This window comes from Oryctolagus cuniculus, chromosome 18 (genome assembly GCF_964237555.1).
Source record: "Oryctolagus cuniculus chromosome 18, mOryCun1.1, whole genome shotgun sequence".
Taxonomy (NCBI): Eukaryota; Metazoa; Chordata; class Mammalia; order Lagomorpha; family Leporidae; genus Oryctolagus; species Oryctolagus cuniculus.
In genome coordinates, this window is record NC_091449.1 from 20033332 (window position 1) to 20103702 (window position 70371).

At 51.4% G+C, this 70371-nt stretch overlaps 1 protein-coding gene across 1 annotated transcript; it reads left to right on the forward strand.

Moving 5' to 3' along the window:
- Positions 1-32621: 32621 nt before the first annotated feature.
- LOC138846498 (USP6 N-terminal-like protein) lies at positions 32622-58488 on the forward strand. Its single transcript, XM_070062507.1, has 5 exons — positions 32622-43190; positions 43821-43915; positions 44286-44351; positions 44964-45063; positions 45438-58488. Exons 1-5 carry the CDS (start codon positions 43118-43120, stop codon positions 45638-45640), a joined length of 537 nt encoding a protein of 178 aa, XP_069918608.1. The 5' UTR covers positions 32622-43117; the 3' UTR covers positions 45641-58488.
- The last annotated feature ends 11883 nt before the right edge of the window (positions 58489-70371 follow it).

The following is a 70371-nucleotide window of genomic DNA, read 5'->3' on the forward strand; positions in this document are numbered from 1 at the left end:
ACTCGAGTTCATTTCATTTGGGAGAATAACTAGGATGGAATTGCTTGTGTTTTAACTTTATGAGAAACTGATGGACTGTGTGCCAGCATAACTGCCTTTTTGCATTTCTGTCAAAAATGTCTGAGTTCCCTTTTTCTCTCTCTCACTGTCTGACTTTGCCTGTCTAATAAAAGGGGGGGGGGGCGCAGCGCCATGGCTCACTTGGTTAATCCTGCACCTGCAGTGCCGGCATCCCATGTGGGCTCTGGGTTCTACTCCCAGTTGCTCCTCTTGCAGTCCAGCTCTCTGCTGTGGCCCGGGAAGGCAGTGGAGGATGGCCCAAGTGCTTGGGCCCTGCACCCGCATGGGAGACCAGGAGAAGCACCTGGCTCCTGGCTTCGGATCGGCGCAATGCGCCGGCCATAGCAGCCATCTGGGTTGTGAACCAACGAAAGGAAGACCTTTCTCTCTGTTTCTCTCACTAACTCTATCTAATAATAAAAAAAAAAGTATGAGTTCTATTTGCTCTTCATCCCTGTATACAGTTAGTATTGTAAGGTTTTTTGTTTGTTTGTTTTTTAAAGATTGATGATTTTGACAGAGTTAGAGATCTTCCATCTGCTGGTTCACTCTTGAATTGGCCACAAAGGTGGGAGCTGGGCCAGGCCAAAGCCAGGAGCCCCGACTCCATCTGGGTCTCCTTTATGGGTGCAGGGGCTCAAGCGCTTGGGCCATCCTCCACTGCTGTCCCAGGCACATTACATTACAGGGAGGTGGATTGGAAGTAGAGCAGCTGTGACTGGAACCCACGCCCTTTCTCCAGCGCCAGCCTCACCTGATGGCTGTAGACTCACAGCTGAGACTTGGACTTGAGGTCGGATAGTGAGTCCTCCAGTTGTGTTCTTCTTTCTCATGATTATTTAGGCTGTTCTAATTCCTTTGTCTTTTTTTTAAATAAAAGATTTATTTTTATTTATTTGAAAGTGAGAGTTACAGAGAGAGGTAGAGCCAGAGAGAGAGGTCTTCCCTCTGCTGGTTCACTCCCCAAATGACTGCAACACCTAGAGCTTATCTGATCTGAAGCCAGGAGCTTCTTCCAGGTCTCCCACGCAGGTGCCGGGCCCCAAGGACTTGGGCCATCTTCTGCTTTCCCAGGCCATAGCAGAGAGCTGGATCAGAAGTGGAGCAGCCAGGACTCCAACCGACGCCTATATTTTTTGCCGCCGCTGCAGGCTGTGGCTTTAACCCGCTGCACCACAGCACCAGCCCCTAATTCCTTTGTCTTTCCAAGGAGGATCTCATTATTAGCATGCTGATTTGTAACCACCCCTTCCCTGCAAAAATCCATCATTAAACCTGCTGGAATTGTGTTGTATTTCTAGATCACTTCAGGGGAAAACAGCCGTTTCTTAATTATGGCCCCCACAGGTGCTAGGGGGCATCCCACCCCCAGCATTGCGCAGCATCGCATGAACGGCCTCCATTACTGTCAGCCACCCCTCAAGGCGCATAGTCCATGGTGCTGAGGGTCCAGTCGGGCCCTCCGCTGAGGTGGATGGACAACCCCTGCCCCAAGGGTGACCTTTTTCGTTTGATCAGTAATTTTTTTATGATCTTGTCCTCATCACCTATTTGTATACAAAAGTTGCTTAAAATTTTAAAACCAATCTAAAGAGACAAAAACTAAAGGATCGCTGCATTTATTTAACTGGGCAGCTGTTCCCTCAAGCTTCGGCCCTGCGTAAGTCAGTCCACTTCCAGAGTTTCTCTGCAGCCACCGGCCCTGCTGGTCTCTTTAGGGCTGACCCTCCTGTGTCAGAGGCTCAGCTTGTACGGTATTGCTGGATTTGAGCTGCACTCCAGTGTCAGCCCACCTGCCTGTCTGTGTTGTGGTGGGTCCAGGGAGCTATCTTGAGGACTTTGACTGTAGTAGGGGTGGATGGAACAAGGGTCTGTTTATTTCTAAGAGTTTGTTTTATCTGTTTGAAGGCTTTTTTATTTGATTTAAAGATTTTATTTATTTGAGAGGTACAGTTAGGCAGTGAGAGGGAAAGACAGAGATAAAGGTATTCCTTCCGTTGTTTCACTCCCCAATTTGCCACAATGGCCAGAGCTACGCCGATCTGAAGCCAGGAGCCATGAGCTTCTTCCTGGTCTCCCACGCAGGTGCAGGGGCCCAAGGGCTTGGGCCATCTTCTATTGCTTTCCCAGGCCATAGCAGAGAGCTGGATCGGAAGTGGAGCAGCTGGGACTCGAACCAGCGCCCATCTGGGATGCCAGCACTTCAGGCCAGGGTGTTAACCCGCTGCACCATAGCGCCAGCCCCGAGAAGGCTTTTTTACAATAGAGGACTTTTCCCCACTTTGTGGCTTTCTAAGTCTGGAATTTGCAGGTCTAACAAGCAAATTAGATACAACAGGATCTAAAACAAAAAGATTGAATCGTTATTAGAGTACCTAGGAAATGTGTTCTCTAAACCAGGAGCAGGTTTTCTCACAGAGAGAGGCATGTAGGCCTGGCCAGGTACGTATGAGGCCCGACCTCTGTCTTTACATGGGATAGTGGAAGAGACATCATAAGAAAGGTGTGAACCTCTTGAGGGAAGACCCCCTGTTGACTCCATTACCTAGGCGGCCTGGGAGAAGAGCTGGCTTGAACAGGAGGTTAGTACAGAACAGGCGGCACTTCTGAAAGGAAGATTGCAGTCCTGCCTGTCCTGACCCGAGGCCTTGCCCTCAATGGCAGTAGTTATCTTGGAAGCCGGGCAGAGTAAAGGGCTCTTTGAGCTTGGAGCCAGTAGGATCTGTGGTTCTAACCTGGGATCCCTTCAGCCCCAAGGCAATTCCATTCACCCAGCTCTTGACAGAATTTGGTAGAGGCTGGCTTTTTTCAGGATGGCTGTTTGCCCCATCTCCTGGCTTTCCAAATTGAAGCCTGATGCCATTTGGGATGGACTGGCCTCACTGGGTCTCGTTGATGGCAGAACACTGTGTAAAGTAGCTATTAGTTGGCTTGACAGCTATCTTTACATTCCTCCTGCTAAAGCAGACCACAGAGGCATCCTCTAAGATGTCAGTTAAGGGGTTGTTGAGTTCTGTCCTTAATCTTTGGTGGCTGAGCTAGAAGTCTGTAGTCACAGGCATGTTTTGACAGTTTTTTTTTTTTTTGAAACAATGCAGTGCCCATGAGGAGAGCTATGTTCTTTAAGTAAGATCAAAACATGAAGATGGTTTCACTAATTTGTCTATAAATTTTGTTATTAATTTGCCAAGAACAACTTTAACTTGGACTTTAGAGGGAGCAATGAGCACTGTATTATACCTCTAACTATATTGTTTTTAGATAAATAGTATACCTTTATGGTTGCAAATACCTAACACAAGTGCAACTTGTTTGACCAGCAGACCCAAATGCAAACATGTCAATAACTTAAAAAAAATTTTTTTTTTAGTTTTTCTGTACCAACAAATTGAGAACAGCCTATTTATCATATTTATTTAAGTCAGGTGCACCAGAAAGGTAATTTGTGTTAATTTAGCAGTTTTTAATAATTTTTATATAGACACACAATCTGCACATAAGTATCTGGCTCCTGCCATCGGATCAGCCCGGTGCGCCGGCTGCAGCGGCCATTGGAGGGTGAACCAACGGCAAAAAGGAACACCTTTCTCTCTGTCTCTCTCTCACTGTCCACTCTGCCTGTCGGAAGAAAAAAAAAGAAAAGAAAAGACAAAAAAAAAAAATTAATGGGGCTGGCTCTGGTGCAACAGGTTAACGCCCTGGCCTGAAGCGCCGACATCTCACGTGCGCGCCGGCTCCTGGCTTCAGATTGGCACAGCTCCGGCCATTGCGGCCAATTGGAGAGTGAACCAGCAGATGGAAGACCTCTCTAACTCTGACTTTCAAATAAAGAAATCTTAAGAGTGTTAATTTTTTTTTAATCTATGATGTCAGTGACCACCCGAGGCTGTTGACATGAGCTGCCTAGACTAAGGAAGCCTTTTGAGTCCACAACTCTCAGTATTTGGACAAGGCCAGAAGCAAAGTGGAAGTTCTCTCCTCCCTTTAGAGAAAAGTACATCCTCTTTTGATGGCTGCTGCTTTCCACTGGGGCCTCACGGAGATCCTTCATGTAGAACATTTTTTGCCACAGTGTCTTGGCTTTCTATGCTTGACATGTAAAACAAGTCCATATTTAAACAGACTTTTAAAACTTTGAAACTTTTAGAACTCAGCTGTTTTTAAACAAGTAGAACTTAATGAGACAACGATTATCTCAGTAGGATACAAAAAGACTATTTTCCCAAATATCTATTAACACTTAAGTATTTCATCAACCTCATTGCTTTTACAGAGGATCAGATTTTAATCTTACGTCAAAAAAAAAAAAAAAACAGATTGATAACTTTTGTAGCTAACAAAAAAATTGTATAACCATTTAAGACTTCCACACACCTTTTGCAACTACCTAAACCGTTTTATCTTTTCCATTCCAATCTTACAATCCATGTCCTTTCTTTATTATTTCACTAAGAAGCACAGCTTTGACTTGGCAACCTTTTTTCCATCTGTTGATTTTCTTGATTTACATTGAAAATCACAATTTAAAAGAATATCCCGAATTTCAACCTTAGTTACTTCTGAGCAGTCTTGAATTATTTTTATTTATAGACAGCTTATGAAAACCTATTTGTCAACAAATCCAGAGTTTTTCATAGACTGTAAGGTGTTAAGAGTACCTAAGTTTACTTGTGGACACATGTATCTCATTTACCTTTACCCAATTTACATTTAGCAACTACACAGATTGTTAGGGTTGGAGTAGCTGGGGTTCTGGCCTTTTGTACCCCCCTCCCCTGCCGCCCTGGGATGAGAGAACTGACATCAACGGAGACAGGTCACTTCATTAAGGCAAAGAGGGAGAAGCATCCTGTTCTAGAAAAGTCTGGTCTGGAGTGCACTTGGGGCTGGGGTTTTATGTGGTTAAGGAGGGAGTTTGCCACTGTCGCTGTGGGGGAGGGAGAAGACTTTGCAGCTGGTGGAAAGTGGAACTAGGGGGCTCTGGGAAGCCTTGGGAACTTTCCTCAAATCTAATTAGAAAGCTGCCCTGTGCAGCTCATCTATTTAATTAGTTGTTTTGCAAGGAGTCTGGGGGAGGTTGCACCTGGTTCCCCAACCAGAGGAGGTTGCACTGGTTGTCAGAAGGAAGGGAGGAAATGGGGAGGGGGTGGGCTGAGGGCAGAAGGAATGGGGAAGGGGCGATGAGCCCTTTACAGATGACTGAAGATACTGGCATTGTATCATACTTTGTCTGAATTAATGTCAGAACTACATTTATATGGAATTTTATTTTTTATAAAACTGGAAATCAGTTTTATCAACCTGAGATCTGTTAAATGGCCATTTTTCATTTAGTCACCTGCTGTCTGGCAAGGGTTAGCATCATTGCAGAACCTGTAATGGTTGCATAGAAGCCAATAGGGATTACAGTTGAAGCCTTCATAGGTAAGCCGATGACAGCCACATTTCATTCCCAGGACAGATTTCTCTTTCTTCTTTAGACCTTGGGAAAGCCTCTAGCACAACCTCAGTGGTGTCAGCTAGAAACAAGTTTAAGTAAAAGACAAAGGCCTCTGCCACACTTGGGGAGGCTCGGTTCCTGCACCCTGCTTGGCTGTTGCCGTGAGAGCACAGGCTCTTGTTCTGCAGGGAGGGCTCTGCTCCAGCACTGAACCCTGAGCTGCTTCCCGCCCTCTGCTTGGCGGGCTCCACTCTTTCCTTGGGGTGAGTGTCCAGGCTTTTTTGTTTGTTTGTTTGTTTGTTTTTTGTTTGGAGGCCAGAGACTAGTTAAAGCAGTGAAAACAGATTTTATTCAGTACCTCCTGAGGAGAGCTGAGCTCCATTACCAGTGGTGCAGAGGTGCCTGGGTGTTTTAAAGGGAGGGCTGGGGTTGGCACAGCTCAAGGGAAGAGTGAGAAGAGGTCATTCAGGGTAAATGCGTGATCCCAGCTGTGTGTGCTAGCTGGAAGTTATGGAAGTTAGCACGCTGTCTTCTTGCAGAAACTGGCATGGCGGCCCTGGCCTCATAGGAGTGGCTACTGAGCAGGGACACACTTCCAGATTTGTAAGCTTTTTTGAGTGAAGTCTCTAAGAACGGAAGGTTGGGGCCTGCCTCAGATGATAGCCTGAACAGTCAGTTCTTCTGGCATTGTGGAGCTTATTCAGGCAGGCAGGCAGGCAGGCAGGCTTGCTTATTTATCAATTTTATTTAAGAGTGACAGGGGTCGGGGGAGAGAAATAGCTCTTATCTACTGATACACTTCCCAAACGCCTACCATGGCCAGGACTGGACTGAAGCCAAAGCTGGCAGTAGGGAACCCATTCCAGGTCTCCTGCATGGGTAGCAGGAACCCAGTTGGGCCATCACTGCTGCCTCCCAGGCTCTGCATTAGCAGGAAGCTGGAGTCAGGAGCTGGAACTGAATATTGAATCTTTAGCACTCTGGCGGGGGGATTCAGTGAGTGTCATGACTGTTAGGCCACATGCTCACCACTCAAGTGAGCACTTTAATGAATAATTGCAGTCATCCCAGGGTTGTGGCCTTGTGCTGCTGGAAGCCGGAATCTGGTTGTCTCTGAGTGCGAAGGACTGAATGGAGCCACATGCCCGGAGTGCTGTTTCTAGGGGCAGCAGCTGTAACTGCGTGCTCCTCTGAGCCCTGCACTGTTCACGTACTCCGTACTCCTTGCTGTCTCGCCCATTGCCGTTCAGGACTTGGCAAGGATGGTGGGGGTGTTGATGTGCAGACATCAGGGCTCCCTCTATGGCTGTTTCAGAATTTCTCCCCCTAATCCTCACTGGCACTGACAGCTCTGATTCCTCGAGCCACAGTGTGACTTTGTGTTGCGTTGTTGCCACTCTGTACAACTGGGAGGTGTTCTGGGATAGTGCCCAGTGAAGTTCCTTCTTTCGAGGGTCAGCTCTCCAGTGTCTGTTGCTTTTGCTAGCTCTTCATTTATTTTGTGTTTTTTCAGGGTTCATAATTGTGCTGTGTGTGTAACTTATACACTATTTTGTCCTTGCCAGAATGACTGCTGTTCATTTTCCAGTTATTTATTATGAGAATAGTCAAACATTCAGAAAAATAATACGATTACTAAGATGAACTCTTCTATTCCTGCCACTGGTAACTTAGACTCCATATCTCTGGGTGTTTCTGCTTCCATACCTTTTCAGTAGACAGAGTTAGGGAAAACCTCTGAAAAATCGTGCGTTCTGGCCGGCTCTGTGGTTCACTTAGCTAATCCTCCGCCTGTGGCACTGGCACCCCAGGTTCTAGTCCCAGTTGGGGCGCTGGATTCTGTCCCAGTTGCTCCTCTTCCAGTCTAGCTCTCTGCTGTGGCCCGGGAAGGCAGTGGAGGATGGCCCATGTCCTTGGGCCCTGCACCCCATGGGAGACCAGGAGGAAGCACCTGGCTCCTGGCTTCAGATCAGTGCAGCACGCTGGCTGTAGCGGCCATGTGGGGGGTGAGCCAACAGAAGGAAGACCTTTCTCTCTCTATCACTAACTCTGCCTGTCAAAAGAAAAAAATCATGAGTTCTTTTTTAAAATTTAATTTTATTGGCCAGTGCCGCGGCTCACTAGGGTAATCCTCCGCCTTGTGGTGCCGGCACACCAGGTTCTAGTCCCGGTCGCGGCGCCGGATTCTGTCCCGGTTGCCCCTCTTCCAGGCCAGCTCCCTGCTGTGGCCAGGGAGTGCAGTGGAGGATGGCCCAAGTGCTTGGGCCCTGCACCCCATGGGAGACCAGGAGGAAGCATCTGGCTCCTGGCTTCGGATCAGCGCAGCATGCTGGCTGTAGCGGCCATTTGGGGGGTGAGCCAGCAGAAGGAAGACCTTTCTCTCTCTCTCTCTCTCACTGTTTAACTCTCCCTGTCAAAAAACAAATCGTGAGTTCTTTTTTAAAATTTAATTTTATTTATTTGAAAGAGTTACACAGAGAGGTAGAGACAGAAAGAGAGGTCTTCCATCTGCTGGTTCACTCCCCAGATGGCTGCAACAGCTGGAGCTGTGCCAGTCGGAAGCCAGGAGCTTCCTCCAGGTCTCCCATATGGGTGCAGGGACCCAAGTTCTTGGGCCATCTTCTGCTGCTTTCCCAGGCCACAGCAGAGAGCTGGATTGGAAGTGGAGCAGCCGGGACCCGAACCGGCACCCCTATGGAATGCTGGCACTTCAGGCCAGGGCTTTAACCCTCTGCACCACAGCGTCTGCCCCAAATCATGAGTTTTTAGTGATGTTGTCAATCAAACTTAATTTTGGGGGGCTGGTGCTGTGGAATAATAGGCTAAGCCTTTGCCTGTGGTGCGGGCATCCCTTATGGGCACCAGTTCATGTCTTAGCTACTCCTCTTCTATCCAGCTCTGTTGTATGGGCTGGAAAAGCAGTAAAAGATGGTCCAAGTATTTGGGCCCCTGCACCTGCATGGGAGACCCAGAAGAAGCTCCTGGCTCCTGGTCTCGGATCTGCCCAGCTCTGGCCGTTGTGGGCATTTGGGGATTGAACTAGCGGATGAAAGACCTTTTTCTCTGTCTCTCCCTCTCTCTCTAACTCTACCTCTCAAATAAATAAAATCCTTTAAAAAATTTAATTTTCCATTTTATAATTCTTTCCCCTAACAATAAAAATAACAATAGTAGAAAACAATAGTAGGTAATAATAACAATAGTAGATAAGACCCATTCAGAGAAGTCAGTCTAAGTTTCATCCTTATTCTTTCTACTCCATTCTTTTCTCCTGTAGGAGGTAATCTGTATTTGTTTTGGTTCATCTGCTGTCATTTAAAAAAATATGAGCAGGCTGTATATATATTCATACTTATTTTTCTTACACAAAAAGAATACTAAAAATGTTCTGAACTTTTTATATATATGGATGTTTTAATAGGTATTTTAATAATAAGAATATTTTTAATATTTATATTTTTAAGCTACAGGAGACCAAATAGAACTGATTGCTTTTTGAGTTGTACTACATAATTGAGAATTGCATATTATTGATCACATGTTTTAAATTTTATCTTTGGCTCTTTGGTATGACCATTTAAGAGAAAGGTAGTTGTCAAAAATGATAGATCACTTAAATTAGAAAGTTACATGGTTCTAAGGTTTATTTGATTTTAAAAGAAATCATGCATGATTTTATAATCTTTTAAAAATTCTGCAGGTTGAAGATCCAGATTGCTTCTGGGTTATTATAAAAGGATGTAGTCCCTTTTTGGATCATGAAGTCGACTATCAAAAACTAAATAGCGCCATGAATGACTTCTATAACAGCATGTGTAAAGATATAGAAATAAAACCATTAATGTTGGAAGAAGGACAGGTATGTATCTGAATGCACTTTATTTATTGTATCTTTATTATTATTTGAAGATTTATTTAGTTGAAAGGCAAAGTTAGAGGGACAGATAGATCTTCCATCCTCTAGTTCAATCCCCAAATGGCCTTAATGACCAGGACTGGGCCAGGCCGAAGCCAGGAGTCAGGAGTTCCATCAGGATCTCCCACGTGGGTGCAGGGACCCAAGGACTCAGACCATCTTCCTTTGCTTTCGCAGGCTCATTAGCAGGGAACCAGACTGGAAGTGGAGCAGCCGGAACTGGAACCAGCACCAGCCTTTAATTATCCTATCTTGAAACACTAATCAGGATGTAGGGGTGGGTGTTTGGCCAGGTAGTTGAAACACCACCATGTTAGAGTGTTTGCATTCGGTTCCTGATTCTAGCTTCCTGCTAATACACAGACCCTGGGAAGCACCAGATGATAGCTCAAGTAATTAGATCCCTGTTACCTACCTGAGAGACCTGGATTGAGTTCCTAGCTCATAGCCTTCACCCTCTCCCCCACGGCTGTTGTGGTCCTTGGGGAGTGAATCATTGGGTGGGAGTGCTCTGTCTACCAGATAATTGTTAAAAATATTTCAGGAGCTTAGAATGATGAATGTGATTAGACTATTTTAACGTTCATGGTTGTTGCCTTGTGTTAGGTTTTTGGGTTGCATGAGACTCAGGCTGATGGTGGCAGGGGGTGGTGCTTGTGTAGGTCCAAGTGGGGCCTTGGGATAGATGCCATTCAGATCCAGGTGTTAGGGCCGTCTTCCTGGCGGTGGGAGCCAGGGCAGGTATACGGACCTTGGCAAAGAGGACCTGGGGTTTTCGGTTCTGGGCCAGTGCCTCCCTCTTTGGTTGCTCATGGCTTTGACCGACTTGGGATTGTTTCTGCTCTGTGCTCCACATCAGGGCTTCTTTGCTTTCGTGCAGCCTCAGCCACCATTGCTGTGGTCTGATTTCTCTTGGGTCAGCCACGTTCCAAGTGTGAACTTCGGTAATAGCATGGAGGGGAAGGACATGAACACTCGTTAGGAGGGAGACAAGACCTCATCTGATTTCCTTCCCTCGTGCCCACAAATGTCCTTAGTGACCAATTTGTTATTTTTCCATAGCAGTGACTTACTGGAGGGATGGAACGGGGTCAGTGGTCCTTTAAGTGCAGTCTTGTTTGGGAAAGCATGATGGCCTCCTCACAGTGAGCATTTACCCAGGAGGTGAGCGCTTTCTCCCTGTCCTTTTGTGGAGAGGTGGTTAAACAGGACACTGTGAATAGATTCGGGGTCACTTGTTTTGAAGAACAGGCGTGCTGTTACCTTCACGTGGGTTTAACATGGGAGAGAGTGCCACTTGCAAGCCATGCTAGGGTGACCCCTCCTTCGTGGCACTGCTGTGAGTGTTTCACTTCATGCTCTCTCCATTCAGTGGCTGTCACTGCCCGAATCCACTTTCATTTGTTTTCTTTTTTTTTAAAGAGTGATTTATTTATTTGAAAGTCAGAGTTACGCAGAGAGGAGAGGCAGAGAGAGAGAGGAGATCTTCTACTCCCTGGTACACTGCCCAGTTGGCCGCGACAACCAGAGCTGTGCCGATCCAATGCCAGGGACCAGGAGTAAGCTCCTGGTGCAGGGGTCCAGGGACGTGGCCGATCTTCTACTGCTTTCCCATCCATAGCAGAGAGCTGGATTGGAAGTGGAGCAGCCGGGGCTCGAACCAGCGCCAATATAGGATGCCAGCACTGCAGGTAGTGGCTTTACAGGATATGCCACAGCACGGGCCCCTCATTTGTTTCAATATGGTGATTTCTCCCACTCCTTCTGTATTGGTGAGCTGGAATTCTTCCTGTTTAGCACTTTCCTTTCAGCTGATCCCTGTTTCCTGGGGGGCCTTTTCCTGGGAGACAGTGCTCAGTTTGGGCAGCCTCCTACACCTGTGTCATCTCCTGTAAGTGGGGTACAGGCTGAGACGATGTGGAGAGGAGCCTTTAGGGCTGTCATCACGTGACTAGAGGTTTGACTGCTGAACGTAATAAAGCCTGCCTTCTGTTTTGCAGGTCTGCGTGGTGTATTGTCTGGAGCTACGGTGCTGGTGCAGGGCCGTCATTAAGTCAATCATGTCTTCAGCAGACCATTACCTGGCAGAGTGTTTCCTTGTAGACTTCGCCAGGTACATTCCAGTAAAATCTAAAAAGTACGTATGTGTGTTTTTTTTTTTTATTTAATGAACATAAATTTCCAAAGTACAGCTTATGGATTACAAGAGCTTCTCCCCCCCGTAACTTCCCTCCCACCCACAACGCTCCCCTCTCCCACTCCCTCTCCCCTTCCCCTTCACATCACGATTAATTTTCAATTATCTTTATATATAGAAGATCAATTTAGCATATGTTAAGATTTCCACATTTTGCTCCCACACAGAAACACAAAGTGTAAAATACTATTTGAGTACTACTTACAGCATTAATTATACACCTAAGAGTAATTGTGTATTAATTACAGAGTTCAACCAATAGTTTTAAGTAGAATATAAAATGCATCTTTTGTATTGTTGTGGCTTCCCCTCAACCCTGACCTCCCTCCCTCCCGTGGCCCTCCCCTCCCCCACTCCCTCTCCCATCCCGCCCTTCATCACGTTTCATTTTCAATTACCTTCATATACTGAAGATCAACTTAGTATATACTAAGCAGGGATTTCCACAGGCTGCACTCACACAACCGAACCAGGTATAGGGTATTGTTCGACTAGTAGTGTTGTTTTTAAGTTTCATAGTAAAACACATTAAGGACAGAGATCCTACATGGGGAGCATGAACCCAGTGACTCCCGTTGTTGATTTAACAATTGGCACACTTATTTATGCTGTCAGCAATCACCCGAGCCTCTTGCTATGAGCTGTCTAGGCTATGGAAGCCCCTTGAGTTCACCAACTCTGAATTTGTTTAGACGTATGTGTGGTTTTATGTCTGTTTGCCTTACTCTGTTTAAGGAGATAATGATGAATTTTAAAGGAGAATGTCAGTTTTTAAAGTAAGGGGATTACCTTTTGCAAAAAGAAGACATTGAGAGTTTTTGTGCCTTAAGAAATGAAAACTTGGGCCAGGCATTTGGCGCGGTGATGAAGTCACGACTTGGATGCCTGTGCGTCACATCAGAGTGCCTGCACTTGAATCTCAGCTCCACTCTCCACTCTGGTTTTCTGCCAGTGCACCCCCGGGAGGCAGCACATGAGGGCTCAAGTTGACCCCTGCCACCCACACGGGAGACTGAGTTCTGGACTCCTGGTGTCAGCCTGGCTGTTGCCGCATTTGAGAAATGAATCAACCAGTGGACAGGCATCTGTGTTTGTCTCTCTGTCTGTGACTTTCAGATAAATAATGAAGGAAGACTGCAGGTTTCCATTCTGCGTGCATGACTAGAGGAGCAAATGGTCCTAATGAGGACAGAGAGAGTGACTGTGGCCTTTCTCCACTTGCCTGCCTAGGGTGGGGCAGGGCAGGTTCAGGCTGTTCCCTTCTCGTCTCCTGGGTGCCCTGTGCCAGCTGCTCTCTGGCCTGTCCTCTTAGTTTGCACGTGGGATGGGGTGGGTCCTTCAGTGCGGTTTGCCTCACTACCGGGAGGTAGAGAGAAACTCTCCGTGTCTCCACAGAGGAGGAAATTGATGGCCACCCTCAGGTTGCAGAGAGCAGATTATATACTCAAGTGGGTATTCCTGGTTGTTCTGCGTCACAGAGTAAAGGTGTGGCTATCACGTAGGGTGTGGAGACGGTTCAGGCTCGTCCTGACTGTAACCTTCATTGACTGTGGGACTGCATGTCACAGCTCACTAGAAAACATTAGCACATCACTGTGTTCCTAAAGTTGTATTGATAAAATGCATGAAGTTTTAATAAATGGTTTCTGGGGGTGGGGGGAACATGCCAGCACACGAGGCTGGTGCTGTGGTATAGTAGGTTAAGTCGCTGCCTGCCGTGCCAGCATCCTTTATGGGCACCCGTTCACTTTGAATCCAGCTCCCTACTCATGGCCTTGGAGAACAGCAGAAGATGACCCAAGTGCTTGGGCCCTTGCACCCATGTGGGAGACCCAAAGTAGCTCCTGGCTTTGGATTGGCCCAGCTCTGGCCATTGTAGCTATTTGGGGAGTGAGCCAGAGAATGGAAGACCAAGCTCTCTGTCTTTCCCTCTCTCTGTCTATAGCTTTACCTCTCAAATAAATAAATGTTAAGGAAAAGCTAGCACAAGTCACTGTTGGTGTTTAGTGATAATTGTCCCATGGTTTGTCCCAGAGTCAGAGGATGTCCATTTAATAGGCAAACACAAGGGCTCTTATTCCAGTGCAAAAAGAGCAGAGCCAGCTAGCCTTCGGTGCAGTAAGAGGTGTCTCTCACGTAGAGGAGTTTCGTGGCAGAAGGGCTCACCAGACATGGAGGATTTGCAGATACTTAAGGGAAAAGTAGGTGCCTCCCCAGCTTGGGATTCTGCACCTCTGTGACCATAATTGTTATAAAAGTACTTGGGGTCAGCGCTGTGGCATAGCGGTACAGTCACCAACTGCAGTGCCGGCATCCCATATAGGTGCCGGTTAAAAAGCCCAGGCTGCTTCACTTCTGACCTAGCTCTCTGCTATGGCCTGGGAAAGCTGAGTCCTTGGGCCCTGCACCCGTGTGCAGGAGGACCTGGAAGAAGTTCCTGGCTCCTGGCTGTAGATCCGCACAGCTCCAGCCAGTGTGACCAATTGGAGAGTGAACCTGTGGATGGAAGACCCCTCCCTCCTTCCCTCTCTCTCTCTCTCTCCCCCTCTCCCCCTCCCCCTCCCCCTCTCCATCCCCCTCTCCCTCTGTGTAACTCTTTCAAATAAATAAATATTTTGTTTTTAAGTACTTACTGTGTTTAGCCATCATGGGAGCTTTTCCTTTTGTGTTTGGTGTTTTGAGTTTATTTTTGGCAAGAAAATCAAATGATTAAGTAGAGCTCTAACCTATCTAAGACAAAGGGTAGGGCTTCAGGGAAGAGAGCTGCTTGATGGTGAGGAAATATGTTGGCATGTCTGTTGCTTGCCTTGTCACCTCGCCGTCCATCAGCTGTTTTGTGCAAAGTTGGCAAATACTAATTTTTAAAACATCTGTTCATAGACAGCAATGTTGGGGTACTTCTGGTCACGTAGTAAATGGAATTTATTTCACAGGCTTATTCATTGTTATTCAGTGTTTCCTTTTATTTTTCACTTTTTATGTATTTGAAAGGCAGAGAGACAGAGAGAGAGACAGAGACGAGAGCGGGAGAGAGAGCGCGTGCCTTCTTGTTTCACTTCTAAAATACCTACAACAGCCCTGGGTAGGCCATGCTGGAGCCAGGAACTGGAAACTCAATGTGGTCTCTCCTGTGGGTGGCAGAGACCCAGCCACCTGCTGCCTCCCAGGGCCTGCACCAGCAGGAGGCTGATTGGGTGTGGAACAAGAACTGGAGCCCGGGTGTTCTGACACGAGGTCAGGGCATCCCAAGCAGCATCCCAGCAGGTAGGCCGCATGCCTGCCCCTGTGCAGTATTTCTGTTCCTTCTTTCCCTCCCTTCCTCTCTTCCTCCCTCCTTCCCTCCTTCCTTCTGATTTGTGGTATGAAAGGCAGAGTGACAGAAAAGGAGAGAAAGAAAGAGAAGTGTATCTTTCATCCTTTGGTTTACTTCTGCAAATTCCCACAACAGCCAAGCTGAAACCAGGAACCCAGAACTCTATCTGAGTTTCCCATGTGGGCACAGGGACCCAAGTACTTGAATTGTCTTCACTGATGTCCCAGGCGCATTAGCAAGGAGCTGGATCGGCAGTGGATCTGGGCCCAAGCTGGCACTCGCAAGGACACTGGCGCCGTGGGTGGCGCCTTCACCTGCACCACAGTGCCAGCTGCACAGTGTGTCTTAACCTGAGGAGCCTCACCAGATACACTCTCCCTGAATTCCTGCCCCTGTGCCATGAAATTTTGATGCCACAGATACACTGAATCACTATGTAGGATCTCTCTGCTTTTACAGAAAGATTTTTTTCCACCCTCCAAGAAGCAGTTTTGTCCCCTTGGCCAGATGTCTCCAAGCATCTGTTGGAGGCTGTGTTAGAATCAGAAAGGGATGTCCTTTACTTTGTTTTACGGCAAGCATGTTACTGACCTAGGTGAACTATAAAGGAGTCTGTTCTGTGTTGTGTGTTTTATAATGGAACTCTCTCTGCTTCATTTGTCAGCATCCGAGTTGCAGTGGAATCATTTATGCAGCTTCCCTACAGAGCAAAAAAGTTCCGGTTGTACTGCATGAAGCCTGTTACATTGCACATTGACTTCTGTGAAGACAGCGCCGAGATTGTGTAAGTACAGGTTCTGAAGTCACAGGAATCATGAGTAAACGCCTTCAGTTCATGTCTGCATTTATGTGCCATCAGTTACCCGCGAACAGGTTTTGAAGGTCTGAGTTCTGCAGGAGGCAGCCTCTGAGTTGGTGCTGGTCAAACTAGCTGTGAGTAGAATTCTCAAGCACCCACCCCAGGGCCTGAGCTCTGTGTCTTTTGATTTAAAAAAACAACTTATAAAAAGTAGTAGAGGCCGGCGCCGTGGCTCAATAGGCTAATCATCCGCCTTGTGTCGCTGGGACACCGGGTTCTAGTCCCGGTTTGTGCCCTGGATTCTGTCCCGGTTGCCCCTCTTCCAGGCCAGCTCTCTGCTGTGGCCAGGGAGTGCAGTGGAGGATGGCCCAAGTGCTTGGGCCCTGCACCCCATGGGAGACCAGGAAAAGCACCTGGCTCCTGCCTTCGAATCAGCGCAGTGCGCCGGCCGCAGTGGCCATTGGAGGGTGAACCAATGGCAAAGGAAGACCTTTCTCTCTCTCTCTCTCACTGTCCACTCTGCCTGTCAAAAAAAAAAAAAAAAAGTAGAGTAATTCTAAAGAAAAGCTTTCATGAAATAAAACTGCTGGAGCATTAAAAAAAAGTTGACCACATGCCTGCCTCTGTCCTACGTCTTTCCTCCTGGAGGCCTCTGTGGGCTGTGCAGGCTGTGACCTTCCCACCCTCCGTTGGTGCACTTACATACCCATGTGATCGTGGATCCTGCCCTCTGTTAGTGCACTTACACACCCCTGTGAGCCTGGCACCTACCCTCTGTCCGTGAGGTTAGACACCTCTGTGGGCATGGACTTTCTTAGGAAGAGAACAGGCTGTCTTGTTTGCAGAATTAACTTAGGAGTAGCTGTGGAGGTTCTTTGCCAATCCATATCCCTCTCCTAACCACTTTGAGTCTTTTTCATGGGTGACTATGACCGATATGGTTATTGGATTTAACCAGTTTCTTCTTGACAGCCAGCTAGATTTTCAAGCCATTTTGTGCTGTGTGTTCCCATAAGAATGTGGGTATATCCACGTAACTTACATCCCTGTCACGGCTCCTTCTTCCTGGTGTGTGGTTACTGTGTGATGGTTCCCTAGAGTGGGCCCCTGCACCAGGCTGTATTCTGCACGGTGTGCCTGTGATCTCTGCTCTTTAAGGAGCACTACTGAGGGCTGGATTTCTGTTTCTGTAGTCTGTGGGGCAGCCACTCTCACCTGGAGCTCCTCTGTCTCTCACTTCCCAGACTGTGGTGTTAACAGAAGAAAGGCTGTATAGGGAGCAGCCCAGTCCTGTCTCTATTTGCATAAGCTGGTACTGGTGCACTGTGCGCCCTGAACTCGGAAGTTACCTCTGCTCTGTGGCCCCTTTGGAGACCTCGTGCTCCACGCCCCACCATGCCCATCACCACAGTTCCCTTGGGAGGTGAGTGCATCACTCTTGGGACCAGCCTCAGAGTAGTATGCTCCAGTAAGCCAGCTTGTCTCTGCTTGGGTCCGTGTGTCCTGCTCAGCTGCTCTCTGGCATCCTGCTCTGTGCTTGTGCACTTCTGCTCTGCAGTGAGGAGACCCGCTGAGCAGCCCCTGTGCTGTTCCTCTCGCAGAGCAGCCAGCTGCAGGCCATCCAGGTGTGGTTTGGGCAGCAGCTTGTGCTCCCCAGCTACCCCTTGGGCAACCCGTTTCCTGTCCTTCTCACCCCCTTCCTACTGACCCCCTTTCCAGGACTACTGGGGTCTTTTCCACCCTCAGGATACCCCTGGGGTAGGTGGAGGACTTAAGAGTAAGTTCGTTTTTTTTTTTTTAATTTCCAAGGATTTTTCTTGAAGAGTTGAAAAGAAAGGGGGAGAGATCTTCCATTTGCTGGTTTCCTCCTTAGATGGCTGTGATGGTTGAGACTGAGCCAGGCTGAAGCCCGGAGCCTGGACCTCCATCTAGTTTCCCAAACGGGTGGCAGGGCCCAAGGATTTGGTCCATCTTCCACTGCTTTCCCAGGAGCATTAACTGGATTGGAAGTGGAGCAGCCAGGACTTAAATGGGCACCCATTTGGGATGCTGGCGTTGCAGGCAGCAGCTTAACCAGCCACGCCATGGTGCCGGCCCCAAGAGGAACTTTTCTTACTGGGTTTTCATCGTCATCTTTGGCAGGTGATGCCTTTGCACTCACATGTTATTAAGAATAGTTTTCTTAATGTGTATTACAGTTTTTGACAGATTTGTCAGATTTCCCTCCAGAAAGATTATAGCAATTTATACTATCATTATTGGGGTTTCTTTTCCTATACAACCTCATTAATAGGCTTTTTTTTAAAAAAAAAAGATTTTATTTATCTACTTGAAGGAGTTACACAGAGGAGAGGCAGAGAGAAAGAGGTCTTCCATCCGCTGGTTCACTCCCCAGTTGGCTGCAATGGCCAGAGCTGTGCCGATCCGAAGCCAGGAGCCAGGAACTTCCCCAGGTCTTCCCACATGGGTGCAGGGGCCCAAGGACTTGGGCCATCTTCTACTGCTTTCCCAGACCATAGCAGAGAGCTGGATCAGAAGAGGAGCAGCCGGGACTTGAACTGACACACATATGTGATGCCAGCACTGCAGGCAGTGGCTTTACCTGCTGCACCACAGCACCGGCCCTGTTACTAGGCTTTTTAATTTCTGCTTGTTTGCTGGGTGAACATGATCTCTTGTTTTAACTTGCATTTTTTCACTTGCAAAGTTGGGTATCTCTTTAGTGTTTATTGTGTGTGTGTGGAGAGAGACTGATTTACCTGTTATTTTAGATTGATATTTCTCTTCAGTTATTTGACTTTATCTTATTAGAAATCTAATATTTTTTAAAAAAGAAAAGCTCATTAAGTATTTTTTATGTGAATAGTTTTAGAACTGCTATATTGTACTTTATCCTTGTAATTTTTTTATTTGAAAGTCAGAGTTAGCGAGAGAGAGAGAAATATCTTCTATCTACTGGCTTACTCCCCAGATGGCCACAATGGCTGATTCTGGACCAGGTGGAATCTGGGAGCTCCATCTGGGTCTCCCATGGTGGTAGCAGTGGCCCAAGCACTTGGGGTACGTTCTGCTGCTTTTCCTAGGCCATCAGCAGGGAGCTGGATTGGAAGTAGAGCGGCCTGGAAATGAACCGGTGCCCATAATGGGATGGAGGCTTCACAGACAGACGGTGGCTCCACCTGGTACCCCGTAACACCTGCCCCCTGTAATTATCTAGATGTAGTGTAGATACTACCTTTCTTAGTAAAAATAAAAATAACTACTACTTTTGAACATTGATTATGTCTAGGCTGTGGGGTAAATATTCTCTATATACTTCCTCATTTGATCTTTTTTTGTTTGTTTGTTTGTTTGTTTTGTTTTGTTTTTTTTTTTTTGTAAGAGTTAGAAGTAGATAGTCAGCGAGAGAGCAACTCCATTCCTTCCATTAGTTCACTCGCCAAAAATCCGCAGTGGCCAGAGCTGAGCTGATCCAAAGCCAGGAGACAAGAGTTTCTTCCAGGTCTTCCACATGGGTGCAGGGACCCAAGGACTTGGGCCATCCTCTACTGCTTTCCCAGGCCATAGCATAGAACTGGATCAGAAGAGGAGCAGCCAGGACACGAACCAGTACCCATATGGGATGCCAGCACTGCAGGCTGGGCTTTAACCCACTGCACAACAGCACGCCACCCCCCATTTGATCTTTAAAACAACTCTCGGAAGGAATGGATCTCGTGATACAGCCGATTAAGCCACTGCTTGGGGCACCTTTGGTTCCATACTGGAGCACCTGATGTAAGTCCTGGCTGCCCACTTCCAGGACAGCTTCCTGCTAGTGCCCTAGGAGACAGCAAATGGTAGATCGAATCCTGAGTACCTGCCACCTGTGAGGGTGACCTGAGTGGAGTTCCGGGCTCCTGGTTTCGGCATGGTCCAGGCCCAGTTGTTGGAGACATTTGGAGAGTGAACCAGTAGATAGAAGATTTCTCTCTCTCTCTTGCCCTCTCTGATGCTCTGCCTTTCAAATAAATAAAAATGAATAAACATTTAAAAAACTAAAATAACTCTTGAAGTATGGTGGTAGCATATGTGATAGATCCAAACAAGAGAAATGTAAAATATTTTATTCTGATCTTGACTTTTTATTTTATTTTTATTCCTTCTAAATTTTGGTTTCTCCTGATTTTCTACTGCCTATACCTTGTCCTATGATTTTCTTTCCAAAGCATAGGCGAGATGTAGAAAGGTTAAGTTGATAGAGATCAAATGGGAGGTGGCGAATGGGTGCTCTAGTGGGCAGAGTGAGGACCATAGCAGCCGCTTCCCCACAGCTGCCCCTACACTGTTGGCTTAGCCGACATGTACTGATCCCTCTCTGTGCCAGCCTGTGGAGACGCAGTGATCTCAGAATCGCTGCCCCAGGGAGCTTGTGTTTTGATTTGTCACAGGTAACTGATGTTGCAGCAGGCAGTGCCAGGTGGTGAGCACAGGTCACCTCACTGGGGCCCTGGGATGTGAGTTTGTGTTGGTGCAGGCAGCAGTGTGGAGAGAGGTGTGTCACAGGAAGTAGCTGGGGTCTTTATCCCCACCCGGAGCAGGGCCAGAGCTATGCTCTCTGTTGTGTGCATCGTGTGCTTGATTGGTCATGCAGAAAGAGCCCTGTGTGTGGTTTACAAAGCAAGATAGTGTACTAACTAAAGTGTCCTTGGCCCTCACTGGAGTGTTGCAATGTTCCCACTGGTTTCCTTTTTCTGGTCCAGGGTGTGAGCCAGGCCTCCAGCTTGCCTCCAGTGTCCTGTCTGGTTAGTCTCCCAGAGTCTGGGACAGTTCTTCAGTCTTCCTTCATGGCCTGGACGCTTCTGAAGAGTCCTGGTCAGTTATGCTGCAGAGGAACGTTCAGTTTGACTTGGCCTGATGTTCTCATGATCAGACTGAGGCTGTGCGTGTTGGCAGAGAGAGAGAGGTCTGCCATCCACTGGTTCACTCCCCAACTGGCTGCGACGGCTGGAGCTACGCCGATCCAAAGCCAGGAGCCAGGAGCTTCCTCTGGGTTTCACACACAGGTGCAGGAGCCCAGGGACTTGGGCCATTTTCTGCTTTCCCAGGCCATAGCAGAGAGCTGGATCGGAAGTGGGGCAGCTGGGACTAGAACTGGCACCTGTATGCCATGCCAGCACTGCAGGCAGCAGCTTTACCTGCAACACCACAGCGCCAGGCCCTATCAAGACATTCTGAATTTGCTACGGTGAGGTTCACTTTTTCCATCATTCCTTCTACAGTTTTAAAACTTTAATTATCTTTTTTTAAAAAGATTTATTTATCTATTTGAAAGTCAGAGAGAGAAGGAGAGACAGAGAGAGAGAGAAGTCTTTCATCTACTGGTCCACTGCCCAACCAGCTGAAATGGCCAGAGCTGAGTTGACCTGAAGCCAGGAGCCAGGAACCTTCCCTGGGCCTCCCACATGGGCACAGGGGCCCAAGGACCCGGGCCATTCTCCAGTGCCTTCCCAGGTCATTGCATAGAGCTGGATTGGAAGTGGAGCAGCCAAGATCCGAACTAGCACCCACATGGGATGCGGGATGCTGGCACCACAGGCCTAGGCCCTAACCCGTTGAACCACAGCACTAGTCCTTTATTTATCTTTTTTTAAAAAGGTTTTATTGGCCAGCCCTGTGGCTCACTAGGCTAATCCTCTGCCTGCAGCGGCGGCACCCTGGGTTCTAGTCCCAGTCAGGGCGCCGGATTCTGTCCCAGTTGCTCCTCTTCCAGACCAGCTCTCTGCTGTGGCCTGGGAGTGCAGTGCAGGATGGCCCAGGTGCTTGGCCCCTGCACCTGCATGGCAGAACAGGAGGAGGCACCTGGCTCCTGGCTTCGGATTGGAACAGTGCGCCGGCTGCAACGTGCTGGCCCTGGCAGCCCCTTGGGGGGTGAACCAACGGAAAAAGGAAGACCTTTCTCTCTCTCTCTCTCTCTCTCTCTCTCTCTCTCTCTCTCTCTCTCTCTCCTACTCTGCTTGTCAAAAAAAATAAAATAAAAATATTTTATTTATTTTTAACTTTTATTTAATGAATATAAATTTCCAAAGTACAGCTTATGGATTACAATGGCTTCCCCCCATAATGTCCCTCCCACCCACAGCCCTCCCCTTTCCCACTCCCTCTCCCCTTCCATTCACATCAAGATTCATTTTTGATCCTCTTTATGTACAGAAGATCAGTTTAGCATACATTAAGTAAAGATTTCAACAGTTTGCTCTCACACAGAAACATAAAGTAAAAAATAATAGATGATTTTTTAAATGATGATGAAATCAGATCAGACCTATTGTCATGTTTCATCCCAGTGAGAGTCAAGTTGGGAATTGATAATTTCTTTTTTTCTTTTTTTTACAGAAGATCAGTTTAGTATACATTAAGTAAAGCTTTCAACAGTTTGCACCCCCATAGAAACACAAAGTGAAATATACTGTGTGAGTACTCGTTATAGCATTAAATCTCACTGTACAGCACATTAAGGACAGAGATATCCTACATGAGGAGTAAGTGCAGAGTGACTCCTGTTGTTGACTTTACAAATTGACACTCCTGTTTATGGCATCAGTAATCTCCCTATGCTGCAGTCATGAGTTTCCAAGGCTATGGAAGCCTTTTGAGTTCTCCAACTCCTATCTTGTTTAGACAAGGTCATAGTCAAAGTGGAGGTTCTCTCCTCCCTTCAGAGAAAGGTACCTCCTTCTTTGAAGACCTGTTCTTTCCACTGGGATCTCACTCATAGAGATCTTTCATTTAGGGTTTTTGTTTTTGTTTTTTTTTTTTTGCCAGAGTGTCTTGGCTTTCCATGCCTGAAATACTCTCGTGGGCTTTTCAGCCAGATCCGAATGCCTTTAGGGCTGATTCTGAGGCCAGAGTGCTGTTTAGGACATCTGCCATTCTATGAGTCTGCTGAGTATCTCGCTTCCCATGTTGGATCACTCTCCCCTTTATTTATTCTATTGGTTAGTATTAGCAGGTACTAGACTTGTTATGTGATCCCTTTGACTCTTAGTCCTTTCATTATGATCAATTGTGAACTGAAATTGATCACTTGGACTAGTGAGATGGCATTGGTATATGCCACCTTGATGGGATTGAATTGGAATCCCCTGGTATGTTTCTAATTCTACCATTAGGGGCAAGTCAGCTTGAGCATGTCCCAAATTGTACATCTCTTCCCTCTCTTATTCCCACTCTTATGTTTAACAGGGATCACATTTCAGTTAAATTTCAACACTTAAGAATAACTGTGTATTAATTACAGAATTAAACCAGTCATATTAAGTAGAACAGACAAAAAAAATACTAAGAGGGATAATGTATTAAGTTGTTCATTAACAGTCGGGGCTATGCTGATCAAGTCACCATTTCTCATAGTGTTCATTTCACTTCAACAGGTTTCCTTTTTGGTGTTCAGTCAGTTGTCACTGATCAGGGAGAACATATGATATTTGTCCCTTTGGGACTGGCTTATTTCACTCAGCATGATGTGTTCCAGATTCCTCCATTTTGTTGCAAATGACTGGATTTCATTGTTTCTTACTGCGGTATAGTATTCTAAAGAGTACATATCCCATAATTTCTTTATCCAGTCTACCGTTGATGGGCATTTAGGTTGGTTCCAGGTCTTGGCTATTGTGAATTGTGCTGCAATAAACATTAGGGTGCAGACTGCTTTTGTGTTTGCCAATTTAAATTCCTTTGGGTAAATTCCAAGGAGTGGGATGGCTGGGTCGAACAGTAGGGTTATCTTCAGGTTTCTGAGGAATCTCCAGACTGACTTCCATAGTGGCTTGACCAGTTTGCATTCCCACCAACAGTGGGTTAGTGTCCCTTTTTCCCCACATCCTTGCCAGCATCTGTTGTTGGTAGATTTCTGTATGTGAGCCATTCTAACCGGGGTGAGGTGAAACCTCATTGTGGTTTTGATTTGCATTTCCCTGATTGCTAGTGATCTTGAACATTTTTTCATGTGCCTGTTGGCCATTTGGATTTCCTCTTTTGAAAAATGTCTATTGAGGTCCTTGGCCCATCTCTTAAGTGGGTTGTTGGTTTTGTTGTTGTGGAGTTTCTTGATCTCTTTGTAGATTCTGGTTATTAACCTTTATCTGTTGCATAGTTTGCAAATATTTTATCCCATTCTGTCGGTTGTCTCTTCACTCTCCTGACTGTTTCTTTTGCAGTACAGAAACTTCTCAATTTGATGCAATCCCAGTAGTTGATTTTGGCTTTGACTGTCTGTGCCTCCCGGGTCTTTTCCAGAAACTCTTTGCTTGTGCCAATATCTTGAAGGGTTTCTCCAATGTTCTCTAATAACTTGATGGTGTCAGGTCGTAGATTTAGGTCTTTAATCCATGTTGAGTGGATTTTTGTGTAAGGTGTAAGGTAGGGGTCTTGCTTCATGCTTCTGCACGTGGAAATCCAGTTTTCCCAGCACCATTTATTGAATAGACTGTCCTTGCTCCAGGAATTGGTTTTAGATCCTTGATCAAATATAAGTTGGCTGTAGATGTTTGGGTTGATTTCTGGTGTTTCTATTCTGTTCCATTGGTCTATCCATCTATTTCTGTACCAGTACCATGCTGTTTTGATTACAACTGCCCTGTAGTGTGTCCTGAAATCTGGTATTGTGATGCCTCCAGCTTTGTTTTTGTTGTACAAGATTGCTTTAGCTATTTGAGGTCTCTTTTGCCTCCATATGAATTTCAGCATCATTTTTTCTAGATCTGAGAAGAATGTCTTTGGTATGCTGATTGGAATTGCATTGAATCTATAAATTGCTTTTGGGAGAATGGACATTTTGATGATGTTGATTCTTCCAATCCATGAGCATGGAAGATTGTTCCATTTTTTGGAATCCTCTTCTATTTCTTTCTTTAAGACTTTGTAATTCTCATCGTAGAGATCTTTAACGTCCTTGGTTAAGTTTATTCCAAGGTATTTGATTGTTTTTGTAGCTATTGTGAATGGGATTGATCTTAGCAGTTCTTTCTCAGCCATGGCATTGCTTGTGTATACAAAGGCTGTTGATTTTTGTGCATTGATTTTATATCCTGCCACTTTGCCAAACTCCTCTATGAGTTCCAATAGTCTCTTAGTAGAGTTCTTTGGATCCCCTAAGTAAAGAATCATATTGTCTGCAAAGAGGGATAGTTTGACTTCTTCCTTCTCAATTTGTATTCCTTTAATTTCTTTTTCTTGTCTGATGGCTCTGGCTAAAACTCCCAGAACTATGTTAAATAGCAGTGGTGAGAGTGGTCATCCCTGCCTGGTGCCAGATCTCAGTGGAAATGCTTCCAACTTGTCCCCATTCAATAGGATGCTGGCCATGGGTTTTTCATGAATTGCTTTGATTATATTGAGGAATGTTCCTTCTATACCCAATTTGCTTAGAGTTTTCATCATGAAAGGGTGTTGAATTTTATCGAATGCTTTCTCTGCATCAATTGAGATAATCATATGGTTTTTCTTTTGCAGTCTGTTAATGTGGTGAATCACATTGGTTGATTTGCGAATGTTGAACCATCCCTGCATACCAGGGATAAATCCCACTTGGTCTGGGTGGATGATTTTTCTGATGTGTTGTTGTATTCTATTGGTGTGAAATTTATTGAGGATTTTTGCGTCTATGTTCATCAGGGATATTGGTCTATAATTTTCTTTTAGTGCTGCATCTTTCTCTGGCTTAGGGATTAAGGTGATGCTGGCTTCATAGAAAGAATTTGGGAGGATTCCATCTTTTTCAATTGTTCTGAATAGTTTGAGAAGAAATGGGATTAGTTCTTCTTTAAATGTCTGGTAGAATTCAGCAGTGAATCCATCTGGTCCTGGGCTTTTCTTTGTTGGGAGGGCCTTTATTACTGTTTCGATTTCTGTTTCAGTTATCGGTCTATTTAGGTTTTCTATGTCTTCATGGTTCAATTTTGGTAGATTGCATGTGTCCAGGAATCTATCCATTTCTGATAGATTTTCCTGTTTGCTGGCATACAGGTCCTTGTAGTAATTTCTGATGATTCTTTTTATTTCTGTGGTGTCTGTTGTTACGTTTCCTTTTTCATCTCTGATTTTATTGATTTGGGTCTTTTCTCTTCTTTTTTTAGTTAGTTGGGCCAATGGGGTGTCCATTATGTTTATTTTTTCAAAAAACCAGCTTCTCGCTTGGCTGATTTTTTGTAATGTTTTTTTGGATTCAATCCTGTTAATTTCTTCTCTGATTTTAATTATTTCATTCTCCTACTAGATTTGGGTTTGGTTTGCTGCAGTTTTTCTAGGTCCTTGAGATGTGCTGAAAGCTCATTTATTTGGTACCTTTCCAATTTCTTGATATAGGCACCTATTGCTATTAACTTGCCTCTCAATACTGCTTTTGCTGTATCCCATAAGTTTTGATATGTTGTGTTGTGAAAACTTCTAAATGTTCTTATCATAAATTTTTTGAAATCCATATCTTGCATTTCTTCTATCTCATCATCTTCATAATCTTGGCTTGGGCTGTTTTGTTTATTTGGAGGCATCATAGTGTCATCGTTGATCTTGTTCCCTCGATTTCTGTGTTTGTTGCTTGGCATAGTTAATTCTTCTTTCGTCACTGTGTGTGTGTGTGTGTTTTTTTTAATACTATGTCTGTGTTAAGTGGACTGCCTGCTGTTGGAGGAGCCTTGGAGGCTTGAGATGGGTGTGGCCTGATAGCTCTGCTTGGTTCTTCTGGGTTACGGGTGTGCAAAGGTGACACCCTCAGGTTATGCGTGGTAAATCTCTCCTTTTTATTTATTTATTTATTTAGGAGGTAAGTAATACCGCACCGCACTGCTGTGCAGAATTGATGGTATTTAGCTTCCGATCTCTGGCTTCTACCCAAAGAGTCTGTGCAGGCTCTGTTTCTCCTCTGGACTCCCACTGGGTTGCCTAGGCTACTGAATTGTAGTGACTCAGTTCCTTAGCTCTCCCTAGTTGTTATCTAAATCCAGAGTGAAGGCCTGCTCTTTGTCTCTTGCTTGCCTTTGCAAGGTTGGCAGAGAGAGAAACTCCTCTGTACCAGTACCCCCCCACCTTTTTTCCTTCTTTCCTGTAGTCAGTCTGGTGAACTTTCCCGCTCCCCTCTAGATTCTGACCGCCATTTCCCCGCCAATGTCTCAGGTTACTGAGCTCACCTCCCCTTCCAGCACCGATGTGTGGACTCGGAGCCCTGGGCGTCCCTGCTCTCCCTGCTGGTGTCTGTGTGACATCCACTCCCCTTCCTGCACTGGCGCGCAGACCATGCAGCTCCCGCAGCTCGGCTTCCGCGCGGTGGGCGACCTTGTTCTCCCAGTAGGTCCTCCGAGTCACAGCCACTAGATCCGGAAGAGTTTCCTCTGCAGTTTTTTCCTGATCCTTTTTCTGAGGCTACCATAACTCCACTTTTATTAAACTAAATTTTCCTGGACTATCGGTGCGTGCCCTCACTATTCCACCATCTTGGCTCCACCCCGTCCTTCAATAAAAATATTTTATTTATTTGAGAGGTAGAGTTATAGACAGAGAAAGACGTAGAGAAAGGTCTTCCTCTGCTGGTTCACTCCCCAAATGGTTGCAGTGGCAGGAGCTGAGCTGATCAGAAGTCAGAAGCCAGGAGCTTCTTCTAGCTCTCTCACAGGGGTGCAGGGGCCCAAGCACCTGGGCTATCTCCCACTGCTTCCCAAGGCCATAAGCAGAGAGCTGGCTTGGAAGAGGAGCAGCTGGGATGCAAACTGGCCCCATACAGGATGCCGGTGTGGCAGGTGGAGGCTTAGCCTACTGTACAGAGCACAGGCCCCTATTGATCTTTCTATTTCTTTGAAAGGCAGAGAGACAGAGATCCTCAATATCCTGGGTCACTGCTCCTGCAGTCTCCCCCTGTCCCCTGTAGTGACACTGCACACCCACCCCTGTGGGCCCTGCTGAGGCCCTGACGGGCGGGTCCTCCAATGCCTCTGTCCCCAGGTGCCGTTCCCCCTGGCTCTGAGGATGCGGGACATCTACATCCTGGAGGGCGAGCACGTGCTCCCGGCCATGGCATACACGGCCCTCAAGATCCATCACAGTGAGTCCTCAGGGCCCACAGAGGCCCGGGTGCTGGGACGGAGGAGCTGGGGGTCCCCCTGCCTGTCCCTCGTGAGCAGGACTTGAGGGAGGCATGAGGGGGTTTGGGAGGCCTGGGTTCCCTTCAGGAGGGCACTGAGAATCCCCCTGTTGCATCCCCAATCCCAGGCCCCCACAGACCACAAGGAGAAGTGGCCAGGGTCATCGCACTGGAAATTGGCCCCTGAGCAGTCCCTCCAGTGCTTGGCGTGACACCCAAGACATCCTGGCCCGATGACCACAGCTGTCTGCACACAGGACCCTCCTAGGACAGGTGGGTGGGTTCCCACCTGGATGTGGGCAGGGCTAGAGGGAGGTGGGGCTGTGGGAGACCCTGTGCAGTGAAGGGGAAACCAGCCAGCACTGGATCCCCTTTAGCCATCTGAGAACCCCCGGAAGGCCCAGGTGCCCTGAGCCCAGTTGTGGGGGCCGAGTGCACTCCTGTGAGCAGGGGTGGGCACAGAGGCAGGCGCTGGGGGCCCCTGTGGCAGAACTCAAGGGCAACTGAGTGTGGGCTCTGCAGCCCTAGCCTTGGGCCAACAGAAGGCAGCAGGACCCGGAGCATCGCTGGCCTCTGGGCTCTGGTGGGGAGGGGTCCCCGTGCTCGTCCCCTGCTGCAGCTGCCATCAAGGACCTGAGCGCCTGGGTCCCCATGCAGAGCAGAGATGGGTTTGTCCCAGCTCTGAGGCTCTAAGTGGGGGCCCAGTTGCAGGCTGTCCAGGCACTGGGGAGGCCCCACTGTGCCTCCAGGTGCTGCCTCCCCTGGGTGCTCGTAGGACAGTAGCAGTGACAGCCCAGTCTCACCAGGAAAGAGACAGTGGCCCAGGGGCAGAGGACACAGGGCACCCCTGCCACCTCTTTAGAAACTGCATTCCCTGTTCCCAAGGGCCTAAACCGATCTCCATGTCTGCCCCACAGCCCCAGCTCTCACCCCATCATCTTAGGCTCAGTTCCTTTCCAGCCATGTAGGAGGGACTCAGATGTGGGTAACTCAGCGAATGCACTGTTAGGGCGCAGGAGGTCAGGTGGGGGAGGTGACGGGGTCCTGAGTTGGTGCCTGGGTCCCCAGAGATGAGAGTGAGGTGGGGAGTTCAGGGCCATCCACCCTGTGGGGCTGTGCAGGAGGAGCCGGTGGTGTCCCAGGGCTCCCCTTGCCCGGGCTGCACACACCCTCCCGTCTGGGGCCAGCAGCCTGGAAGAGTCCTCAGCGTCACACGTGGTGATGGGGACCCCAGGATGAGGTCGGGGCAAGCACCGAGCAGGCCAGACGGGGGCTGTGGTAAACAAACCGTGTCTCTTCTTGCAGCCAAGGCTATAAAATGGTGCAGCAGGCCCCTGGGGCAGGCACGCGTCCCCCAGATGCACGTTCCTGCCCCCACTGCTCCGAAGGCCAAAATCACCATTCAGGACACAGTGGCAGTGTGGGAGCAGACCAGGGGTCCCGCTACCCGTGCAGTGATGATCCGTCCTCCAGAAAGCTTTGGCCTCCGCATCGCCGAGAGGGAAGGCATGGAGGAGGAGGAGAGCTGGGAAGGCAGCCCAGAGCCCCTCGGCCTGGGCTCCCCTGTGGGGACCACAGTCTCCAGGTTCTGCCAGCCCCACGGAGTCTTCAGAGTACTCGAGGTGGGGAGGCCTGTGCCAGTGCGCCAGTCTCCCTAACCTGAGCGGGCCAGAGCACAGGGAGGACGACTTCTCCGATGCTGGCAGCCAGGAGGGCCTGTGGATGTGGGCTCCTCCACGGGCCTCGGAGCCCCCGGAACCAGGGCCCATGCAGGCTGTCCCCGCCTGGGGGCCACGGCTGAAGACTTCCCCCTACTGGCATGGCAGCCCCACGCACTCTGGGGACAGTCACGGGCTGGAGCCGGCCAGAGCCAGCCCTGGGCTGGGAGACCAGACCCGCGTGCCCTCCCTGGCCAGAGGCCTCCTTACCTCTTATTCCACGGGGCACCTGGATGATGGGTGCCTCCTAGAAGAGAGGCCGAGTCCAGCATCTGTCCTGCCCAGGCTGGGCAGCAGCCTTCCGTGTGTCTTCACGGCATCCTATGCACTTGGTTGAGCCCCCACCGCCCAGGCTCTTCCTGGGGCCAGGACACCCTGACACTGGAAGACAACAGCCGTGCCAGGAGCCACTGTACTCTCCTCCCTGCCCCCCTCCCCCACCGCCACCCTCAGGTGGTGCTGAGCCTGTATTAAATTGTTCCATGGAAAGGAGTTTGCTCCAGTTTGTGACCCCGGTGCCCAGCGGCAGCAAGCTTCCCCGTGTTCCTGGGGAGATGGGTGGTTCCACAGCCCCCATCCTCAGGCAGAGACCCGCTCAGGACCCTGCAGGCACAGAAGAAACTCCTGGCTCCTGGCTTTGGATCGGCACAGCTCTGGCGGTTGTGGCCATCTGGGGAGTGAACGAGCAGATGGAAGACCTCTCTCTCTGTCTCTGCCTCTCCTCTCTCTGTGTAACTCTGACTTTCAAATAAATAAATAAATCTTTAAAAAATGGAATTATTTATGTATTCAAAATGTAGAGTGACAGTGAAAGAGAGACAAATCCTTCATCTACTGGTTGATTCCCCAGAAGTCCTTGAGGTCCAGTTCTATGCCAAGCGAAGGTCAGGAACCAGAATTCCAACTGTGACTCCCATGCGGGAGCAGCGGCCCACATATTGGGGCCGTCTTCCACTGCTTTCCCAGGCCTGTTGGCAGAGAGCTGGATCCGAAGCTGAGCAGCTGGGACTCAAACCAGCTCTCCACTATGGGATGCCATCATTGCAAGTTAGCACCACCCTGGCCCGTGCACTTTAAATGCTAATATCCATGAACTTACTGAAGTCCTCTCCTACCCATGTGAACGTGTCCTTGTTTAGAGACTTCGGAGAAGCAGGCCACGCCCTCAGCTCCTCTGACAGCCCTCATGTTCCTGGAGCTCCCGTCCCTCCACAAGGGAGGGAAAGCATGGAGAACTGAAGACGGGAGGGCGAGCCCGAGCGCGCAGGGGTGAGTGTGCACTGGGGCTGAGCCTGGCTGTCGCTCCTACTGGGCTCCCAGCTCCTGCTGGGCTGCACCCTGGGGAGCCCCAAGCACATCAGCGCTCCCCACCAGGCCCTCTTGCTGCTCCTGGCCACAGTGGACAGCAGAAGGCAAGCGTGTGCAGGTGGACGAGAGCAGAGCAAGCCAAGGAAGCGGAACTCGCCTTAGCACAAGCTTCCCTCTACCAGCCCAGTCCTGCCACAGCAAGAACTCACGTGCGGGGCAGGTGCTGGGGCACAGCGGGTTCCACTGCTGCTTAGGATGTGGGCATCACAGGTCAGAACGCCTAGAGTCCTGTCCCACTGCTGCTTCCTGGCCAGCTTCCGGCCAGCCCCAGCTGTGCTCCCCTGTGTGGGGGAGGTGAACTTGCAGCTGCAAGACTTCCCTCACCATATGGGTGGTGGTTCCAGTCCCAGGCATTCCTCTTCTGATCTAGCTCTCTGCTATGGCCTGGGAGAGCAGTAGAAGATGGCCCAGGTCCTTGGGCCCCTGCACCCACATGGGAGACCCTGAAGAAGCTCCTGGCTTCGGATCGACGCAGCTCCGGCTGTTGTGGCCATCTGGGGAGTGAACCAGCGGGTGGAAGACCTCTTGCTCTCTGACTCTGTCAATGCTTCTCTGTAACTGTGGCTTTCAAATAAATCTAAAAAAAAAAAAATGGAAGGAGGCCATGGAGGGAGGGAGACTGGGCAGGAGGTGGCAGAGGCAGCAGGGTGGGAGAGGGTGTGTGCGGGGAAGCCAGGGACAGAAGGGAGCTGGGCTCCCCTGGGGCGTCTTTCGGGGAGCGCAGGTGCGGGAAGAGATGGAGAAGTCGTGCACGACCCCTGCCTTTTGACAAGGCTGCACTTCTCTGTGTGTCCTGGTTCTGTTCTCCCCATGGGAAGACAAGGACCTGGGTGTCTCTCCCAGCCCAGCCAGGGCCCTCGAGCCCCAAAGAGCAGAATGTGGTCAAATGCCAAGTAGGTCTTTAGAGACAACTGGTCTACCCCGTGTCCCCTAGCCTTCAGGGCCGTGAGTGCAAGAGAGAAGCAGAGGAGCTGTACTCCGGCCTGCCCGCCACACTGGCACTGGGTCTCCTGCAGTTCCCATAGTCACAGCAGCCAGTCGTCAGGGTCCCAGCCAAGGTGCGACAGGCTGAGCTGGCCCAGGGCTCCAGAGGCCCTGTGTGGTGCTTTCTCCCCTTGCCCAGGCAGGGTTTCCACTGGTTCTGCGCCTTCCCTGCACCCAGGCATGGGCCCATGGTCAGGTCCCTGGGAAGAGAGAGGGAGAAGGAGCTAAGCCCTGTGTTAATCCAGGGCTGGACTTGGCCACTATCAACACACACACACGTGCGCCCTCTGCAACTGCAGGTCATGCAAGCTGTGGCCTGGGTTGGGCGTGGAGCCCCCCACTCCCGGGAGGACAGGCCCCTCCTGCCCCACTGGGGACACGGAGCAGGTATAAAGGGCCCCGCGATGGCAGCGGCTGTCCCTGCACCATGAAGCCTGCTGCTTGCCTGGTGCTGCTCGGCGCTGCCTGGCTCCTGTTCTCTCTTGCCAGTGGGTGCCAGCCACGGACGCCTGGGCTGGGGGTGCTCTGGGGGCAGGGGCCAGCTTTCCAGGGCAGTGCTGGCTCCCAGGGCGGGTGAAGGGACGCACCTGCCGTGACCCATGCCTTCCATTTCTCTTCAGATTGTGACATCTGCCGGCTGTGCAGACAGCTGTTTATGAATTTCTGTCAGGACCCTCCGATGAGTATATTTCCTATGTGCAAAATTACCAAAGTGACCCGCTAGTGCTGCAAAACGCCCTGGCGCTGAAGCAGTGGGAGATGGGAAACTGACAGCAGAGGAGAAGGGGCACGCGATCAGTGCCGTGGTGAGTCCAGCTGGGCCTGGCCCAACACCGGCTCCTTCCGGGGCCCTGGGGAGGGGCACTGCTCGTGCCCACCACAGCCCAGCCTGGGACTCTGTGGGAAGAACCTCCAGATGAGGACGCAGAGTTGGGGGCCGCACCCCCCCCCACGGTGCGGGCAAGTACAGGGAGGGAGACTGTGTGGACCCGGAGCCCTGGGCTCCATGGCTGTTCAGCTCCCCCAGGCAGGCCCAAGACCCTCCAGGGCCGCTGTCCCCACGGCAGCCCTGCCTCTGTAAAATCTCAGCTCTGGCCTCCCTGCCCACAGCCTCTCCAGCGCCCGAGTCGAATCTTCTCCAAGCGGTGACCACTGGGTGCTGTCTGCCTTCAAATCTCACTAACTCACCCTGACCCCTCAGGTGCCCTCCTCCACCCCCAGACCTCATGTTTCCTTCTCCCTGGACCCCAAACGGCCATCTGGGGCTCCGGAGCCTGGAATTAGACCTCCAACAGCCCTTCCTGTCCTCCCGGGCCTGGCGACAGCTGGGGAAAAAGCAGACCAAACCCTGACTGCAGGTGGAGCACAGGCAGGGATGGGCACTGCTAGGCTGCAAGTGTGCCAGAGACAGAAGGGGCCAGCGGACTGGGGTCTGTGCATTCCTGGAGGCCCCCGGTGCCACTGCCACCTTGCCAGGCCTTCTGTGTAGCCCCTGCCTGTCCCAGCCTCGCCTGCACCCCCCACAGAGAACCTCCCCCTCATTCCTCATCAATGGAAGGATTTTTAGGAGAGCTTCTCAGGCACCCAGGGTGTAGGAGAGGATCTGACTTCAGCTGCCCAGATCCAGTGCCAGGCTGCAGCTCCTCCCCAGGAAGTGCCCTGTGCCTGCGCCCTGCAGGTGTCTATGGTCCCCGGCCTCACCAGGTGTCCCAACTTCTCTTTGCAGAGTAAAATCTTCTCAGATCCTCTTTGTTAAGGGAGCCCTCCCAGCCAGAAGACCCAGGGCCACCCTGGGCCTACGTTCTCAGCAGGTGCAGCCCCGCGCACTGGCGGCCTCTCAAAGGAGGAGGCAACAATAAAAGCCCACATTGCACAGAGTCTGCTCAGTGCTGGACCAGACACCGGGCAAGGGTGTGGGAGGCGGGCGGTGCAGCGGGGCCGGCTGCCGTGACTGCCAGTGGTGGCTGGATCCAGGGCTGTCCGTGTTGTTCCTGCAGGGGTGCAGTGTGGGGCGGGGCGGGGGTGTGTGTGGTCTCCGTCGCCATGGCCGAGATCCGCAGGACACACGCGTCACTGACCAGGCATAGCCAGCTAGCCTCCTTCAGAGCGGCAGGGAGAGTCCCAGCGTCACCGTGAGCACACTGCGGCTCAGAGCCGGGGCGCGTGCCCAACTGCACAGCCGCAGCCACTCTGCTGCCCCGCCCTCTGCAGGGAGACCTGCTCGGCTGCTCAGTGTGAGGCCATGCACGGTAGCAGTGGTGCCCACCTATAGATGGATATGAGACCTCCCACCTCCAGGCCCAAGGGACATAAGGGGTGGGAAGGGGTCCCTGACCAGACAGAAGGACCTAAAGGTCAGGGGGCATGAACGCCCCTGGCCATGATCCAGAAATCCTCTCTCGTGCCTCAGCTGGTCCCAGTGCCAACCCCCAACTGTGGACGCAGCTGTGACCCCGCAAACACACCCCGCATGGGGTCTCCCGCACAGTGGGCCCAGGGTCTGGGTGTCTGCGGTGGCTCAGCCCTGTGGTCATGATGCTGCCGCCTGTCTCAGGCCCCCCACATTCCTGTCTGTGCCCTCTGGGCCTGGATCTGCTACCTGCCCCCTGCTCTGTCACAACTCACTGAGGGCACTCGGCACAGGGCTGTCTCGGGAGGAACATCTGTGTCATCCTGGTGACCAAGGAGCTGCTGGGAGGCCCAGATAGCAGCCGCTCCTGTCACCGGTGGCTTGCTGGAGGGGGGCAGGGTGGGCTGATTCTTTTCCTGTTTCTCCCACACTTGTACCTGGGCTGGCTTCACAGAGAGAAGAGGTCAGGGTGGGCGCTCCAGGCAGCGGTGAAGTCCCGGATTGGGGCGCCCACATCCCCAGTCAGAGGGCCTGGTTCTACTCCCAGCTCCTTGGCTGCCATTCCAGCTCCCCGCTAATGCACACTCGGGGGTTCAGGTGGCACCTGCAGGTGGTGGTCCAAGTACTGGGGTTCCATCACCCAGGAGGGAGGGAGACCCAGATGCATTTCCTGCCTTTGGCTGGCCCAGCCCTGATTCTGGGAGCCCAGCACTCATGCCTTCCCAGGGCCCCACCCCATCTCACCTAGCAACCTCCTACTCTGCCCACCTCTTAAAGGTCCCACAGCCCTCTTGGTGCCACAAACTCTGTCTAAAGCACTTACCCCAGGGGAGACCTGCTCTTTGTGCTCACTGAGCTCCCTCCACAGAGGAGCAATGGGGGACCCCTGCCTCTGCAGGAGTGAAAGGGAGCCCAGGGGATGGGAGGGCTTGGGGAGCAGAGACCCCCTCATTACCCCACCTGTGGGACCCTGGGGCTGTGTCCCACCACACTCCGTCTGACAGATGCAAATCTATGTGCAGTGAGGACACAGGCGACACCAGGTGTCTCGGTCCGCTCTCTGCTGCTGTGACAGAATCCCACAGACTGGGGCGATGTCCAAGCCACACGAGCTGATTGGCTCACGGCTCTGGAGGGCCTTCGTGCTGCATCCAACATGGTGGCCAACATCCTATGGGGGTGCAGGGAGTGGCGGGTAGAGTCAAAGATGTAGAGAGAAAGAGGGAGAGAAGTAGAGGAACTTGCTTTTATTTTGAACTTTAATTTTTATTGTTTAAAGATTTATTTATTTTAAGGCCTCAGCCACTGGCCACTGCAGGCCTATGCTGAGGGGAACAGTGGATGGAAGCAACCACACCCCAAGATCCACGAATTAAACATATGTAACAACACCTTGATGATAAGGAAACATTTGTAGCAACAACAATAGGAACTCACCCCTGTGTACCCTAAGCCACCCCAGGAGGCCAGCGCCCGTCCATGCAGGAGCTGGTTTGGGGCCCATGCACCCATGCTCCCTGCACATGGACTCTGGGGAAAAAACCTCCCCCCCAGTGAAGGAAAATGCAATGTGGAGAGCACTAAGCCTAGGCATCTGGAGTTTGAACTCAGGCAGAGAAAGGAAAACGAATGGGCGTCTTCCACCCAATTAGGAACATCTGACTGCTGAAGCTGAGTGGTCCCCATTCAGCACTCGCTGTGTTATTTTAAAGCACTTTGTGAGTCTTCCAAAGAGTTTACAATGCAATTTAAAGCTGAGAAGCTGAGTTGGGGGGGGGGAATATAAGAATCAGTTAAAACCCAAGTGTTGCTGGACAGCATCGCTGGACACGACACAGCGGTGCACTCATTCACACTCCGCAGAGGAGGCCAGCAGGTGTGTGGGTGACCAGGGCCCTGCACCCTGTGGTCTCCATGCCAGGGCAAGGGAAGTGGGCAGAGAGGCAGAGCAGTGTGCCCTTGAAGGGAAAAGAACCGACTGTGGCCATAAGGTGGCAGCTTAGGGGCAGTGTGGGGCCCAGGACCAAGGAGGTGCTGGGGGAGGGCTGAGCCACTTTCCCAGGGGGAGCAACCTTGCGATCAGCACCCCGGGGAGCCGCGGGCCTGTGGCTACTCCTGCCTGCAGCCTGAAGGGTGCTGTCCCTGTCCTTATGGTCAGCAGCAGCCCGGTGTTACCAGCATGCGGCTCAGGTGATGGTGCCCAGGAGTTCTCAGTGCTCTGTGCCTGAAGCCCTGGCCCGTGTCCAGGACAGGGCCCTGGTTCCCGCTCTGGACAGGCTGGGCCACGCTGGCTTGAGGTGCTCAGCGGGACGCTCCCCTGCCTCCATCCCAGAGGACCCCTGTGTCCACCTCCTACAACTCCAGGGAAGAAGGGCTGGAACAGAGCAGGAGGGGCAGCAGAGGGTGGCAGTGCTGGGGTGGGGCCTGTGGTAGGACAGGAGGCTGCACCCTGGGAGTCTCAGTTCAGGTCATGGCAGGGGCAGCCCCGAGTGTGGGGACAGGTCTATGTGGGGCTCCCTATGCGACCTTGTGTTCAAAGAAAGAGGCCTTCACAGTTGGGCTGTAATACAATAGCAGAGGCAGAAAGGATTGGCGGGAGGTGCCGGTTGCCTGGGACTTGAGACCGTTACGGCAGGTGGCAGAGGGCCCTGGCACCCCTGGTTCCGGGGCAGTTCTGCCAGAGCCCTGCCCTCTTCACCTGGGCCCTGGGGAGAACACAGGCCCCACTTCTGGTGACCTTTAATGAAGCCAGGCCTGAGGACCCTGAGCCCTGCCACAGCAGAGCCACTAGGGATTGGCTGGCAGGCTTCTGTGATGTCACAGTCACTGAGATGCGCACTCTGGGCTGGGAGGCGACCAGAGGCCAGTAGTGCGTCTACTGCCCAACTGACCAGTTGGTAGTGTAGGCAGCAGGCGCATTTCAGAGAATCACATGGATTCGCGATGGAGGTGAGTGGGACTTGCTCTCTGCATGAGCTGTGGTGTGGGGAAGGTCCTGCCAGGGGGTGGCCCTGGTCTCCCACACTGGATTCCATGAGTGATGTGGTGGAGCTCTGAGTGCTGCCCCTGTGTGCAGAGCGTGTATACAGTTTTCTCATTCTTCCTGCTCTGCTGGTCACCAGTGTTGAATGGGCCTGGGTGTGAGTCCCTGTCTGGACATGGGTTCAAGACTAGGTGTCGGGTCAGCTGGTATCAGGTGGGCAGGGAGGCCGGCTCTGAGAGCCCCAGAGATGCGGGAGCTGGTAGCAGGCCAGGGAGCCCCGTAGACTTGGGCTCCCTGGAGGACACATGGATGCCAGCCTGGGGGAGGAGCTTCCTTTCCAAGGGCAGGGGAGGCAAGGTGGGGGCTGTCCTTCCCCAACCGTCCCTAGTCCCTGTGCTCTGCACAAGTCATCCTCCAGGGACCCAGACACCAGGTGCCCGCCTGCCTGGCTGTGTGGCTGTCCCCCCTCTGACCAGGGGGACAGCCCTCAGGGCAGCATTCCTGTGGGCTCCCCGGTGCTGGCTCTCATGTGCGTGTGTGTCTTACAGATTGGATATGAATGCCCTGAGGTCCCGGAGGGCCCAGGAGCGAGCAGCGCTCATCAGACAATATGAGCAGGTACCGGCCAGGGTGCTGGGGGAGGAGGTGGGGCCCTGCCTCAAGGACTGTGCCTGTGAGAGCCAGACCCAGCCTCCCTGGGGACACGGGGGAGGGGGCAGGTGGACAGGTCCCCCAGTGACTTCTCATCCGGGTCCCTCTCGGCTGCAGGGATGCCGAGGAGCGGCACTGTTGGTGCCCGAAGAAGAGGACGATGAGGGCGGCTGCCTCGTCCCAGACAGGCTTGGGTTCCTGCAGTGAGTCCTCCGCACCCCAGCTCACCCCAGGGCGGGACTGGGGTCAGAAACCCCAACATGAGGCGGCACACCTGTCCCCGGGTCCCGACCTTGAGCTCAGCTGTGGTCACAGGCAGGCACTGGTCAGCATTTGGGGGCAGGAGTCGGACGTGGAGGCTGTTCCCACAGATGTCGGGGAGAGAGGCCCCGTTGCTGGAGGGTGGGCTCCGGTAACCTGGAGGGATGGAGCCATCTCGGGCCATCTCTGGCATGACTCAGCAGCCCACCTTAGCACGGGGATGAGGGCTTCTGCCTCCATGTTGTGCCAGAACCTGGAGAATAAGTAGGAGCAGAGTGGTGGAGAGATGGTCAGGGTCTGGGCTGACAGAAGAGGGCGTGAGGTGGGGCGCATGACCTCAGGAGGCCAGGGCACGGGGGGAGGGTGGGCAGTGGGGGACCCTGAGGGGTGTGGGGGTCCCAGGTGCCTCGAGCCCCAGGTGCACACTCACAGCACTGAGCATCTCTCAGGCAGGTCACCCAGACTCGGTCAGTTCCAGGGTGACGTCCTGGGCAGAGCTGATGTGGGGATATAGCTGCCTCAGCCCTGGGCAGCCTGGCCCTGCTCAGGACAGCCACCCCACAACCGCTGTGGGGGGCTGCCACACACCCACGAAGGTGGACCTCTGAGAGGCCTGGAGCCCCCCACTGGCAGCAAGGGCCCCTGCCTGGCCCTAGGCTCCCTGTGCTCATGGTCACCAGCCCCTCCCTCCCCATCTCAGTCCCCTGGGCTGAGAGGATGAAGCTGGTCCTTCCCTGGCCCACTAGGGAGGTCGTGGTGCCTGTTGTGGTCCTGTCCTCACCTCTCCGCCTCCCTTGCTTTCCAGTGAGCAGAAGTTGCCCCAAGACAGCACCCCGGGGGCAAAGGTAAGGACAAGTCCTTGGCCATGGGCCAGTCATCTGGAAGCAGAGCTGGGCGGAGGGGCACGTGGGGCTCGGCAGTGGTGAGTGGGAGCGCCATAAGGTCCCGCGATGCGGTACTTACACGGCACCTGCTGACATCTTACCACACTCACCTGTCCCAGAAGTGAGCCGCAGCTCAGGGGCGTCTGCTGTCGGCCGCCCTGACTCATTGGCATGGTTGGGAGTGACCTGGCTGGAGCTCAGGGGCTCTTCCTTGAAGGCGGGGCAGCTCGGGTCAGAGGCCAGGCCACCGATGCTCCCCCAGACAGAAGATCTGGGGCTCACGGTCTGTGCCTTTTCTGGCTCCTTCTATTTGAGCACCCACAGAGCTCCTGAGCTGCATCCGAGGGCCCCTCTCAGAGCCCCAAGCTGGGCTCACGCCATCCTGTCTCGTTTTCCAGCGTAAACAGGAGGTAAGAAGGATCCAGAAGTGGATAAAGATGATCAAGAACCATAGTAAATACCGCGACAGCGACAAGGTACCGTGGCGATGAGGGCCCCTCGGGAACACTGAGAGCTGAATTGGGGTTTGAGCAGTGCCCATTCCTGTGCCAGGCACCGCCTGCCTCTCAGATGCCCAGGGGCAACTGTCCAGTCCCTAGAGACACAGGTCATGGGCACACCTTCCCCATACACACAGGACACTGTCCTGGTAGAAAATCTGAAGTCACTGCTGAAGACAATCCCGGATGCAGGGCAGGCGTGGTTCCAGGAGCCCTGTAGGGGGCAGTCCGTACACGGCAGAGCCGGTGCCCCTGAGCCCTTGGCCCTCCAGTCACTGTGGGTCATAAGGCCCCCCTCTGGGCAGATCCTCCCTCTGCCAATACACAGGGAGCCCCTGGCGTCTCCCTCTGCTGTCTCACCCTGCGCTGCCTCCACGAGTGGCCACGTTCACCACTCACCAGAGCCTCCTCTCTCCTGTAGTTTCAGCGCAGAATCTACAAAGGCATCCCTGCCCAGGTGCGCGGGAAGGTGTGGGCCGTGATGCTGGAGGTGGACAAGAGGAAGGCCCAGAACCCGGGCAAATACGCGGTACGGCTCTGCACTCAGCCCAAGGGGGCCCGGCCTGCTCGGGCCTGCTCAGGAGCCTGAGTCTCCGTGGAGGACCGTCCCTCACTGAGCCCTCGGGAGCCTCCTCCCCATCCTGCCTTCCTCTCCCTAGATCCTAGTCAGTGCCTCCTCCACGTCTCCTCAGACCCAGCTGGGACTGGACAGGTGTGTTTTGTGCCAGAGGCTTTAACCTGCTCTCTGCTGAGCTCACCTGGGCAGCTTGGCATACGGCCAGAAGAGAGGACTTGCTGGTCCCTGATGGGCGGGGGTCTCCCAGGATGAGATCACAATGGTGTGAGGTAGGGAGCCCCACAGGCTCTGTGCTAACATGGCCTGCCCGCAGCTGGCCGGCCCTCACCTAGGCCTGCCCACAGCTGGCCCTGCCTTCACATGGACTTGCAGCCCCTGGCATTGCCCTTGCCTGGAGAGGCCGCTCCAATGGTCAGACAGCTCTCAATGCTTCTGGGAAAGGAGGGAGTGAGGACTGGTGTGAGCAGAGGGCTGTCAACTGCAGCTGGCTCTCATGGCCCCTGGCTGCCATCAGGGAGCAGGGCCCAGCTGTGTTTCCCACCCTGCCTCCCCCAAGTCTGCAGTCTGGGGCTGGCCCTGGGAGCTGGGCCTGGAGACAGTCATTGCCCAGGCTCAGCTCCAAGCCAAGGGTGGCTTGCAATGTCAAGATGGAGATGGGCCCCTCCAGCAGGGGGCAGCATGGGGCAGTGGTTAGGCTGTGGCTGACTCCTGGAGGGCAGGGCCTGAGATTTCAGCTAGGAGGCTCAGAAGCCTGGCTGGGGGCAGACCGTGTCTGTGCTGAGAGCTGAGGCAGGCAGGGGGAGTGCACAGGGACCTTTCAGAGCCCCTGTCTGCTGCTGACCGTCAGGGTTACGTGGGCACTGAGGCAAGTAGGGAGCCCATGACCCTCCCTCAAGGTGGGACCCAGAAAGGAATGAGCGCTTGCAGGGAACTCCATGTCAGCCAGAAGAGCTGACGTGGACTTGAGGTCCTTGTGTGGCAATGGGGCTTGTGCAGTTCTTGAGGCTGCCCCTCCCCCTTGTCCCTGCCCTGCAGGAGATGAAAGAGCTGGCCAGGCTGGGCGCCACTCACTTCCATCACATCGACTCCGCCATCGCATGGACTTTCAGAAACCACCTCATGTTCCGGGAACGTTACGGAATGAAGTGAGGCCTCTGGGCTGGGGAGGACCCGCGGGTGGGAGGAGCAAGGGTCCTGGGGCACATGGGGTCCCTAGGGAAGATTGGGTGCAAGCCTAAAACAGTTCATTGAGCACAGAAAACAAACTTGCCTTTTCTATAGTACACAAACTTTCCCAAGACACTGTGGAGAGACTGAAATGAAAAGAAACACCAGGGGAGACAATAGTAGCAATCTAACTAATAAAGGTGTTGTTTCCAGAATATTCAAGGAGCCCTTCAACTCAGTCACAAGGAAGCAGTGGGCAGCCCCCTAGTACCCCGGGAACACAGGATCGGGGTTACCCTTCATGAAAGCACACACACTTCACCTCCTCAGCGCATGAACACACACTTATTCCCTACACCACAAAGGGGCACCAGCGCACAGCTGTGGGAGGGGGGAACTAAAACCACTGAGGACGCCGGGTGCTGCTCCCTACAAGGCTGAACGTGCATGGGAGGCTCACTCTGCACAGCTTGGACTCACGGGACTGCACTCCCACAGTGGGACGCTCACCTGTGCCCTGAACACCCACCTGGGAAATGAAAGTGCACGTGACTGCGCCCTGGGAGGTGTGCGTGTCCCTGCAGGCGGCGCTCACCCACATGGTGGACAACACGCAGGTGCCCTGACGACGTCACTGCGCATGAGCAGAGTGTCACGGGCCCTGCGTGTGGCTGTCAGGCTCTGTTAGGCAGAGCTGCACTGAGAGCCTCGGCAGCACAAGACACACGGCCTCTGTCCTCTCTCTTCCAGCCAACAGGCCTTATTCCACATACTGATGGCCTATTCCGTCTACAATCCCGTGAGTATTCTGGGATCATAGCGCAGGTGCTATCCCGGCAGTCCCTGCAGGGCACCCCTGGTCACAGAGATCCCAGCCTGGGTTGAGGGGGCCTCGCTCATCCACAGATCTGAGGAAGAGCGGTAGAGGCCAGGCTCTGAGCCTCTTGGACCCAACCTCAAGTTCTGGGAGGAGAAAGGCAGCCTTCTCCTGGGCTGGTCTCCAGACCCCAGGAGCTTGGCCGTGTTGGGAAGCCCCTCCCAGGGCTAGCATTCCACGCAGTGGGGCGGGGGATGAAGGCAGGGCAGATCAGGTGTACGACTTTGCTCTGGGTCCCACTGATGCCATTACACCCACCAGCCCTGTGGTTGGACCCATGGGCCTGAATCCCACTCTGTACAGCGCCCCTGCCACAACCACCCACTCAGAATTTCCCATGAGTGGAGCAGGCGCAGGGCTCCATGGGTGACCCAGCAAGGCCTGGACATCCCCACCCCCCTGACCTGCCACTGGCCAACCCTGCCTGGTGCCCTGGTTCCCAGGGGGCCTGGCACTCAGGAAGCCCAGGCCTGCACCCATGCCAGAGGCACTCCTCCTGTTCCGGTCCTGGTAGCACTTCCTGGCTTACTTCTTCCTCATGTGAGAAAGGGCCACCGGCTCACCTGCAGAGCTCAGGGGTCCAGAAGCTTCCATGGGCATGGATCTGGATTCCCACAGCAACCTGGCCCATGCTGACATCTTGGGGGTAACAGGTGTCCATACTTGAGCTCTCCCCCTGTGCTGCCTAAGCTCAGGGCCTGCAGGATTCCCTCCAGGAACTTGGAGAACTTCTCTGGGCTCCAATTCTTGGGCAGCTGACACCAAGTGGCAGGATTCAGGCACAGGGGCTCCCTGTGCCTAAATCTTCCTGGACCCTTCAGTGGGTGACCCTGATCTGCCTGAGAGGTGGGCCATCCTAGGATATCATTCTTGCCAGGGGAGGTCTCCTAAAGGTATTCTGGGATCTTGCAGGAGGTGGGCTACAGCCAGGGTCTGAGCCATGTGGTGGCGCTGTTGCTCATGTATATGCCCGAGGAGGACTCTTTCTGGGCCCTGGTGCAGCTCATGGAAAGCAGGAAGCACGCGATGCACGGTAGGTGGATGGCGTGTGGGGCCCAGTGCATGCAAGTCCGTGCACGGCCCTCACTGGCTCCTGAATGTGCGGGACAGTGTCACAGTGTGTGTGTGGGGGGGCTCCCTAGAAGCCAGGGCTGGCAGAGGCCTCCCAGACTGAGGCAGCCCCCTTCTTTTACCACCACCCAAAGTCCCTGCAGCTTGGCCATGGCCATCCTGGGTGTGGGAACCTTCAGAACAAGGGGTCCTGTCCTTGTCCAGTGACTCAGGTCGATTCTGGCTCTTCTGCCTCACACGTCTGTACACAACTCTCAAGCACAGAGCCACACCCAGGGAACTTGTGGAAGGCAGCATCCCCTGTAGGGTCACCCCCTCCTCGCTCCTGAGTCTTGGAATGGTCAGGAGGCACCCAGTCTGACTGCACCCACCCCAGCGGGCTCCAGGGGGCAGCCAGGCCTGGGCTGCACACAGTCACCCACCTGCACCCACCTCCTAAGCAGATCCTCTGCCCTGGCCACGTTCATCCCCACCTGCCCCTGGTCCAGCCTCCCCTGACCCTCAGTGCTCAGAAGCACCCCCCCCAGGCCTGGGGCTCTCCAGCCTTCCTAGGAGGAGGCTCTCACGTGGGGGTGTGGCTGATTCTACTCAGGTTTCTACAAACCAAACACCCCCAAACTGGAGCGATTCCAGCAACACCTGGGGCTCATTGTGCATCGCGTGCTCCCCTCCCTGGAGAAACACCTGGTAAGTTAAGCATCTCCTTTCTCCTCTTGGGGGCTCTGGGCTCATGGGACTGCTTCCTGAGCCAGGGGAGGCCATGACCTCACAAAAACTTTCCTTGGTTACTGGGGTCCGCGGCAGCTTGGGTGTTGGTTTGTTTTCCAGCACTTGGTCCCCCAGAGTTGGCGTAGATTGAAGGGAGACGCTGTCCCCAGAGCAGAGTGGAAGGAGGGACCTGTGTCCCTTCAGGAACCTGCATGGCTGGGAGGGGGGATACCCCTGCTGCTGGGCTTCCTGCACCCAGGGGCTCTGCCCCAGGGCTCAGATTAGAGGGAGTCAGGCCTGGGCCCTGGGCCCTGGGCCCTGAGCCCCCTCTGCCTCTGCCTCTTCTTAGGAGAAGGAGGGTGTGTGCCTGGAGGACTCCACCACCCACTGGTACATCCAGTGCTTCCTGGATGGGGTAAGTGCCCCGGGGACCCCTTGCCCAGGGAAGCTCCTGCCCCAGTGCCTGGTTCTCTGGTGCTGGTGGCCTGTGACTCTGAGCTCCCCCAGCCCCAGCAGACACAGGAGGGAGCCTGCTGTGCAGACCAGGCAGGCCCTGTCCAGCCCTGCTAAGGGTGGTCCAAGCTGAGGCTGAGCCTCAGAGCCAGCAAGGAGGGGACAGGTTCCACCAGGACCCATCCTGAGAGCCTGGCAAAGGCCAGAGCCCTACAGTGAGAGGCAGGAGATCCATAGACCCCCCGAGGCAGAGGCTGGTGGCAGCACAGCCCAAGGGCTGACCCCTCCCCAGGTCCCTGGGGTGTCTGGCATCTCCAGTGTGGCTTCCAAAGTGTGCAGACCCCCAGGGTCCAGGACAGGACATGGTCATCCTCTGTGGGTCTGGTTCGCTGAGTGGGCAGGGATGTGGCCATGAGGCATGGCCTCCCCTCCCCTCCCAGGAGGAGCTCTGGCCTTCTTGTGTGATCAGCCTCCTGGAGTCTCCCTCTGTCCTAGGGGAGTGACACTGCACACCCACCCCTGTGGGCCCTGCTGAGGCCCTGATGGGCGGGTCCTCCAATGCCTCTGTCCCCAGGTGCCGTTCCCCCTGGCTCTGAGAATATGGGATATATACATCCTGGAGGGCGAGCACGTGCTCCCGGCCATGGCATACACGGCCCTCAAGATCCATAACAGTGAGTCCTCAGGGCCCACAGAGGCCCGGGTGCTGGGGATGGAGGAGCTGGGGGTCCCCTGCCTGTCCCTCGTGAGCAGGGCTTGAGGGAGGGATGAGGGGGTTTGGGAGGCCTGGGTTCCCTTCAGGAGGGCACTGAGAATCCCCCTGTTGCATCCCCAATCCCAGGCCCCCACAGACCACAAGGAGAAGTGGCCAGGGTCATCGCACTGGAAATTGGCCCCTGAGCAGTCCCTCTAGTGGTTGGCGTGACACCCAAGGGTGTCCAAGGGTGTCTGCAGCCCATGTCTGGTGCTGGGACAGGGCTTGGAGCAGCCATGGTGGCTGCGCCATCCCTAGGGCCCCTCCCAGCCTGACACCCACCCCCATGTCTAGAGCGCCTGCTGAAGATGCCCCGGGACCACCTCCGGGAGTTCCTGCAGGTGACCCTGAAGCAGGCCTGGTCTCTGAGCGAGGACGCGGTCATCAGGCAGCTGCGGGCCTCCATGCGTGAGCTGGGGAAGCTCCAGTGCCTCCTGCCTCCCGAAGGTGAGTCCAGCACACGGCCCCGTCCCATGCTCCCTTGGGGGAGTCAGTAGTGGGAGTGCCAGGCCCTGACATCCCCGCCCAGGGCCTCACCTCTTCCTGGTCCTCCTTGTCCTCCCGACTCAGAAGTTCTGCTTTCTGAAGCTCTGTCAGCATGGCCTGGCGGGGCCTCGGGCAGCTTCCCAGAATCCTCCTGTGGGTGCCGGCTCTCCCCCCACCACTCTGGGGCCGGGCCGTGGAGCTGTCCTCAGGACATTTGTGGCTCTGGCTCCTTGGCTGACCCCCACTCTGGAGTGGATTGGAGGCCCCGCCTTGAGCTACCCTGCCCAGGTCTGGAGCAGGTGCCCTGGCTCAGTGCCCCCAGGAGCCTGGAGCACAGCTGGACCCCCACTCCAGCAAGATGAGAAGTGGCCCTGCCTGACCCCACACAGGCTCCTGGCCCGATGACCACAGCTGTCTGCACACAGGACCCTCCAAGACAGGGGTGGGCGGGGCTCCCACCTGCATGTGGGCAGGGCTAGATGGAGGTGGGGCTGTGGGAGACCCTGTGCAGTGATGTAAAGCCTGCCGGCACTGGATCCCCTTCAGCCATCTGAGAACCCCTGGAAGGCCCAGGTGCCCTGAGCCCAGTTGTGGGGGCCAAGTGCACTCCTGCGAGCAGGGGTGGGCACAGAGGCAGGCGCTGGGGGCCCCTGCTGCAGAACACAAGAGTGTGGGCTCTGCAGCCCTAGCCTCGGGCCAACAGAAGGCAGCGGGACCCGGAGCATCGCTGGCTTCTGGGCTCTAGTGGGGAGGGGTCCCCGTGCTCGTCCCCTGCTGCTGCTGCCATCATGGACCTGAGCGCCTGGGTCCCCATGCAGAGCAGAGATGGGCTTGTCCCAGCTCTAGAGGCTCTAAGTGAGGGCCCAGGTGCAGGCTGTCCAGGCACTGGGGAGGCCCCACTGTGCCTCCAGATGCTGCCTCCTTGGGTGCTCCTGGGACAGTAGCGGTGACAGCCCAGTCTCACCAGGAAAGAGACAGTGGCCCAGGGGCAGAGGACACAGGGCACCCCTGCCACCTCTTTAGAAACTGCATTCCCTGTCCCCAAGGGCCTGAACCAGACTCCATGTCTGCCCCACAGCCCCAGCTCTCACCCCATCATCTTAGGCTCAGTTCCTTTCCAGCCATGTAGGAGGGACTCAGATGCGGGAAATTCAGCCAATGCACTGTTAGGGCGCAGCAGGTCAGGTGGGGTAGGTGATGGGGTCCTGAGTTGGTGCCTGGGTCCCCAGAGATGAGAGTGAGGCAAGGAGTTCAGGGCCATCCACCCTGTGGGGCTGTGCAGGAGGAGCCGGTGGTGTCCCAGGGCTCCCCTTGCCCGGGCTGCACACACCCTCCCGTCTGGGGCCAGCAGCCTGGAAGAGTCCTCAGCGTCACACGTGGTGATGGGGACCCCAGGATGAGGTCGGGGCAGGCACCCTGCAGGCCAGACGGGGGCTGTGGAGAAGCAAACCGCGTCTCTTCTTCTTCCAGCCAAGGCCATCGAACAGTGCAGCAGGCCCCTGGGGCAGGCACGCGTCCCCCAGATGCACGTTCCTGCCCCCACTGCTCCGAAGGCCAAAATCACCATTCAGGACACAGTGGCAGTGTGGGAGCAGACCAGGGGTCCCGCTACCCGTGCAGTGATGATCCGTCCTCCAGAAAGCTTTGGCCTCCGCATCGCCGAGAGGGAAGGCATGGAGGAGGAGGAGAGCTGGGAAGGCAGCCCAGAGCCCCTTGGCCTGGGCTCCCCTGTGGGGACCGCAGAGTCTCCAGGTTCTGCCAGCCCCACGGAGTCTCCAAAGTGCTCGAGGTGGGGAGGCCTGTGCCAGTGCGCCAGTCTCCCTAACCTGAGCGGGCCAGAGCACAGGGAGGACGACTCCTCCGACGCTGGCAGCCGGGAGGGCCTGTGGATGTGGGCTCCTCCACGGGCCTCAGAGTCCCCGGAACCAGGGCCCATGCAGGCTGTCCCTGCCTGGGGGCCACGGCTGAAGACTCCCCACTACTGGCATGGCAGCCCCACGCACTCTGGGGAGAGTCACGGGCTGGAGCCGGCCAGAGCCAGCCCTGGGATGGGAGACCAGGCCCACGTGCCCTCCCTGGCCAGAGGCCTCCTTACCTCTTATTCAACGGGGCACCTGGATGATGGGTGCCTCCTAGAAGAGAGGCCGAGTCCACCATCTGTCCTGCCCAGGCTGGGCAGCAGCCTTCCGTGTGTCTTCACGGCATCCTATGCACTTGGTTGAGCCCCCACTGCCCAGGCTCTTCCTGGGGCCAGGACACCCTGACACTGGAAGACAACAGCAGTGCCAGGAGCCACTGTACTCTCCTCCCCGCCCCCTCCCCCACCGCCACCCTCAGGTGGTGCTGAGCCTGTATTAAATTGTTCCATGGAAAGGAGTTTGCTCCAGTTTGTGACCCCGGCGCCCAGCGACAGCAAGCTTCCCCGTGTTCCTGGGGAGATGGGTGGTTCCACAGCCCCCAGCCCCAGGCAGAGACCCACTCAGGACCCTGCAGACAATGCCTGAGATTCAGCTGTGCCCTGTGGGGACTGGGCCAGGGTGGGATAGCAGCAGCCGTGAGTGCCCGTGACCTCTGGGACAGATCAGCACAATAGGAACAGCTGTGGTTGGAGGGCCTGTGTCACCTCTGTGCTCTCCCCTAGACCTGGGCGGCCGTGGCTGCAGCATCCCTGGCTTGACCCCACATGGCTCTCCCACGTGGGAGAGGATGTGCACTGTGGGCTGGGAGGCGACCAGTGGCCAGAGTACGTCTACTGCCCAACTGACCAGGTGTTGGTAGCGTAGGCAGGAGGCACATTTGATAGAATCGCATGGATTCTCGGTGCAGGTGAGAGGGACTTGCTCTCGGCTGTGCCTGTGTGTGAACACCACGGGAGCAGAGCCCTTGGCCCTGGGACTCAGAGAGGTTCTCCAGGAAGGGCTGCCGCAGCGCGCAGGAGGGGCCTGGTCTGTGTGCTGAGCTCATGTGCTGTGGGCGGGAAGGGCCCTAGCACGCAGGTCACCTTGCTCTCCCACAAGCACCACTGTCAGAGGTGATCTCTGTGGCCGTGTAGCCACAGCTCTCAGCCAGGGACGCGGGCCATGGCTCACCTGAAACGCAGGGGCGGCTCCAGAGCCCTGTAAGGACTGGCGGTGAATTCGCAGACTCAGCATTTCCCAGCTCCTGCCCGGCTCCTGTCTCCCAGGACACAGATGAGGCCCCGCGATGTCTCTAAAGGTTGACCTGAGGGACTCGAAGTCCTGCCGGACTCCCAGGTGCCATGAGCAGTGCTGCTGAGCTGGCCTCTGCCTGTACCCCCAGCCACCCCTAACAGAGGACTCAGACCTGGGGGTTTAGGGGGCACAGGAAGCCAGAGCTGGTTTAGGGAGACCTCAACTAAAATCCGGAATGGGGAACCCCTGATGCTTCGGGAAGAGGCTTTCTCAGAAACCCTTCAGGGACATTGGAGGGCGTTTCGCTGAAGTTGGAGGGGAGTCCTGGCCACTCTGTGTGGCAATAGCAAAATACCTGAAGCCGCGTTGCTTAGAAAATGAAAGAAGTTCACTTTGCCTGTGGCTTGACCAGCCCGAGAGCGTGGCACGGCATCAGCTTCTAGTGAGGGTCTCATGGCAGACAGCATCCCCCAGCAGGAGCCCGAGTGAGATGGGGCTGGAGGAGGACTGGGCCCTGTCCCTGATGACAACCCCAGGGCAGGCAACGTGGGGAAGACACCACTGGGCACGTGCATCCCCTCCTGGACCACCCGGGGTCCATCCCCTGCCTCGGCCCCTGAGTCCAGCTTCTTCCACATGTGCACTGTTGCAGTTGATTTCTCAACAATATTGCAGTGGAGTTGTTTCTGAGAGGAGGAGCCTGGTGGCGGCTAGAGGCATGGAGTCACCACACAGACGCCGGGAGTCGGTGAAAGTGGGCTTGAGGCAAGCAGCCCGCAGACTCGTTTATTTCAGTTAGTACAACAGCTTATATAGCCAAGACAGCCAATCCGGTCATGGGGTGGTTTATACCCTAACCAATCACAGCCTGTTGTCAGGCAGTATTGGAAGCCATCCAATCACAGCCTGTTGCCAGGCAGGCTCCACTGCCAGGTGGGATTCAAAGCCATTCCTGAATAACTGACGCTCGCTTGCCAGCGGCCATCTTGACATGGCCTTCTCATTCCACCACATTTCCCCCTTTCATTTATTTTTGAGCAATGGGAGGCATGATTTTTGGCCATACCATTGTTGACCCTGTGTCCATGTGGTCTCTGTACGCGGCTGTGCCTGTCTTAGGTTGTCCCCCAGGGGATCTTACCTGTCGTTGACTAAACAGTGCTCAACACAGGAGACCACTGGTGTGCTTGCTCAGATGGGGTAGGAATGAGGAAGAATGGTAACCAGGAATTGTGTGACCACACACAGGCTGTGGGCCATTTGAGTGGCTGACTAGAGCTAGTGGGGTATGAAGCATTACTGGATGTGTCTATGGGCAGTTTCCCAGGGTAGGATGATAGGGCAGGTGCGTCTGCTAACAAGGCTGACTCTCAGTCTTGTTCAGCTGGTTCTGGTTGGCTGTCAGTTGCAGGCTTGATGTTTCTGGCTGGTACCCAAATGGGCTGTGCCGCATTCTCTGGAAAGACACAAGCATATCCTCGACCTTTGGTTAGAGAGGGTGTGGCCCCTTCCATTCTCCTGTCAGGGGTATTTCTACCTAACCATAGGGGCCGGGGTCTGGGATGGAAAGGATCCCCAGTGTTTATAAACTGGGCTGACCCCTTGGAATCAAAAGGAAGAAACTTGATAGTGAAAAGGACCTCAGTCAAAGCAAGCTGTGGGTCTGGGGGCATACGGTTGTTTTTCTGTCCTTGTAAGAGATCTTTAATCGTCCTATGAGTTCTTTCAATGATTGCCTGCCCCTGTGGCTTGTATGGGATACCTGTGGCAGACTGTATGTTCCAGGACCTCAGGAAGGAATTAAATTCCTGTGGTGTATATGCTGGCCCATTATCAGGCTTTATTGTCCAGGGGACACCGAGGACCAGCAGGGCTGACTTAACCGCCTTTATCACATTTCTAGCCTTTTCTCCGGATTGGGCTGCTGCAAATACAGCCTTTGAATACGTATCTCCCACCACATGGACAAACATAAGTTGACCAAAGGAGTTAATGTGGGTGACGTCCACTTGCCAGAGCTTCTAAGGAGCAAGTCCTCGCGGGTTGACTCCTGCTTGTAGCAGTGGGCCTGACGGGGCGAGGGGGCACAATTCTTGCAAGAGTGCACTAGGTGTTTGCATTGGCTCATTGTTAGCTCCGGGAAAAGTGATTTTGTGTTGCTTTCTGCCATATGAAGTTTTTGGTGTAGAATAGGGGCTTGTTCTAGGTGTCTGATGGCAGCCATGTTGCAGGAGATAAGATGATCGACCTTTTCGTTGCCTTGGGAAACTCACATAACAAGCAGAAGTATGACCTGCAAACTGACATAAGCACAGCAATGGAGTTTTTTTTCTGAACTTGAGCCTTGAAGGATCAAAATTGAAAGTATGCATCAGGAACTGAACCTCACCTGTGTTTAGATGGGGCCTGCTGAGTGGGAGAAGTCCTCATGAACTCATTATGTCAGAGTTCTCAGGGCTCCCTGGGTGGTTTGAAGTGCCCCGTGCCTCCATCAGCACCGGCAAGCGGAAGCGGGAGAGAGACATCTCCCCAGACTGAGCTGTCCTGAGCCCTTCCGGCCCCCGAGGGCTGCAGCTCTACAGGCCCGCGTGTGGGGTCAGCCAGGGGCGGTGCTGCTCTGCCTAGACCCTCCAGAGAGCTCCCCCAGCCTCTGATGCAGGAGCACAGTGTGTTGGCTCCAAGGACTTGGGCCATCTTCTACTGCCTTCCCAGGCCATAGCAGAGAGCTGGATGGGAAGTGGAGCAGCCGGGACTCAAGCTGGCTCCCATATGGGATGCCAGCACTGCAGGTGGAGGCTTTATCTCACTATACCACAGCCACAGCACCGGCCCCAGCTTCCTGTGTTTAAAAAGGAATTATTGGGGCCGGCGCAGTGGCCCATGGTTAACACCCTGGCCTGAGGCACTGGTGTCCCATATGGGCACCGGTTCTACCCAGCTGCTCCTCTTATGATCTAGCTCTCTGCTATGGCCTGGGAAAGCAGTAGAAGATGGCCCAAGTCCTTGGGCCCCTGCACCCGTGTGGAAGGCACAGAAGAAGCTCCTGGTTCCTTGCTTCAGATTGGCTCAGCTCTGCCTGTTGCAGCCATCTAGGGAGTGAATCAGTGGTTGGAAGAGACCTCTCTCTCTCTCTCTCTGTCTCTTTCTCTCTCTGCCTCTCTGTAACTACGCCTTTCAAATAAATAAATAAATATGTAAAAAGCAAAACAAAAAAAAATATGTGACAGTCACAGAAAGAATTTTCTTGATCATGGGCTCTGAAGATTGTCCTGCTCAAAATACTATAGACAAAATAACCAACAGTAAAGAAATACTATAGACTTCTAAAAATTAATCAGATTCAAGAATTTTGAATCAGCAGTGCATGGTAGAAGTCCTGATGATAAGTGTCAAAGTCAATTAATTATAGGAAGTAAGTCTGGGTAATTACTCTATTTTTTTTTCTTTGACAGGCAGAGTGGACAGAGAGAGAGAGAGAGAGAAAGGTCTTCCTTTGCTGTTCGTTCACCCCCCAGTGGCTGCTGCGGCTGGTGCACTGCGCTGATCTGAAGGCAGGAGCCAGGTGCTTCTCCTGGTCTCCCATGGGGTGCAGGGCCCAAGCACCTGGGCCATCCTCCACTGCACTCCCGGGCCACAGCAGAGAGCTGGCCTGGAAGAGGGGCAACCGGGATAGAATCCGGTGCCCTGACCAGGACTAGAAACCGGTGTGCCGGCGCCGCAGGCAGAGGATTAGCCTAGTGAGCCTCGGTGCCGGCCTGGATAATTACTCTAGATAAAGACACTGTAGGGGCTGGCACTGTGGCATATTGAGTAAACCCGCTGCCTGCAGTGCCGGCCTCCCATATGGGCACTGGTTCCAATCCAGCTCTCTCTCTCTCTCTCTCTCTCTTTTAAAGATTTATTTATTTATTTGAAAGAGTTATATAGAAAGATAAGGAGAGAGAGAGAGAGAAAGAGCGAGAAGTCTTCCATCTGCTGGTTTACTCCCCAACTGGCCGCAACAGATGGAGCTATTCCAATCCAAAGCCAGGAGATAGGAGCTTCCTCCGGGTTTCCCACATGGAAACATGCAGAGAGCTGGATTGGAAGTGGAGCAGCCGGGACTGGAACCAGCACCTCTGCTGTGGCCTGGGAAAGCAGAAGATGGTCCAAGCCCTTGGGCCCCTGCACCCGCATGGGAGACTAGTAAGAAGCTCTTGGCTCCTGGCTTCAGATCGGCACAGCTCTGGCTGTTGCGGCCAACTGGGGAGTGAACCAGCGGATGGAAGACCTCTCTCTCTTCCTGCCTCTGCTTCTTCTCTGTGTAACTCCGACTTTCAAATAAATAAATAAATCCTTTTTTAAATTATTATTTTTTTTTTGACAGGCAGAGTGGACAGTGAGAGAGAGAGACAGAGAGAAAGGTCTTCCTTTGCCGTTGGTTCACCCTCCAATGGTCGCCACGGCTGGCGCGCTGCGGCCAGCGCACCGCACTGATTGGATGGCAGGAGCCAGGAACCAGGTGCTTTTCCTGGTCTCCCATGGGGTGCAGGGCCCAAGCACCTGGGCCATCCTCCACTGCACTCCCTGGCCACAGCAGAGAGCTGGCCTGGAAGAGGGGCAACCGGGAAAGAATCCGGCACCCCGACCGGGACTAGAACCCGGTGTGCCGGCGCCGCAAGGTGGAGGATTAGCCTAGTGAGCCGCGGCGCCAGCCATAAATAAATCTTTTTTAAAAAAGACATTGCAAATGTTAAACATTAAAATTTAACCTATTTTGTTAAAAACAACCTTTTAAAGATAAAAATAACGTGGTTTTTGTTCAATTATTCCAGACTATATTCTCACATATAGGGGTAGTGCTAGAAAGAATAGGAAAAAACATGAGAGGACAGAGTAAATACCTGAGATAATAGAGAAATATCTGTTCAAGTGCTTTTCAGTGCAAGAGTAGCTGGTAGAGGCCGGCCCCGGTGTGCCGGCGCCGCAGGCAGAGGATTAGCCTAGTGAGCTGCGGAGCTGGCCAATTTGAGTGAATTATTATGATCTCTTGTTTACAGAAGTCAATGGCAGTGTTTTATAAACAGTTAAGTGTATGCTGAATTTACTAGGCAGTGCAGAGTTCCAGCTTCAACTGTAATCACTGCCGGTGTCAACCGTCTCATTATCATGGGCTTTACTGAAGGAGTAACTCACTGGAGAGAACAGAACTCTTTCCACCCGGGCCCCCTGAAGATTCAAAAGACCATTCCCACCACGGCAGAGCCTTTCAGTTCCTATGAGCAGGGCCAGCATCGTGGCCTAACAGGTAAAGCCGCCTCCTGCAACGCTGGCATCTCTCCCATACGGCCCTGAGTCTCAGCTGCTCCACTTCCGAGCCAGATCCCTGCTAATGTGCCTGGGGAAGCAGTGGAAGATGGCCAAATGCTTGGGTCCCTGCACTCACGTGGGAGACCTGGAAGAAGTTCTTGGTTCCTGGCTTCTGCCTGGCCCAGCCAGACCATTTGGGGAGTGAACAAGCGAATAGAAGATCTCTCTCTCTCTTTCTCTCTCTGTCTCTCCTTCTGCCTTTCAAATCAATCAATCAATCTTTAAAACAATTTTCCAATATCTTCTGTTCATCCCATGATCCCTGGAAGAGCCAGCATGTTCGTGGCAGCTCCAGTAACTTCTTTTGGTTGCTTGCAGAGCTGTTTAACTGGCAATATTTGTGATTGGGCACTATTAAACCTTCCTGCATTCCTGAGGAAGCCTTACTGCCTTATTGGCCATGGCTCAACTTCTTTTTTTTTTTTTTTTAATTTGTCTTGGGTTTTACTTGGCAGCATTTTATTTGGAATTTCACCACCTGCAATATTAAGGGAAGTTACAATGTTTGTGTTATCTTTGTCACATTTTAGAGCCGAAATTTAACTATCTTACAAAAATGAATTGAGAAAAATTTTTAAAGCATTTATCTCATGAGTTTATTTACAAACATATCCAGTATGCTACATGAGTTCAAGAGTTTGATCCACAATCAATAGATCATACCTCTTGAACTGTTCTTCATTTCTAGTGAGTAGATGACTGAAAGAATCCTCATTTTTTAAATTTTTATTAAATTTTTTAAACATTTCATGTTTTGTTTGAAAGGCAGAGAGACAGAGACAGACATATAGAGATCTTCCATCTGCTTGTTGACTACTCTAAAGTCTGCAATAGCTAGGGCTGGACCAGGAGCGGGGAGCTCAATTCAGGTTTCCCATGTAGCGGCCAGGGCCCAGCCACTCGAGCCATCATCTGCTGTCTCCTAGGTGGGCATCAGCAGGAAGCTGGGATTGGAGGAGGAGCTGGAACCTGGACTCAGGTATTCTAATATAGGACGTGGCTGCAGCGGCTTAACCACTGCACCAAGGGCCTGCCCCCAGTGTGTTTCTTAAGCTTTAGGTGTCTTCGCATCAGGAAAGGAGTGGCAAGTCCAGACCCAAAATGCAAAGTCATCGTAATCAGTCATTGCTTTCTTTTTCCACTTACCGTGGCCAACTCTTCCCTGGGCTCTTCTGGGGGTTCCTACAGACCACAGAGCCTGAACCCCAGCTACTCTGCTCCAAAGTGGCCCAGACACCCAATGGGGATGATATGGCAGCACCATACTCTGTCTTCCTTTTTCTCACAACCTTGTTCTCTTTCTACCTTTTTATGTGGTAAAGTTTAAAATTTTTATTTACATTTGTTTATTTGAAAGGCAGAGAGACAGAGATCTCCTGGCCATTGATCCATTCCCCAAATGTCTGCAACAGCCAGGGCTGGGCCAGGCTGAAGCCAGGAGCCCCAAACTCAATTTGGGTCTCCTGTGTGGGTGACAGGGATCCAAATATTTGGGCTATCACTTACTCCCTCCCATGGTGTAGGCGAGCAGGAAGCTGGAATTCAAAGTGGAGCCAGGACTCAAATCCAGGCACTCTGATATGGGCTACCAGCATACCAAGCTGTGTCTTAACTGCTGCACCAAATGTCCAAAACAATGGTGCAAGGTCTTTTAAAAAACAAACAAAAAATCTGCCCATTAGCATCAGAGTTGGGGCAGGGGGGAGAAGGTTACAGGTACTGAAAGGAGCCAAGAGCCACCATAAAAAAATGGGGCTCCTGAGACAAACCGTTCCAGAGACAGCCTTGGGAAATGGGGAGTAAACCGGTTCACAGAGAAAGCAGTCAGCTACTAACCATAGATACACAGAACACCTGCCTTGTAGATAAGCCCCTTCCCTATGCTTGCTCAAGGTTAACAAAGAAAGCTGCAAGGCACATAGCAACCTATTCCTCTCTCCTAGAAACCCCCTCCCCTAATGTATCCCTTTGACCTAGTACTTTTCCACCAACATTACCACTTTTAGACTGCCATACAAGGCCCGCTACTGAAAATTATCCAATGAACTTACACCAGCCTATAATATGTTAATTTTGTGGTTTTGCCCTTTAAAAGCTGTGTGAGATAGCTGCTCGGGGCTCCTCTCGCTTGCTTGCTGCTTGCAGCAGTAGAGGGCCCATTTGTACAAATGAAATAAAATTACCTCCTGTTCTATTGCATCGTCTGGTCTGGAGTCTGTGTTTCTGGGGTCGTCACAAGAGGACACCGCTTTTGGGGTCCTACAGTTGGGGGCTCGTCCGGGATTTGGGGGACCCCAGACTCCCACACTCCATCGGCCAGACGGAGGTAAGTTTGCTTACTTGTGTATTATTGTAACTGTGGTTTGTACTGTTTGTCCTTGTCTGCCAGGACGACGTGGAATCCGTCCTGGGGTGCCTGTACAGGCTCAGTGCTGACTGGACCAAAGGGGAGACAGACGTGTCGCGAGGCCCCTGGTCCAACCCTGGAGGACGCTCCAGTGGTGGTCTGGGAAGGAGGGAAAGAGAGCGTTTCCCTTCTTCAAAGGGAGAGCCTGGCCAAACGGCCGCTCCCTTCTGAAATTCTGGTTTTGGTTTTGTCTCGGTCTGTTGCTGCGCGGCTTGTGATTTGTGTTCTGTGTGTCACTGTTTTTGTTGTCCTTTATCTCTTACTGTCTCCCCCATCTGTTTTTATTGTTGTGTTTGATTGATAGATGTATACTTGTATAAAAAATGTGTATTGTATTCTTATGATGTGTTAATTATGTCTACCTCTCAATGCAACCCTAGGGCCAAATGTAAGGACAAATTTTTGGGATGGAGAGGCTTGTACCTAGATTTGGCTCTGGTAACCAAGAAACTTTGCTGCCGAATGACCTTCTCCTGCTCCTTGGGAGCCTGGCCAGTTCCCGGGGAGGAGGATAAAGGAATGTTTTCTGATAAACAGGTGGGCATGCTTCATGTCTCGGCTCTCTGGCCAAGACCCGAGATGGGACGCACTGCTTGCCTAAAATCTTGGCAATGAGCCACCCTTGTCCTTGGAGGCTTTAGGGGGGAGCCGGAGCAAGCCTCTGTTGCTGCTGTTTCATCCTGGGGGAACACGCAGTCAAGCTGAATGTTAAATGTGCCCGTAATGATTACATGATCAATTGGCTACTGTGATTGAGGTGTTCTGTGACAGTCCCTTTAATGAAAAATTAACAAAATATATTAATAACAGGACATTCAGGACCTGACACTCTGCTTGGTATGTCATTACAAAAATCATCAAGGAGGGCTATGCCTGATAAATGAGGGTGCTATAAATGTGGGCAACAGGGACATGTACAAAAATTGTCCAGAAGTCAAAAATCAAAATAAGGCTCTTCCTGGGATTTGCTTCCAGTGCTAAAGGGGAAGGCATTGGGCCAATAAATGTCACTCCAAAACTGATAAAGAAGGTAATTCATTAAAAAACAGAGTTCAGGAAACTGGAAGCGGGGCCAGCCTCAGGCCCTCCCTACAGGGATCAGTGGACCATCTTGCCATAGTACCATTAAAGCAATGGAGCCATGTTTATTGCAACATTCTGTTAATCTATGCTCCTTTACCATCTTTCCTCTAAATAATTTTAGTGTGCACTACAAGGCTTGCAGCGTATTTCTTGCAGATTAAAAGTAACTAAGTCTGTGCACAGCAGACAGCTAAAAAGTAATTTACTGTCACAAATTGGCGTAGTTGGCAGGATCTGCAAGTATGCAAAGCAATGCCTTTCTTTAAAAAAAAAACTGAAGTTGCATGCGTAACCTGTGATGTTCCTGGCTGAAAAGACCTTCAGTTCGCCTCTTTGGTAAAGGAATGGGCTCTCTGCTCAGAATCGAGTGAAAATTGGGATGGCAAGTTACGGAGTGCACAGCCTCCACAAGTTATTGAGGTTTTGCTATCAGTGCCGGTGGAAAAGGGGGATGAACTATAGGCTTTGGGGAGGTGAAAATGGATTTTGTTATCTGCATACTGATACATGTGTAAGCAATTAAAAAAAATAAGTACAGAATAAATATAAATTAAAAAAAAATACTGCCCTTTAGAGTCAAACTGCTAGGTAGTGGTAAAAAAATTATATCAAGCTCCTGTACTGCTGCCAGGGCCAACTAAGGTTATTCAGTGTAAACAATACAAAATTCCAGGTGGACATAAAAAAAAAAATTTAAAACAATAAAAAAATTATCTTAGTGCTGGAGTGATAATTCCCATAATCACTAAAAGGAATTATCTAATTTGACATGTTAAAAAATCAGATGAAACCTGAAAAATGACTGTGGATTACAGGAAATTAAACAAAATTACTCTCCCATTGACTGCTACAGTCCCAGATACCATCATTTTGATGTAAAAGGTCACAAACATAAAAGCGTGTTCTTAATAAAAAAAGTTAAAAAAAATACTTTTAAATAAAAAAAATATAATTTATAAAAATTGTTTATCTTAATGGCTGGTTTATACTGGAATAAAAAAGGGGGGGGAGAAGAGAAAAGTTTGAGCAAGTTACAGAAGGTGTGAAAAAGTCACAAAATGTTATAAAAAAAAATCTTTGGTTATTTTCTTTAACATAAAATCAAAATCTGATCCTCTGTTAAAGCAATGAGTTAAAGTAATCTATTATGTTCTCTTGATGTCTCTGTTAAATTCTAACTGCTTAAAAACAGCTGTAAAAAGAGCAGTGGTGAAATAAAGGGATCCTATCACCAATCAATGGAATGGACCTGATCCAGTACTGGTATGGGACAAGGGCTCCTAAGGGATGGGTTTTTCCATGTAACCAACATGCCTTTCTGCAATTGCTCCCTGGGCCGTGTGGCCCTGATGCTAACATCTGTATTTACAGCAGCGGATAGAGCACGTCAGTGGCGTGCTTTACTTAAAGACTACAATAACAACGTCATCCTAATAGGAGAGGACACTGCCCTTGCCATGGCTGCATCAGTAGTAAGTGTTCCTGGACTGGCTTTTGGAAATAATCGTGGACTATAAAGGCTTACATGTTTGGTGACCAAAGCAATCAATCTTACTGCTACTGTGCTATCCAATATAGCCAAAGAATTAAATCAAGTTCACTCAGGAGTGCTTTTAAGCCATGCAGCTAACAATTACTCGCTGTTAAAAAAATCATATAAGTTGTAAACCTGTACCTGGGGGATATTGCTTTAACATTACTAACAATGTGCCATATATAGAGTCTGTTATTGATAAACTTAAGAGTAAAATGCAACATATGTTTATTACTAACCCACTATTCATTTGAAGGGTTTCAATGAATTCATTGGTTATTAATGTTGGCTGGACTGCTACCGCTTTTCCCACTTTGTATGGGATGTCTTCCGTGTGTTCTGCATTTTATGCTGACTTCCCTATAGTATAAATGGACTGAGATTCATCATTTAAAACTTTGTACCAAGCCTCCTTTGTAATCAAAATAATTAATATTTGGCTGTATGTTTCATCTCTCACCTAATGTTGGGCTGGAATGGTACTCAAAGACAGGTAAGACGCTCAGCATCCTGTACCAACCTAAGACAGGGCTCTAGGCCAAGCTGCCAGAGTTACCGATGACGGGTAAGGACAGAGATGACTGAGGGCAACCCAAGACAGAGGCCATTCTCAATTTAATAAAAAAAAAAGAAAAAAATGTGGAGACCCATGGCTGGCCATGGGCCCACATGCTAAGGCCTGGCTTGCTGATCATTGGCATTAGTCCTCACACAACAGTATCAAGCCCTGGCCACCAGTGACCGTATTAAAACCCCTCATTAACGGCACACAATTTTAGGATTAAAATTAGTTCAAAGAGAAAATGGGGGAATGAAAGGAGCCAAGAGCCACCATAAAAAAATGGGGCTCCTGAGACAAACTGTTCCAGAGATGGCCTTGGGAAATGGGGAGTAAACCAGTTCACAGAGAAAGCAGTCAGCTACTAACCATAGATACACAGAACACCTGCCTTGTAGATAAGCCCCTTCCCTACGCTTGCTCAAGGTTAACAAAGAAAGCTGCAAGGCCCGCTACTGAAAATTATCCAATGAACTTACGCCAGCCTATAATATGTTAATTTTGTGGTTTTGCCCTTTAAAAGCTGTGTGAGATAGCTGCTCGGGGCTCCTCTCACTTGCTTGCTGCTTGCAGCAGTAGGGGGCCCATTTGCGCAAATGAAATAAAATTACCTCCTGTTCTATTGCATCGTCTGGTCTGGAGTCTGTGTTTCTGGGGTCGTCACAAGAGGACACCGCTTTTGGAGTCCTACAGTCAAACCTTTCATCCCCAACAATGAGGGGAAAACAATCAACAGTTTCAACATTTGGTGGGAAATTACAATTAATTAAGAAATTAATGCTTAGTAGTATTATGAATATTTTCCCCGTATATCAAAGGTCTCACAAAATAAACCACCCATAAATGAAATTCAAATAATGATATGAATCTACAAATTAACAGAAAAGAATATAACCCCAAAAAATGAGCTAACATGATTTGACCAAAGTTTATTCAGGCTTCTGTCCTCCCTCCAGGCCCTTGAACTTGAATGCATCCTTGAGCTTCAGCAATACAGAATGCAGAACAGCCTTGGCAACGTCCCCTTCTGAGGAGCAGTGGACTGCAAAGAAAAACACTTCCTGTGCAGATGATCGCACCTGCTCACCCCACCCCGAAAGCAGTTCTTTCTGGCCTTATTTATTCCTCTCGGGAAGAGAAATGCCTTCCACCCCACCCCCAGCCTTTTCAGATGCTTCTAGATCTTATGACTTGAATGTCCTGTCTACTGAAATTGCCTTTTTTTTTTAAGATTTATTTAGGGGCCGGCACCGTGGCACAGTGGGTTAATCCTCTGCCTATGGCACCGGCATCCCATATGGGCACCAGTTCTAGTCTCGGCCGCTCCTCTTCCAATCCAGCTCTCTGCTGTGGCCTGGGAAAGCAGTAGAAGATGGCCCAAGTGCTTGGGCCCCTGCACCCACGTGGAGACCTGGAAGAAGCTCCTGGCTCCTGGCTTTCAACCAGCCCAGTGCTGGCCATAACAGCCATTTGGGGAGTGAACCAACAGAAGGAAGACCTTTCTCTCTGTCTCTCCCTCTCACTGTCTGTAACTCTACCTCTCAAATAAATAAATAAAATCTTTTAAAAATTATTTATTTATTTATTTGAAAGGCAGAGTTACAGAGAGGCAGAGGCAGAAAGAGAGAAGTCTTCCATCCACTGGTTCACTCCCTAACTAGCCACAACTAGCCAGAGCTGGGCTGGTTGAAAGCCAGGATCCAGGAGCTCCTTCCAGGTCTCCACGTGGGTGCAGGGGCCCAAGGACTTGGGTCATTTTCTACCGTTTTCTCAGGCCACAGCAGAGAGCTAGATCGAAAGAGGAGCAGCCAGGACTTGAACTGGCACCCGTATGGGATGCCAGCACTGCAGGCAGCGGCTTTACCTGCTATGCCACAGCGCCAGCCCCTGCAATTGTCTTTTTAAATAAAATCTCACATTAATTTTTTTTAATTTATTTTCATTTTATTTTGAAAGACAGAGAGACCGGGATAGACAGAAAGTGAAATCTTCCATGTGTTGGCTGGCTTACCCCCCAGATGCAAGGGCTGGGCCAAGCCAGGAGCCTGAAACTGACCTGGGTCGTTCAAGGGGGTGGAACAGACCCAGCTGCTCACCAGGCCCTGCTGTCTCACAGAGTTCATTAGCAGGAAGTTGGAATTGGCTGGAATCAGAAGTGGAGCTGGGTGTCTTGATTGCTATGCAAAATGCCCACCTGTAAACCACTGTTTAAGTTGTTTTCAGAGGTTTCACCACCAAGCTGGCCTGAGCTGGTTTCGGCTAGATAGTGACTGACCAGCTGTGCCATGGATGTGCAAAAATAATCCGATCTATGGATGGCAACTGGGACTGAGCTGTGTCCCCTCACCTTGAAACCAAAAATTGAGGCATCAGCCAGAATGGAACAGACAGCTTTAACAGTGACGGCTCTGAAGGTGACAACATCTGTTTAGTTAGTTTAAGATTTACGTAATTATTTGAAAGGCGGAGTTACAGAAATAGGGAGAGAGAGAGAGACAGAGAAACAGAGAGAGAGAGGTCTTCATCTACTGGTTCAATCCTCAAATGGCCGTGAAGGCTGGGGCTGGGCCAGTCCAAAGCCAGGAGCCAGGAGCTTCTTCCTGGTCTCCCACCTGGGTGCAGGGGCCCAAGGACTTGAGCCATCTTCCACAGCATCATCCCCAAAGAATGTCCACTTTAAAAAAAATGATTTATTTTATTTGAAAGGGAGAGAGAGATCTTCTATCCACTGGTTCCCTCCCTAAAGGCCCACAACAGCTGGGTCTGGGCCAGTCTGAAGCTAGGGTCTTGGGACTCCAGCCAGGTCTCCCACATGATCTGCTGCATCCAGGTGCATCAGTAGGGAGCTAAATCAGAAGTGGAGTAGCCAGCACTTGAACCAGGCATTATGACACGGCATGTGGGCATCCCAGGGAGTGGGATGAGGTCTGGTCTCATGTGTCTGGCTTGGAAGGAATTAAAAACAGTAACTACAGGAGCACCAATGACTTCCTGTGCCTGCTTTCCCAACTCCGGGATTCACCTCCTGCTACCCACTATATTCTACGGGGTACACAAACGATCACCATGGGGGGTTAGATAATTCACCATACAATTCATCCTTTCAAAACCCTTTTCATGCGTCTCAAACCCCGCAATACCCAACATAGCTTTTCTTGGTTATGCTTCCCTGTCTTTCAGTCTACAGGGCGGGGATTTCATTTCCAGTTTAGGTATTAACACTCGGGCAAAGGACTAACCTGTGAAGCCCCAGCCGCTTCCCTCACCCACCCATCCGTGCTCTCTCTGACGGCTCTGGGAAGTCACCCAAGCTTCCCTGGCCTCTCACGGCCCCCCAGGTCACTGATAGTCCTCATGCTTGGGACAGATTTGTTCCCATTCCTGACACACTTTGGGGTCAAGGGAGATGGGCACGGGACGCATTTGGGAAGCAGTGATTTCGAAGATGCTTCTCCCTCAACCGGCACAACGCTCTTCAAAACTGGAGGCAATGTGTGGTCTCCGACAAAAGGGGCCTTGGATAGATGATAGGTAGATAGATGGATAGATAGGTAGATGGATAGATAGGTAGATAGATGGATAGATTGGTAGATGATGGATAGATGGACAGATACCACCCATCTGCTGATTCACTTCTCAGATGCCGACAATGGCTGCGGCTAGTCTGGGGCTGAAGCTGGGAGCCAGGAATTCAATTCAGGCCTCTCACACGGGTGGCAGGAACACCGCCACTTGAGCCTTCTCTGCTGCCTTCCAGTTCTGCGTTGATGGGAAGCTGGAGCCACAGGAGTCAGAGGAGGGCGTGGCGCCCAGGCACTCCACCAAGGGCTCCAGGCATCTTGGCCAGCTTCTGCCTCCTGTCCCCGACACACACACATTGCTTTAGTAGGTTTATTTGTACCGATCCATTGCTGCATCAATCCCCAGTCCCTGGAGATGAGGAGTATTTTCCCATCTTTCTCAAAGGCGTCGGAGCGGCTCACTACAGGCAGGATGGTGGGTCGTTTCTCAACTGCAGCAGGAAGCACCGGACGGGCTGACTCAGCAGAGGTTACTCCTTCACCTCCCCTGCGGTGGAATTCATTTCCGGGATGCCTTTGGCTCCACCCTTATCCTGGGGCTCGCAAACTCTTCCTTTTCCTGCCCCATCCCTTCACGAGCGGAGACACCTTCAGACTTCCGGTCTCAGAAACGCAGCGGAGCCAGAGTGCCCGCGGCCGTCCCAGTCCCACTCCAGGGGCTGACCCTGAAGTTCCTTGCTGGAGAGCTGTGGAGGCAGCGGCAGGCTGGGTTCAAGGTCGTCCCCCGCGCTGTCTAAACCCCTCTCCTGCGAGAAACGCTACTTCTCGTCCTCTCACCTTGCCTCTCCTGGGAGTCCTCTGCTTCCTCGTCCTCACATTATTTTCCACTGTGGTTCAAAACCTTAACTCTGCCACTTCTCTTCCTCCCCTAACTCAAGGACAAACTCAAGAGCGCATGGTGGTGATGACCTGGCCATTTGGGGAGTGAACCAGTGAATGGAATATCACCCCTCCCCCTCTGCCTCTCTCTAACTGATTTTCAAATAAAAATAAATAAATCTTAAAAAAATATAACGAGGGCAAGGTCTGGGGGTGAAGGAGCGAGGCAGTTTAATCTGTTAATAGACGAGGACCACAGCAGATCAGCAGCCTGAAGCAGGACCGACCGCCTGCTTGCTGAGGACGTCTGGGTTAGCGGTGCAGAGAAGGGGGCTGATTTCCCGGAAGATGCGGCAGGACAGCGCATCTGCGGGTGGCTCTGATATAGTCCCAGACTGCTCAGCCAGGCGCCGAGCTTGCCACGGCATTGCAGCTGGGCCCTCGGGAGAGGCTGCAGGTGCAGAGATGAGCCTCTCTCTGACTGGCTTGCTCGGCCCCGGCTGCTTGCATGGGGGAGAGGGGAAGCCAAGGACTTAGCCTTGAAACAGAACATAGCAGAGTGTTTTCTAAGAGTGGCTAGAATCAGGGAGAGTGAAACTGTGCATGGTGAGAATCTGCCATCCTTAGACGGCCCTGTACCCAGTGACAAGAACACTCTGATCCTTCATCGATGTGTCTGCAGTCAACTAATTTTTGACAAATGAGCAGAGGCAGGCTGATGGAGAAAGCAGCATCTTTTCAAGAAATGATGGAGTTACTGGACAGCCACAGGACAAAAAATACCAAAATACTCTGGACACAGACCTTACACTCTTCACAAAAATTAGCTGAGGGCCTGGCGCTGTGGCATAGTAGGTTAAGGCTCCACCTGCCTGCAGCGCCAGCATCCCACATAGGCACGGGTTTGTGTCCTGGCTGCTCCTCTTCCCATCCAGCTCCCTGCTAATGGCCTGGGAAAGCAGCACAGGGTGGCCCGAGTGCTTGGGCCCCTGCACCCACGTGGGAGAGCTAGAAGAAGCGCCTGGCTCCTGGCTTCAGATCGGCCCAGCTTCAGCTGTTTCAGCCATTTGGGGAGTGAACCAGTGGATGAAGATCGCTCGTGCGCGCTCTCTCTCTTTCTCCCTCTCTCTGTCTGTAACTCTGCCTCTCAAATAAATAAGTAAATCTTTTAAAAAATACTATCTCAGTGCATTATAAACCTAAATGTAAAATGCAAATCTATAGAACTCTCAGAAGATAGCACAGGAAAAAATCTAGATGGCCTTGGGTTTGGTTAGGACTTTTTACCAGTAACACAAAGGCATGATCCAAGAAAGAAACAATTACTAAATTGGACTCCATTAAAATGAAAAACTTCCACTTTGCCAAAGACACCATCAACAGGATAAGAAGTCAAGCCTCAGAGCATAAAGAAATATTTGCAAAAGACATTTGATAAAGGGCTGTCATCCACAACAGGTAGAATCTGCAAACGCTGGCCGGGCAGGGGCAGGGTGCAGAACGGTGGCCGGGCAGGTGCAGGGGCCGCGGTGGGAAGCGGGCGGAGAGAGGAAGTACTGATCAAAGGCTCCAGAATTTCAGTTAGGCAGGTGAAGGACTTGAAGAACTCTGTTTTCCATAGATAACAACAGCACACTGTGTTCTTGGAGCATGTCAAGAAAGTAGATTGTAGGTGTTCTGACCACAAAGACCGTAACTATGTGAGATAAGACATATATGAACTAGATTGCTTTAGCCATTCCACAACCCGCACGTATTGCAAAACCATGTTGTACATGATCCCTTCACGTGATGTTGTCAATTAGAAATTAAAAATAAATTGCATTGATTTTTGAAGAAGATGAAATAAAATAAAACAAAAGAGCCCAATGGTGCAAGGGTGCGCGTCCCTGTGAAAGTCGTGATCGTCACCTGAGACAGTCACTGCATTTTCTGTCTCGACAAAGGTGGGAGTCTTGTGATTCATAATGGCCAGCTTCCGGATCAGGACCACCCAGAGAACGCCAAGTGTGCCCCTCTCACCGTGACGCCTTGCCCATGGTCATCTCTGCCCGTGCTCCACCCTCGTGGCCTCAGGCCGACTCCACAGCTTCTGCTGTGGCACTTGCCCACGGCGGCCTACGCTGCAGGTGTCATCAGACGCACACGTTGCCTAGAAGTTCTGGTATAGAGCTCGGCTGCAACAAGATTTTCATGGGTCTGGACACTCCTGCTGTAGGCAAAGGCCCCGCTTAAAGGTCTCGGTAGGGACATGAGCTGGAGATCCTGTCTCACCACCCAGCACTGAACCCCATCCTTGTGTTCTTGGGCTTTCCCAGTTTGTGATCCGACCAGGCCAGCACTGCCGTGTGGACCACTCCTTACCATTACCCAAGGTTTCGTATGTTTCCAACAATCCCGTGAACTCATCCCTGGGTCAGGTGGGCACATGCGATGGGGCCGTTTGCTGTTATCAGAGTTTACGTGAACTTGGCCGGCATTTCTCTGCTTTCAGGTCGTCACTGTGGATCAGAGGGTGAGGAGTTACCTTCTCAGCCAAGTGTCTCTGTAGAAGGAGTGTCACAGGACAGGAATCCCAAGGCAGCTGTGTCCACCCAGGAAACCTACCCCTGTGACGTGTGTGTGAAAGACATTTCACACTTGGCTGCACATCAGGCCTCATATCCCGGGCACAAACCATGTGTGTGTTGAAGCATCTGGGAGCGGATCTGAGTTCAGTGTAAAACTGCCACAGCAGCAGGTGCAGCAGCAGGTGAGCAAGCCCTTGGAAGGGAGGAGACGAGGCCTGGCCGGTGGGAACCTACAGAGGGAACACATCAGAGAAGCTTTGCACGCGTAGGGAGGGTGGGGAGGGTGGGAAGGCCTTGGGGGCCACGGGAGACTTTCACGCCTGGTGTGGACAAGAGCATTGAAGCCGGGGAGATTTGCACACTGCACAGGGCATAACGAGCGCCGTGATTCTGGGCGCAGATTCACACCTGCTGGGCATCAGAGAATCAGACGAAAGATCTTACATGTGCAGAGAGTTTTAGCCATGCCACTCATCTCATTCAACACCAGAGTGTTCATAACAGAGTAAAACCCGACGGATGCTGTGAGTGTGAGTCTCCTGGGAAACCTTTTGCCGGCAACCCCAACTTGATTAAACACCGGAGAGTTCACGCTGGAGAAGGGCCTTCCCAGGGCAATGATTGTGGGAAACTCTCCCCGAACAGCCCTTTGGGGGGCAGTGAATGTGGGAAGGCCTTCAGCCGTTGCTCCGACTTCTGCTGCTTTTCCCAGGTGCAGTGACTTTCCCTGCTACAACACAATGCTGGCCCCTCTTTAATGGTTTTTATTTCTGTAAAATCAGTAATAGTCCCTGCTCTTGTTTCTAATTGTTTCAGTAATTTGGTTTTCTCTCTTTGGTAAAAATAGCTAAAGTTTGGTTATAATTGTTCATCTTTTTGAACCACTGACTTTGGTTTTGCTGACTCTATGTTGTTTTTCTGTTCTCTAGGTATCTCTAATGTCTTTATTCCTCCCTTCCTCCTACTAGCTTTGGCTTGGTTTTTTTTTTTTTTAATTTTATTTGAAAAAGAGATAGAGATCTTCAATCTACTTGTTCACTCCCCAAATGACTGCAACAGCCAGGCCTGGGGCAGGCTAACACCAGCATTTGGGAGCTCAATCCATGTCTCTCTCGTGAATATCAGGGACTCAACTAGTTGAACCATCCCTGGCTGCCTCCCAGGGTGTGCATTAGCAGGAAGCCGGATCAGAAGTGGAACTGAGACGCAGATCAGGTACTCCAGTATGGGATGCAGGCAGCCCAAATGGTATCTCAGCTGCCAAGCTAAATGCCTGCCCTAGTTTTGGGTTTCAGTTTGTTTTTCTTTTACTAGTTCTTTAAGTTGTAAAGTTAGATACAACTTTTTAAAAAATTATTTGAAAAATAGAGAAAGAGAGCAAGAGTGCCCGTCTGCTGATTTATTCCCCAAATACCCGCAACAAGCAGAGCTGAGTCAGGTCAGAGCTGGGAGCTGGGAGTTCCTTCCAGGCCTCCCACGTGGAGGGCAGGTCCCCAAGTACGTGAGCCATCACCAGCTGCCTCCTGGGCTATGCATTAGCAGACTGTTGAATCAGGAGAGGGGCTGGAACCCGACCCAGGTGCACAAAAACGGGATGTGGGTGCCCCAAGTATTATCCTAACTACCATGTCAAACAGCCCCAGAGTGAGATTTCTGATCTGAGGTCTTTCTTCTTGCTTAATACAAGCTTGATATCTGTAAAATTGCCTTTTAGGACTGCTTTGACCACATCCCGTACATTTTGGTAGGTTGTATTTTCATTTTACCTCTATTTTATGGCTTCTTTTGTGATGTTTTTCTTTGATATACTGATTATGTTATTTAATTTTTACAAAGTTATGAGTTTTCCAGTTTTCCCTTTGCTCTTTTTTTCTTTTTCTTTCTTTCTTTTCCTTTTCTTTTTTCTTTCTTTCTCTCTTTCTCTTTCTCTCTTTCTTTCTCTCTCTCTTTCTCTCTTTCTTTCTTTCTTTCTTTCTGACAGGCAGAGTTACAGAGAGACAGAGAGAAAGGTCTTCCTTCTGTTGCTTCACTCACCAAATGGCCGCTACGGCCAGTGCTGTGCCGATCCAAAGCCAGGAGCCGGGTGCTTCCTCCTGGTCTTCCATGCAGGTGCAGGGCCCAAGGACCTGGGCCACCCTCCACTGCACTCCTGGGCCACAGCAGAGAGCTGGATTGGAAGAGCAACCGGGACTAGAACCCAGCACCTCAACCAGGACTAGAGCCTAGGGTGCTGGCACTGCAGGCAGAGGATTAGCCTAGTGAGCCGCAGCGCCAGCCTGCTCTTTTTTTTTTCTAGCTTTATCCTGTTGAGGTCAGCGAAGAGACTGTGTATTAAACTGATTTTTAATGTCTATTCATTCTTGGGATGAGCAGAAGCACGGTTGTGGTGAAGGTAAGACTTCACCAGGTGTTCAGGTGTTGTTTTAGCTATTCGCCTTTTTTTTTTTTTTTTTTTTTTTGCTAAAGTTTGGGCTTTCTCATCACTCTTGCAAGCACATGTTATCTTTGGTCCTTTGGAAAGACAACAAGTAAAATTCCTTGAATATCCCAAACAAACTATTGCTATGATTTTCTCTTGACTGGTCTGCTTTTGTCTTTTTTTTTTTAATCTATATTTTAGTTTTCTGAGCCCTGTACTAAAAAATCACAATTTTCATGTGGGGAAATTAGTTACACGAAGCAATTCACAGATGGTGCCCAGAGGAAGCAAGGTGGGTGAAATCCAAAGTTGTTTACCACCAAAGCTAATTGGCCATGCAACATCAGGGGAGGTAACAAAACCAGTAACAAGTGTATAGACATATGGCTAGTCCTATAGAAATCGCCCCGTAAAATGACCGTTTAAGTGATTGGTTGGTCCTTAGCCCTGCCCCAGTGACTCTGCAGTTTTGTGCTATAAAAGGCTTTGTTACGTGTGAAATAAACGAGTTCTTGCTAGACTTGGCTCCCAGCTGCGTCTGATTGTCTCCAGGATCAGGAGGCTGGGGAACAGGTGAGTGGCTCACTTACATTTCCTCAGACCCAGTCCATCCTGTACGGGTGGACTAAGACCCTGCATTTCATACTCAGACCATCACAACCCATGCCCATGGGAATCTCTAGCTATTTTGTGTCTTTGAAAAGATCCTAATTTTTTTAAAGAATCATTGCTCTCTGTCCCAAGCTGTTCCACAATCACCTGTAATCACCTCTGTCCATTCCTGGAAGTAGTCATTTCTCCAGAAAGTCTTGGCTAATTTTGGGAAGAATGCTATTGAAGGAAGAATGTTACAGACTGAGTATGTCTCCTCCAGATGCATACGCTGAAGCCCCAATCCTCAACGTGATGCCATTTGAAGGTGAGACACTTGGGGAATGATTAGGTTTAGATGAAGTCGTGAGGGTAGAATCCCCACAAGGAGACTGCTGTGCTTTCAAGAGCAGAGGGCGACATCTCTCTTCATAAAGCAACAGAGATAAAAATGAATCAGGTAAAATGTTATCAAAGATGGTGGCAATTTTGCTCTCCTTTCCACTTTCCTCTATGTTGAAATGTTCATAGGAAAAAAGTCAAGAAAGGAATGTTTAAAGGAATAGTTGGCTTTGCTACTGTATTACTGACTTCCAATTTCTATTTAACTTCGGACAGTGTAGATCACAGGCTGTTGACATTTTCACACACATTAAAAGTGAGTATCTTTCAAAAACT

Bases quoted from the DNA above. Each gene is read 5' to 3' on its own strand.
- LOC138846498 (XM_070062507.1), top strand. From the start codon at position 43,118: ATGTATATGCCCGAGGAGGACTCTTTCTGGGCCCTGGTGCAGCTCATG. The intron at 43,191-43,820 runs GTAGGTGGATGG...GATTCTACTCAG, and splicing joins CAGGAAGCACGCGATGCACG to GTTTCTACAAACCAAACACC. The intron at 45,064-45,437 runs GTGAGTCCTCAG...CCCCATGTCTAG, and splicing joins GGCCCTCAAGATCCATAACA to AGCGCCTGCTGAAGATGCCC.